Source organism: Rhipicephalus microplus, unplaced genomic scaffold, assembly GCF_043290135.1.
Source record: "Rhipicephalus microplus isolate Deutch F79 unplaced genomic scaffold, USDA_Rmic scaffold_133, whole genome shotgun sequence".
Classification (NCBI taxonomy): Eukaryota; Metazoa; Arthropoda; class Arachnida; order Ixodida; family Ixodidae; genus Rhipicephalus; species Rhipicephalus microplus.
Window position 1 is genome coordinate 196967 of NW_027464705.1, and position 72089 is coordinate 269055.

Sequence of the window (72089 nt, forward strand, 5' to 3'; positions counted from 1 at the left end):
TCAAATCACTATTCTTTCACTGGTTTCTGAAGCTTTAAAATTTAAAAAAGGCTTCCACATAACCCTGCTGTTTGACTTTTCTCAAGTGCGACACGCTGTGGCTAATGTCTCGTAAGCCACCAGTGTTGTGAATGCACCTAGGCAAGCTGCTTTATTGTGCGACATCTTGCACAATTGTTCAAGCTTGTCCAACTGTGAATACCACTTGCAGTTGTATTCTAAAACATATTTTATTTATCACCAGACAACACAAAGCAAGAATTCATCATCTTGTCAGTTGCGACAATAAACAGGTTTGAAGTTCATTGTCTTGCACATTCAACTCTGTGTGTGGCCTGTTCAGACTAGTCAAGGAAGCCCTGGGCAGCAATTGTGAACATGATGAACAAAGAGCTGTGCACACTATCAAATGCACTTTCTTGTACGGGAATAAGGCCACTGAGTAAGTGCAGGCAAACTTGCATTGAGCGTGCAGGAACTGTAGAATTTTGTACACATTTGCGGCTTTCACCTTGTAGTATGTGACTAGGGACCAGTTATGATCAACATTTATCTGGGCTTTACATAAAAGGTGCGAATTCACAACTAAAACCAAGCAAATAAAAATATGTTTTCTGTTGGTGGCTGGATGCCTGCAGCAGTGTTTAAAAGGAAAAACAAGCTGCTAAAATAGTCACATAGAACTACACTTTTATTGTTTACACATAACAGATTCGTTATAAAGGTGTGGACCCAAGCACTGCTGTAACAAGAGCTGCCAAGGCAATTCGAAACCAAGTCTAACCTCTTGTGTTTCCTCACAAGAAAGAAAAAGTGTACGGTGACAGTTAGCTCGGCAAGAGCAGAATAAAAAAAATAAATTATGGTCTAAATTGCATGAATTTGCACTCATTCAAGCATCACAAGAGATCAGTGTATTCTCTCGTAAGTTTACTAACACAGTAATGTCTTCATTTTTTTCTTGGTTGGCCTGAATTGGATATTCATGTTCGGCAGAACTGTGCTAAACAGGTCGATGAAACAAGGACGCACACACGACAGCCATCTTAATTACTAAGAATTTGGCCCATTATCCTATTGCTCATCACTCAGATGCAACAACAAAAATTACAAAAGTGCAGCACAAACAAATAAGGAACACATAAATGCACCATTGCAAAGTTGCAAAAATCAGCAGTACTTATTCTATGTTGGTGCTTTAATAAAAGACATTAATCATGTCCACATGCAGAGGCTGCCTACAATTTGCACCTCACCGCACACGACTATCATCTCGTCTAAAGCAAGAACATATTTCAGACGAGCACTGAGGTAATTCTACGTGAATGGTCATTGCTAAAGGCTACAATGGATAATATTTGCGAGATCGAGATAATGCGTTCTTAAAACTTGCATACAACAATATGTCACACCAGAGCACACGCATCGAAGCATCAGTCATTCACACATTGCCAGCTAATCAAGCAAGTCCAAGTACAGGTGAAATATTCCAACAAACCTTAACAGAGTTAAAAGTCACAAATCCTCTCTAGCACCAAAAGCCTCGGCATAACCACAGACATTTTGTCATAAACTAGAATATGTTCAGAATGAAAACTTTGGAAACTATCAAACAATACGTTAACATGAGACTGCCTCATGTGGGCATAAACTTTGGTAGCTAGGCTATAGGAACCCTGTACACAGTGCACACCGAGTGCTACTACAGTGCCATGATTGTACTACAAGGGTGGTTGTTGGTGAGAATCCTGAGTCGTCCTGTTAGTAGTCGGCATGATGCTTTTAAAAAGCTGAAGCAGCTTCACGTGGCCAAGAAGCTGAGCGATTTCTTTGGGCGAGTGGTTGTAGACGTCCTTTGTCTCGGGCCAAACCTTGTTTTCCAGCAAGAATTTGACAACTGCTTCCTGTCCCGCCTCACATGCCTTGAGGGAGAAAAAAAAGGTTGGGTGTAACGCATTGCAGCAAGACGGAAATTTGAATCATGCACCATCATTTACTGCCAAATAGTTCGTTTATCTCAAAAGAACCCAGCAAAACTTTTTGAGCACAGTCAGCAAATGCTGCCGATCGATAGTCGAGGCTCCCTAGAACATGCAAGCCAAATATCATAGCGCAGCACGCAGCTTGGAATTTACAATAAATTCTCACAGACAACTAAAAATCACTTTTTCCTTTTTCAATAAATTATGCTATATACTCACAGATCCACAGGCCCAAATATCACATTATTGGCTGATTTGAGCGTAGCTCGTTTGGAAGTTACTGGGGCCGTACAATCGCGTGTGCAATCGCACTGAGAAGCCACACATTCGAAGACACACAAAAAAATTAACCTTCGTATCTGCACGTTTCACTGCAAATATCGTTGAAAGACGATAGTGCGTGTGGAGAGAGTGAACAAAATGTTTATTTGATGTCCTGCGCAAAAAAATCGGTAAATTGTATTCTAGAAGCACTGCGTTAGAGAGTCTCGATCCGTGCAGCGAAGGCGATAGAGCGAATCGGGGCACGTTAGACACGAGCCCTACCTGGCAGTTATCTTTGAAAACGAAGGAAGGCGTGCGCAACCACGGAGAAAGATGCGCACCTGTCTCGGAGGCAAAAAGGTGTAGAATGCAAGGCGATGGGCAAGTGCTACCACCGTGTCGTCTTAGCAAAGCATTGGAAACACTTGCCTTTTTGAGCATCGCATTTCACTGTCAGCACAGCGTGATAAACGCTACAGTCCTTAGAATTGCTTATGTGTGCCTTCTCTAGTATAAAGACACACATACAAAATATTGACGTGTTGTTATGGTGCCTCAGATATGCACAATAATTGCTTTTAATTGACAATCGCACAAGTATGTACGCTGAAACTTGAGCAATATTTGTGGGCGTTGCGGATGGGGTTGGCTGTTTGGGGTATCGTTTGGTGCCGTTTGGGGTATTGATAAGGCTGACAAACAGAAAAATGTGTGGACAGACAGCAAGACAAGACAGACGGACCAAAATTTTGGCGCCGAAGGTCCCCAAAAAAGACTATTGTCTTTAAAAGTCTTCAAGGATTCCCTTGTGCCATACCTTCCTGCTCAGCTTCCAGTCCTTTCATCGAGATGAGAGAAGAGGGAAAGAAATGGCAGTGTGCGACATATCTTTGCAACTCCACTTATACTGGATAGATTGTACAAGTTTTTGCCGATGTCAGTGAGGCAATAAGCTCCCTTACTGAATAAATTACACGGCTACTTGGAAAAGTGTTGCGAGGCCCCTTTAAAGTGTTTCTTTAAAGTGTTTCTGAAACCGCTTTGAAAGCAATCCTAAATTGACTGCACGAGTGCTTCAAGTCTAAGCAAAGAGAGCTAGTTGTAGTCACAATTACACCTATGATATGTTTTATTTTCATTATTGTTATTGATTTCAACTTTTTACATCCACTGTAGCTTTCCAGCAGCCTGGTATGGACTCTGCCATCCTTTGCTACACCTCCCATTTCCAGGTTTCATAGTTCTGAGTGACTGCCCGTTATCTGCCATTACGTGGACTGCACACGTAAAGCCCTACCTTTAGAGCTCTATTCTTTGCGTTACAAAACAACGAAATGACCCTCGTGTGTGTTTCCTCATAGCAACAGACATGCGCAGTGTCGATTTGTCCTCCTCTCACACAACCCTATTCGCCAGAGTGTGAGAGTCGCGAGCCAGCCGTCACGTGTGCCTCGAGACCTGCAATGCCACTGCTGCATTGGCAATAAGAAGAGAAATGTGGGCAGACTGCCAGTGCTTGCCGCACAGTAGTTGTTGCTATTGCTCAACAAACTTGGTCTAACTGTGTTTGAACGCAGCAATTTTCTTTGTAATGTCAGCTGGAATTTCGCCTACACCTTTTTGTTTCCTACTCTGTTCCTGTCTCTTCAAGTTATGCCTAATACTTTTTATTCTACCGCATGTTGCACAGTACTTAAACTTCTTGATTTTCTTAATAATCCTGCAAATTTCCACCCTACATGGTAGCACTGGCCATATAAAACGATCGCAAACGAAAGTTACTTGTTGATCATGATTTTGCCACTTACTTTCTATGTTATTTTTCAGAAATGAAACTGAATTTTAGAAAATGTGGGAACACAGCCCAGTGCAACAACAAAGGTGTCACACTTTTCAATAACGGATGAAGAAATGTTTCAAATAAGTAAAGTTCTCCCCAATTATTCAATCATCATCACCATTATCATTTATTTACGGCTCCTCTTGGGGCTTTACATAATGGGGGAGGGGGGTATAACAATAGGTAGCCACACACAGAGCGCTCTGTGTGTGGTGTGTTTCTTGAGTAGAAGCATGTGTGAATGTGAGAGTGTTTCTCGAGGAATTAGCAAGTTGTGAGAAATAACTGCGATATGACAAGTAACCAACTGGCCCTACAACTTCTAATAAACAATTCGCCCTCACATGGCTGAATTGCTACCTCCCAGGTTAGCTCACTGGTAGAGCAACTGTCCTGAAAAGGTGCTGGTCTCACATTTGATCCCTGAACCAATACATACTCTTTGGCAAATAATAAGCCTTCCTTCTGAAGAGTCAAGACGAATGTGTTTCTGGCTTGCTTTTTTTTTTTTTTTTTACAAAGTTAGTGGTGTCAATTTGCCTTTATTGATGTGTAAGAGCCTAATATGCTGAAAGTCACTTGCTGCACTCCATATGACACAAAAGAAACAATCTTCTATAACCCTCAAGGGCTTATTTTTCATCTGATCACAGAAGAAACATTAGAGGGAGGAGTATTTTTAAATCCAAAGTCAGAATATTGCATGGAAAGATTATTTCAAGCATAAGGCAACACTGGCTTCCGTTCTTTTGAACACTCACAGCATGAAGGCATGTCCGTCCAGTCACGTCACTTTCGTAGAAGCTGGCTCCGGCAAGCTTGTAGGACTCTAGCCGCTTTACATTGCCATTCCTGGCCGCTCTGGAGTGGCAACAAACATAAGACTTCCTATAGCTGCACAGCCTTAACCACACTTAGCAAGAGGTGTTAACAAGAAGCATCATTGTGGCCTGTCCAACTCAAACAACAAAACTATGGTCAGCCTGGTAGACAATCAACGACTCAACCCACTGATGTTCTCTGTTCTTACAGCGTTATACTGGGAGAAGAGGATTTTCCAAAAGAGAGCTGCTTGACGGTGCAAAAGGCAGATTAGATCATGCAAGTGCAATACATACGGTGAAGGAATAGAGTGGTGACTAACGTGCACAGTTCGTCAGCCAGCTGCAAGGCAGGCAAGCTGAGATGGGCGCCCGCCTGCACCAGCAGCTCGATGACGGCATGCTGGTCACAGAAGACGGCACTCATAAGTGGCGTGTGGTGGTCGCGGTCGCGCATGTGTACGCTGGCACCGTGCTGGAGCAGGTAGCGCACCATGGCCACGTTGCCCTCGCTCGAGGCCACGTGCAGGGGCGTGCGGAAGTCGTAGTCACACGACGACAGGTAGGCACCCTGCGGCAGACCATTTCACATGACACCACATGGAGCGGCTTAGCCATTCAGAATACAGCTGCACTGTCACAACAGTTCGTAAAACACAAAGGGCTGAGAACTGCCCATCTCACCATTTCGCACGCGAGTGGTGCAAACGCCATAATGCAGCAGAATCAAGTGATGCTTTCATGAATTTGTCATCTAAAATGCAGGAGGATTAGGCACTCGTGGCCGAACTGTCCAGTACACCACAAAATGCAGAGTTGTTCTTTGGAAAAATTTTCTTCAAGGCGATTATTTATTTATTCATTTTTTGGTTATATGCATGCCTTGTTACGAGCGTGCCGTGACCCATGAGTTTAAAGGCTTCCACAGGCTACACCCAGAGCTGGACTACCCGAAAAGTGCTGCACGACCCGCCTTCAGACAGCAAGTGCATCCATCAGAGATGCTGAGTGCGTCCGCCACAGACACTGGGCGTGTCTCTCAGGGACGCTGCCCGCGTCCGACACCCTCCTCCTCGAGCGCCTCAGTAGTTATCAAAGGCCGGCACATCTCGTGTCGTCTGCTTCCTTGTCCACATTTTATACATGAATTGTAAATATAAATGTTTTGTTTCCTTCTGGCTGCCTTGCCCCTGGTTGTATGCTCCCCGCCTGTGTTGGCCCTTGCGGCACGCTACCCGAGAGACCGTGGGACCTCTCGTAACAGCCTATACACAAAGAGAACACAACAGCAATATCAATACCAAGAATGAGCCTGGAGTTTACAATAAGAATGCCTCATTCCTTGTTTACCTTGTGCTTCACATCAGTAAGGTGAGATACAGAGGCGAGTTGGCTTGTTGTGCCACTAGTCACTGGAGCGCAAAAAATACACAAAAAACAAAGCACTAATGACGAGCCCTGGTCATTGTTTGTGCTCCATGAATTGTGTGTTTTTTTAAGCTGTAGTGTACTGGATGATCTGATGTCCATTGAAAACCTCTTACTGGGCGGCATCTCAATTTTTCCTATTTTTGGTTGATTCTTTTCCATCAATATCTGTCTATATATAAAATCAAATACAAAAAAAAGGTAATTCTCTGGTGTTATGATGACACGTGCCCGAGTGGAGTGTGTAAAAGGGGACACTCACGAATTGCCTCATCACTTCCAGCCGATCGACATCTCCATGTGCTGTGACTGAACAGAGAATGCTGGGATACAGCACCGTCTGCAGGGACTGCAGTTCCTGCAAAGAAGAGAACCACTACCATTTAAAGGGACCATGTTATGGTTATCCACCACATGACACAGTTACCCACCAAATAGGGGTTTTTGGTGAAAATGAATGTAGAAAGTCTATTGTGCCGATGTATGAAAAATGGACTGTGGAAAGAAATTTCATCACAAAATGAGCCCTAGAAATTGCCGAAATAAACACCACCCACTGCCGGTGACTGCCATTTAGCCAAGGCGAGTGTGATGTCGTGTGCTTCAAGTAGTGAAGCTAATAGTGAAGCTATTGTCTTGTACTTTAGTTTCAGCCACTGTAAATCGTTCCATTATCAATGTCAAGCTGAAGAAAGCTGAAATAGCTCCACTGCTCGCAGCTGACCAGGAAACAACATCATTTGCTGGAATACAGATGCTCATAATGCAAGCGAGTTGTTACATCACAGCTCATGAACGCGCAAGTGTTGTCAGACTATCGGGCTACTCGCGTGGTTGTAAAAATATTCATTATAAATTAAGTGCTCGACCAAATACGCAAAGACTTTGCCAGCTTGTTTGTGAACACCCATGGATTAAACCACAATACACAAATTATGAGCAAAAATTGGATGCAATCACCCCTGTAATTCACGAGTAGGAGTTCATTTACAAGGTGCCTCCATGGAAGGTCACGAAATTGCAAGGACTAGGTGAGGCACACAGCGCAGCCTAACTAAGCAGAGCAATCAAAGCAGCCAATTTAAGGAATAACTATGCCATAGGTAAAACGACCTTTCCATTGCATAAAAGGGAATCCCAAATGATGACCATCATACCTGTGCAAACATCTAGGCACAAAAGAGACGAGATACACTGTGGACAGCATGGACATCATCCTGAATTCTATGTCTTCTTCGTGCCTAGACGTAAGCATGAGTACCCAAATGGTGGTGACCCCTAACGTGTGATACAATGCCATACTCCCTGTGCATTGCTTGAGGTTGTAAAAACTGTTAAGTGACATCATTCCTTCCAACTCGTGTCTCAGCTCCTATGTCGAATTTTCAAAGTCAGACAGGATACACAGAAACTGTGAGCTCGTGCCACAGTTGACTTGTCTGTCTGATTATACACCAGTCCTTACTGTTTTGTAACAGCTTCTTAAGTAAAAAATACACAACTCCTTTTCCCAAAATTACCTACATATTTTTTCATTTTTATTTGCTTTGACAAGTAATTAGTTCTACTTTCACGATAAAAAAAAACTGAAGATTGCAATGAGCTCGAAGTAAGAGTCCTTTAAAAGTGCGCAAAGTAGCTACTAAAAAATAAAAACATCTCGTTGTCTAAGGTCTCCTGGAAAATGTCACCTGGCTACTTACCTTTGCATTTCGCATGAGGAGTTGACTAAAGCCACATGTTCAAAATAACCGCAATTGCCAAGCTCTCATGATGGAATAAGTCACCTTAAAAGAGATATCTTTTTCGCATGTCTTCCCTTCAGCAGAGTATTCTGAACAAGTACCTCAGGTGATGAGATGTTCATGGTCCTTGCAATGGCGGTAATCAGATCCAAGTCATCCAGCTTGCTTGGCTTTGCCACAGTTAACTCTCCCCTCAGACTGGCCTGCAGCATCTGCACTGGCCGAAATCACAGCAATCAAGAGAACACTGCTGCTGCATAAATGCAAACATGACATTGCAATGCTACGCAGAGCAGCCACAGCAAATGCCACAAGATTAGTACAGTTTTGTGATGAAATAGCATTCAGACAAAAACACCTTTATTATGTTCCCTGTCTGTTAAAGCATATTGGAGACAGAAATGCAAGTAGGGTGCCTTGAAAAAGATCAGCAAAGGCAAAAAAAAAAATAGAGGATGAGTTTAATTTTACCCTATAACCACCCATCCTCAAACTGCACAGTAAAGCGAAATAAAATTATTTACAGGACATGTGCCAAAGTTAAGGATTTTGGAGTAAAGCAATGGTCTCCCAGATACGGTATGAGCCTAAGGGACTGGTAGGTGGCTACTGGGGACCTTTGTTGCCTGTCTCAGTTGCCTGACGGCACCCTTGTCCCCTTCTTTCACTGGAGAAATTATTATTCTTTAATTCATTCCTCTAGTGTAGGAACACTGAGCACTGCTTACACTGACTTCTTTAGAATCATAATATGTATAGCACGCGAGCGGGTGGCCTTGCTTTATGGCGCAACACCTTGCAGCGGTTGTGGACACTGATGTGGTGTGCCCAGGAGCAGGCACAGTCTAATAGGCATGCTGACCTGCTTTGCACGAGTGACATCGTTGAAAAGTGCACTCGTTCAACCAAAGAAGCACGCTCCCTCAGGGTGCTTTCAGATTCTAGATCCCAAAAGATGGCGTTTTATCATTTGAAACGCGACTCTTTTGGAATCTAGAATTTGAAAGCTCCCTCAGGGAGCGTGCTTCTTCGGTTGAACAAGCGCACCTTTCAACGATGTCACTCGTGCAAAGCAGGTCAGCATGCCTATTAGTCTGTGCCTGCTCCTGGGCACACCACATCAGTGTCCACAACCGCTGCAAGGTGTTGCGCCACAGAGCAAGGCCACCCGCTCACGTGCTATACACAGACGTGGACACAGCTGTACATGGCACTATTTACTTTTATGCAAACCACGAAGTGCCTGGACAGACAAGCCTTCAGCAAAACACCATGATTTGTCACCACTAGAGAGAAAATATGTGGCACAGCTCAAGCCAACAACAGGGACCAAATATTGGTGATGTCTCTTCTTGATTGCAGAACGCCAATTGGTGCTTCGGCACATGCAATCAAAAATTCTACTATTGTGATGGCAATCAGACAGATACTTCAGGTGCTTTTTTGCTATCCGCGCCGCCAGAATGAAGTTCAAGTTGCAATAACATCACTTCACCTGCTGCACGTAAGCAGTGATCATTAGCATTGATAGGAGTTAGTGAACTCACTACAATTGAACCCCTCTGTGAAAGACACTGATATAAGAGACACCAGTGTGCCTACAGTGAAATAAGTGTCGATAAAAAAATGCACATGTCATACCCTTCTCATAAAAAACACCTCATATAAAAAACAAGAATTATTCCCAGTGCAGGTCTCTTATAAAGGGGTTCAACTGTATACGATTACATACTGGCAAAGATAACAAACAGACAAGTGCTCATGCTTTAATGTTTCAACCAAGTACACTAATTGACTATTATTTTTTAAATTGAATAAATATGAAGAGCCTTCCCTGCATTCAGTAGTGACAGAAGGCCCAGTGTGCAATACAGTAGACTCTCAGTAAACGGAAATCTGTTAATCGGAACTACTGCTTAAACTGAACTATTGCCTCTGCAATACTTGGTTTCGGACTTGTATTCTGCACCCATGTTAACCTCTCAGTAAACGGAACTCCTGTTAAATGGAACATATTTTGCCAGTCCCTTTAGGTTCCGTTTACTGAGAGCCTACTGTATATTCATAGAACAGCTATGTTAGGAAATACATTGGAAGTAATTAGAGAATTTCAGATTGTACATATACTATACTTCTTTACGTTACTATGTTGCCGAATACCGAGAGCAATCTATGCATGGATAGGCCTTTTCGGAATGTAGAGTTTTACCGCACATAAACTACCTTGAGGATAGGCTTTACATTTGCGGACCTATCTTTTGGATCCATTTTCGTTCATATCTACTCGCGATATCTGCTTTGCAAGACTCCAGCCATCAAGTCAAAATAAGACAAAGTGCGAGCGATAACCTTGTTTCAGCCTGATCGACGAAGCTAGGGTGACCTAGCATACTGAAGCAAGCCGTAAACGTGTGAGGCCCTTCCACAGATGGGAGAAGTGCCGCCATCTAGCGGGGCCAAGATGAGCCCGGCAAGCACAAGATTGTTATTGCATAAACATTGTGCGTTGTACTTCTGCAGTAAATGTCTTGTAGCGGCATAATTACGAATGAGCTGCCTTTGTAATAAGTTTCTTTTGTCTCAAAAACAGGCAAAAACAAAAGTGTCCATGACAATGGTTGCATGAAGCGACACAAATGTCAACCCCATCGTCTAGTAACCCAGTACTTTTACACACCTTTGTTAATGACAAGATACTGCACATGTTAAAAAGTTCTCTTGCGATGTTGATGTAGTGTTGATTCAATCTAATCTAGATTAAATATTGTTTCAGTTAACATCACCATTTAGTCGTTTGGGCAGCTGTACCAATGTAAATATTTACGTATAAGGAGCTAAAACGCTGATAAATATGCATTTTGGCAACATGGCAACGTTAGAAAGTATGCACACAAGGTAAAAGCCCTTATTACAACACCTCTTACATATAATTACACGATAGCTTCAATATTATGCATGTGGGCACTAGAAACAGCATGGCCTCAGTAACATATGAGCGAAAATACTTCAGAATTCAAAACCACAGAAGCAAAATGACATGTCAGCCTGCCCTCAAGTGAGAGAGTTAGGAGCGATGGCCAATTACACACCTCCTTTTTAGTAGCATACGACCATTCCGTCTTGCTCAGTACATAGCTCAACTTGGTGAGGGCAGCTTCGGGTGTCATGTCTGAACCGGGAATGACACCAGCTGCACAAAGAGCCTGTGGGAAGGAAGTCCACCATTAAAAACTGACCCCACAGAAAAGGCCCACAGATGAATTTTCGGAACAGGGATAGGCACGCCAACATTTCAATAGGAGGAACTTGGTTTCGTCAGGAAAGCCTGGTAATCAGAGTAGCTAGTTTTGCAGACGGACTTTTTTTCACCTAGTTGCCTGTAAAATTTTTCAGTCGCTTGTCATGTTTTTTGGACTTATTTGTGCTTTTTCTGCAAACATAGTTACTTTACAGTTTCTAACGTGCATAAATACAGTGTTTTTCTGTGCCCTTGTGTAGTTTAGTGTTGTAATCAAACACACTCAACAAACATTATTCATGTACTGCCAAACGGGCATTATTAAGAAGGCCACCCTGGGACTCTTAGTAAATGGGAATCTGCTAAACCGAACTGAACTGCCTCTAATATGATTGATATTGTACCTGAATGTTGCAACCCAGTTCATATCTCAGTAAATGGAACTCTTGTTAAACTCAGCATATTTTCCTAGTCCCTTCAAATTCCATTTAACAAGAGTCTACTATATGTTAAAGAGTACACATGTGATTTTTGTCATAGTTGTACATATGTTGCTGTATCAAAGAGTTAAGGTTATTTTTTACCTCCTCGTTATATTTGAGCAACAATTTATTATAATTAAAGAATATTTTATAAATGGGAAAATCTATTATACTTCTGCTTCTTGTGCACATTTTTGCAAAAGTCGTGCTGCCTTTTTGGGCTTCTTTTGGGATAATTACTTGGTCGTTAGCTCAGCAGCATCTGGCAACTTCGTGCTGGTAATCTTAGGTGTGTTGCTTACTTAAGGTTTAACAGTGCAAAAAAATACATGGCAGACAGGAAAAGGATGGAACAAGCCGTGTATTTTTTCGCACTGTTAAACCTTAAATATGCTAAACCAAATAGCCCAGTCAGCCACTTTGTTAGGTGTGTTGGTTTTTCAGCAGGTTAGTTAGTGACAAGATGTCATGAGAAAAAAATTAATGGAAAAAGACCACCGGGCCTGCGCAGAATGCACAACACAGTCACAGCAAAAGCTGGAAGAGTGGCCTTTTAAGAGCCTTTTTTAAACACTCTGTGGGTAACTGCTACAAACACACTTGCAGATGCCCAATGCACCATAAATCATAATTTTTCTGTAGTACGGAGGCATTCACTATGCCATTCGAAGAAGTTTGGTACCCACTACACACTCGCAGGAAAATATGTGCATTTTGTTGATACTGGGACTGACGATGATGAAGACTTATGCCTGAGGCTTTTTTGATGGGTCAGAGCATTTGGACCCCCTTATTACACAATCCGCATTGTGTGGCACCTGGTTGTTCCTTTGCTGTTCTAAAAAGCTGTATTGCTCATGCTAATGATTTTCCTTACCCGAGATGAAGCCTGCCTAGGGTCACTTAGTGACAGAGTTTCAACCACTAGCGTAGGTCAGTGGTAGAGTACTGGGCTAGCACTAAGGGGGTTTGAGTTTGAATTCCAATCTGTCTTGTGTTTTTATTTAGTTAGTTTTTTTTTTATTTCGCACTATAGTGGTTATGGACACCAGCAGCGGCAGAGAACTATGGCACCAAAAATGACCTTTGTTTTCTTTTTCTGATGGAAAGTAGTGCCAGTGATCAACAACACATGGCATCAACAACTAACCAGCTTGAAACCAACACGTCAGGGATGCCACAATCGAAACATTGGCCAGCCTCTCTGAGGCCGATTCCTGTTCTTACAATTTATCAGCAAACTGAGTCAGACCCATGGCCAGAAATTTTTTCCAAAGAGGCACTTGTTGAAGGCATTGAAGAACCTCTGTTTTCATTACTTTATTATCAGTAAAATGCCCCCCAATATCCTAATTTTGAGGGAGGGGAGTGCCCTGGAGCACTTCCTCTTGCTATAGGCCTAAATTGAGTGCACTGTATACGTAGTACTTAATTCTGCACCACTTGCAGGGGCTTCACTCAAATGAACTATACTACCACAAAACATTCCAACAGAAAACATTTCAGGTAATGTGTCAATGCGACTAACACTGAATCAATGTGACAACACACTGTAACATTGAAGGAAAACGTTTTGGAATGATGCTCTCAGCCAAACAACACAATTATCTGCACCTCCCCGTCCTCTTTATCCCCCCGCAGCGGTGATCTAGTGGCTAAGGTACTCGGCTGCTGACCCGCAGGTCGCGGGATGGAATCCCGGCTACAGCGGCTGCATTTTCGATGGAGGCGAAAATGCTATAGGCTTGCGTGCTCAGATTTTGGGCGCCCGTTAAAGAACCCCAGGTGGTCGAAATTTCCGGAGCCCTCCACTACGGTGTCTCTCATAATCATATGGTTGTTTTGGGACGTTAAACCCCACATATCAATGAATCAATCGTCCTCTTCATCTAGGCTGACGAGCTTTTTTTTTCTCAAAGTGTACCCCTACACCATCTTGCCTAAAGTGTGAGGTATAACGCTATGATGATAAGTCAATGCCAAGGTCAAGATGGATGTAGAGCCAGCATGAGCAGGAAAAACATGGTGAGACTCAGGGCCGTACACAGGAATCTTTTTCTGTAGATGTTAATGAGTAGAATGAGTAGCTTCGGCAACTAGGTAGTGGTCGATATGAAGGCATGAAAATGTTTCAGTATCACCTGAAAAAAGTTAAAGCATAAAAATATTCCGGGGTGTGTCACAAAACCCCTCAACTCCCCCCCTAGTTATGGCCCTGGTTATGCCAGTAAACTAAGGGTATCCAGCAGCTGTATTAATAGTCATGACGAAGTCATGACGAAGTGGTTCCACCAGCCAAGTGGTCCACATTCAGTAAATCATTCACAGTGATTCCACTAGCAGCAAACTATTGCCTGCAAAGCACTACTGCACACATACTGCAAGGATTACACAAAAGTGCTAATTATCAAGTCAGGCTATGGGGTATCATCAGAGTTACGGCATGTGAAGAGCTGTCGGACATAATTTTCTGCCAAATTACAAATTAGCATGAACTCTGCTCATCTGCCAGACACTAAAGTGAACAAAAAGTGGTATGCATGCTCCACGAACTGTGAGTGCTACACAGCAAAGTCTAGCCCTGAGTGAACCATCCAGTACTCACATTGCCTGTCGCATAGGCCGCATCGATGGAACCCTGTGTGCACTGTGAACAGTTGACTATGAGGATGCCTCTCAATGAGGCACGACGGATTTCATCCAGCAGATCTGCACGCGCGGTTGGGCCGTTGCCAGCACCGTAGGTCTGTAACACAACTCCCTGCACGGGTGGCGTAAGGAAGGCGCGCACCTGGAGGCCAGAATAACACAAATATTTCAGTTTCCCTGAAACGTCATCATTTCACAGCATGCACTTATGCAACACAAAATACATACAAGTACGGTCACAGCCACTACAGCTTTGTGGCTGAATTATGCGGAAAACCGAAAAATGTTCAGGTTAAAAGCTTTCACACAATAGTGCTGCAATAACATGATAATCAACTACAGCACATATGCACCTAAAACAACTTCACTACAACAGATGCCAAAATTCCAAGAAAATATTGCCCCACCAAGGTTGTACATTAGTGTTTTCATTCTCTCCTCAAAGTAATGAAATATGCGATAGAGTCGGCACCCAATTTTTCATCTCCAATAGAAAGCATTGCATGACATGGCTTAAACAAGCACTGACATCAAATTTACTCATGCCAAAATTTTTGTGTCAGCGAGTAGCTGTAGACCCCGTAGCAGCGATTCACTACATAAAACGCAACTGAGGGATGAATAACCATCATTTTTATAAATTTATATCACTGGTAACTAGCACTATCCAAAACGGCCGGCAATCCCGCCATTTTTAGCGCTAGGAGCACCAGCAGTGGCGTTACCTCGCGGTCACCTCCAGATCACTTCACACCTGACCATTTCTCCACAGAAAAGAGTGATGTAAGGCTCAGTTGCTCCGCAAAATTTCATCTGCTAGGCGGACACATTCAGTCATGCCTTGTCACCTGCATTGCTGTCGTCGCCGTACAAAGTGTCGACTCAGGTCCAATACGATAGTCTGGAGCATGGAATCCCCGCGATTCGCGACCTTGCGAATTATTTTTGCTTTGATCGACCTTTTGCAGAACAGTGATTCCGAAATGGACGCTGTTCCTCGGGCAACACTGCCGAGTTGCCCGAGGATGCACGCTTCAGCCATGTTCACTCGTGTGTCTCAGTTAGTTATATTGGTGTGTTTTGGCGTGCAAAGCATTCAGGTATACGCAGAGGGGTCAATGCAATATAGCTATCGCGAATGAGTATCAACGGAGAAATAGAACAAGTTTCGTGCTTGCCAGGTTCTTTTTTGCCCCTCCAAATGGCCCCACCTATCCAGCCTCTCGCGGTTAATACAATATTACGCAGTCTACAGCTGAACTAAAATTCAACGATACCTGCGTGTTGCTTGTTAGCAATGATATCTGATTATACGCTGTTCCAATTTTGATAGCTTCTGGTCGTGTTTATGTGTAACACATATGTGATATGAAAAGACACCCTCGTTGCGCTTTTTCTGTGCTCCGAACTAGACGACTGCAACTCACCTGCAACCCACAACGCTTCCCCGACATGCTGACCGACAAGCATGCGTTTAATCATGCTCTTTTCTTTCGCCATTCTTTTAAAGGTGGTTTTTATTTTTATAATTTCACGAAATCATTCAAACCGTTGTGATGAAAATCAGACGCGACGAGCGAGGGCGTTTCTGCGCTTCGGCACCAGTCGGCGCCACAATAAGAACACTCTGATCATACACGTCATTGCTACTAGTGCATCGTCACTCAGGATGGTATTTTTGGAATGTATCACACCAAACACATAGCACCAGTGTCAATGTCGCAGGGCAGTCTATTTTCCATTTTTTCTCCTTAGTTTTTCTATGCTGTTTCACATCGAATTAAAATAACTTCCACTCAATGAATGCCGTCCAAATTTGGCTAAGAGGACCTATGCATACCAAGCGATCGAGTGATGGGCACGTCTTGATCTTGAAGTTTGATGTCAGTGCTCCTTTAAGATAATACTTCCAATACCTCACTTTACGCACAATATAGCCTACTTCATAATGAGATTTAATGATGCTTGGTACTGAATGTGCTGCATTTCTCTGTTGTTGGAGGCCTTGAAAACACCTATTTTCATTATTTATTCACAGTAAAACGCCACAGTAGAACAGGAGAGGGTGGCTAAGGCGTTTTACCTGGCTATGGGCCTGTCTTCTACAGAATCCCCCACCTGTGCGAGATGAACTGGTTTGTTTATTGCCTGCTAATAAGTTTTCGTGCCTTCTTTCCTTTCCACCTCAGTTGTTAATCAGCGTTTGTGGTGCCCAAATTCTTTCTTGTGTCTGTGTTTGCACGCCCTGTCTTTTAGGATAAATTTTTTGCCACTAGCTCAGCTCTTTGTAGTTTTCCATTGTCACAATGCCCTTTAATATCAAGTTCCCACACTGACATTTTTAGCACTCCCTGTTCCTTTTTCTCTGCGGTGTCATACATGCTGTAAATAAAGAAGCTAAAAACCAACTCGCCCTGCACACTGTTTCAAGAAGCACCATGTCAGCACAAACAAAGAGGAGCACAAGAAGAGAAGGGCACAATATTTTATTTTAATAATTTTATTAACTGAAAAAAAACTGAATGCAACAAAAACCAACACATGCATACACATAAAATTTCTAGGACTTTAAAAAAACAGTTGAGCTTGCATATTTTGCAATTCAGTAAGCAATGGATGGCTCAGATATCTAGTTATTGCCCTTCTTTTTCATAAGGAACCCTCATCTGAACCGTATGTTTGTTTACTAGATTAAGAGGTAAGCAAGCTCAATCACTTCTTTGACGTCACCTGAATTTTTTGTGCACGGATGTGTTAGTTCTCATTACATTCAGTTTTCCCTTGAATAAACTTCAGTTGTTAGAAAATGTTCATATTGTGTCCTTCTCTTCTTGTGCTCCGTCTTGTTTGCGCTGAATTGATGCAACATGCAATGTTTGCACCTTGCCCACCTCTCGAACTTACTGCTTAAAACAGCACTCGGAAAAATTCTCGCGGCTATGCATTTGTTGTAGACTCTTGCATCACGTCAACAGCACAACTAACTTTCTGCCTTTAGCTGGTTTAAGGGCCCTTGTAAGGCCTATCTCGGCAGTGATGCACAAAGCCAGAAGTTCCCCCACTCTGCCATTCACAGGGCAAGTTTTTTTCTCCTTCATGCACTCATCAAAACGAGACCCACACGTACCACTTCAACGGTGATACTGGGGAAGAGACGGAGGAGGCCGACGTTGCGATTCAGCTTGGAGTGCACACGAAACTTCTCCATGGTGTTCTGCTGGAAGACAGCTTTCCAGTTGACTGCATCAACAACAAAAAGCACACAGTGACACTGCACATAGAAACGTGGCAGAGTGTTCAGGGAGACACCCACCACATGCGCTTGCAAAACCAGCATCTCCTGCGAGCAGCACACAAGGACAAATACCACGTTAAACACGACTTCATGTTCGCTTCCTTTTTAGTAATACTCACGGTAAACAACAATATGGACAGCTTCACAAAGGTTGTTTTCCAGAACACCTCAATGGGCACAATGCCTCTCAAAAGCATAGATGGCAAGAAGGTGACAAGAAGTGCAAGCAGTACTGCCGTGTCTGCCTCTCACAGTGCAGAGCAGAATGACAACACATTCCATGCGTTCTTATGTTCATGTTCTCTCTCTGAAAATGAGCGATGCAACCCATGGTGATGCTTTTTGTGCTGTTAAGTGAACTGCCCGAGCAGAGGCTCGGGCCTGTAATACTGCATTGAGGTGTACTGTAAGCCCGGGAAATTTTTCACCTTGCTTTTTCTCTTTTTCTACTTCAAAAACTGGGGGGCGTGATTTGTGTTGCCTATCCATTTCCCTGTCACTGCCCCCCCCCCCACGTGTCCAAACTGTGTAAATGAATCCTGAGAAAGCAATGGCTTTTGGCAAAGTTCTTTCGTTGTTGGGGCAACTGAGCATCTCAATGGGCAGATGATACCTGACCACTCAAATAGAAACATATTTGTCTTACTAGTAAGCCTATAAGATCTTTTGTATGTGCACCTAAATGTGAAAACAAACATTATTACGATCTCGACAATGAAAGTAGAATTAATAAATGTTAGTGATTATAGAGACACATACGGCTCACGTAAGTGGCTTCTTCGAAAGAGCTAGCTGGTCAGTTTGTATGGAAGCACCGTCCGTCTTGATTCCTGGAGGCCGACATGAACAAAAATGGCACCAGAGAACTAACAACACAAACATAGGACCCATACCAATAAAAATTGGAAAAACATTATCTACTTCTTAACCAAACACCTGACTATATTTGTGCCAAAAGTACTACAGTAAAAGCCCACCAGTCTAGTGAGCAATATGTGGTGTCTTGTTTTTCCCTTCAATGTTTGTGGTGACACCCTATAGATTGTCATCAACGTAATTTATTTTGATGCAAAACAGAAAAAAAAAAGGAAATGCACTCGCAAGTGACTGCCACATCAAGATGGGTCTTTCGGACAAATAGACGTTGCGTTAACCAAGATGCTGCGACAAAGCCACGGCTGATTGAGATCACGATGCACTCAGATAAAACCGCCCTGGTGGCATTTTTTCCTAAACACACCGTAAATGAAAGCACATTCTGATGCAGAATATTTTAAATAAAGCTAAGTGTACAAGGTGCAAATCGCCTTAGGGTCTCGACTTGTCGCTGTGTAATATCGTCACAGTGTGTCATGTTGTCATGATCCATTATAAATGCGCATGCACCAAAAAAGTTGGGTGAATCCTACAACTCTCCTCTGATCCGCTAAAAATGAAGACGGCAACAGTACACCCAACAAGTAGCTGACAACGTTCGTGAAGCTGCATCACCTGCATGCCATAGGTAACTGAAACTGGGCGTGCAGGGAAGAAGATGCATTCCAAGCCAGTTATGTTAGTGGAGCTGAAACACGCTTCCTTACATGCTCAGTTTCAGGTTTGGCACCATTAGAGCCTCGTCACAGACTTCATGTCAGTGCATTCTGTCAGTGCAGCTCCGTGTTTACAGTTTATGCTCAATGTGTACCATGGAAGTGTGCTAATATGAGACTGGCTGCCAGATAGGATTGATACCTTTTATCTTGACACCAATGGTGGCCAGGGGAGGCAGGTTGGGGGAGGAGAAAGCATCAAGCTCATTGATGCTAGCCTTACTTGTCCGGTTGCCACGAAACAGCTTGTTGTTGAACATCAGCGTGACCTGGGTAAGTACAACAGGTATAGTGATTCATTAGCTTTGGGGAAGGCAATGGAGTTGCCTGAAAGTGCGGGCACGAAAAACCGAAATTCAAGGTTTAATGCTCCCAGGCAACTTACAATTGAACCAATCAATCATGGTAAGATGGCTGACTAGGCTGGCTGGTGATCCACACCACCAGTGAACAGAAGCCAAAGTAGAGGGCAAGCAGTGACTTTCACATGTTTTTATTATTGTTATTAATATTATTATTATTAATGATAGGGTGATAAAGTTACAGAATCAGAGCATATGTGTTTCTAATGATTAAGTTTCAAAGGGCTAGGCAGAGTTTACTTGTGCATACTTTCCTAGCCATCTGAGTTGGCTTGCTGATGGCACTTGCTTACTCGTCCTTGATCTCACAAATAAGCCCAGTAAGTCACCTTGCATGCCTTTATATACTGTCGGGCCAACAGGCCCTTATCTACAGCACTTGGGATGAAGAGAACACATGCACATTGCCCATGCACGTGATGAGCGTTAGCGTCGCACAAGGTGCAGAAAAGTGGATAGCCGATAAGAAAAGGGTGAGACCAGCGCGTTGGCTTTTTGGGAGGCTAGGGAATGGGATGCGAGGATGGCCGTGCTAGGCGCGAGGTTTTTCCTTCCCGAGTGCGGCAGAGCAGAGGCCACGCCGGTTCGAGCCGTCAGCTAAGACGAGTTGATGGCTCGCATTTCACTGCGAGTTGCGTGCGAGTTTGCTTTCCTGCCATTATGTTTCACGCCAGTTTTCCTGCCCCTATGTTTCGCACCGTATGTTTCATTGACCACCAGTCTGCGGGCAAAGTTCATTTCGGGCTTTTGGTCTTCCTGTGTGTGTTAGTGCCGTGTTGTGCCGGTTCAGAAGGTCGGTTGTGATTTCCTTGAGTCGTGAATTAAAAGCGGTTCTAGTTCTCAGTGTTGCTGGCTCATGTCCTGTGAAGTGCGGCTCACTGACCCCCCCGAGCGGAGGAGAAGACCTTCAGTAGAAAACCTTCCATTTCATTTCAAGCATTACGGGCATTTTTACATGAACACTTCTGTCTCACCAGCACAACACACTCGGCAAGACAAGAAAATTCTACACACGCTAATACAGTCTAGAAATTGTGTTATAAGCTCAATGAAACATTGGCTCCCGTGTTTCTTACTAGGTCAAGTCGTTCATAACACTACAGGGTGGCAAAACAGAAGAGCATACATTTCACATGCAGGAGATACTGAGTTCAATCCCTAGTGCTGGCCATTTTTCTAGCAGGCAAAGGAGTACCCTAACTTGGCACATGGTAATGTACAGATATTCATGTTGAAAGGCTAAGATCTGTGTATGTCATAAGGTGCACACCCACCGCAGCCTGGGTAAAAGACCGATGAGACTGCCATGGAAGGCCGAGAGTTGCTAGCAGCAATCAGTCATTAGGCATAAATACACTTTCGGTCAGCTGCCTGGCAGGAAAGACATTGGCTGGGTGGAATTCACCTGAACCAGAAAATAGCAGACTGCGTCTCTTTTATTTCTGCATCTCTGTAAGAAATTCTAGAATATACACAACTGATTGCAAAGAAAAAGACGATATGCAAAAGCTCTGCCACGGGGCATTGAACCAGTGACCTCTTGAACGGCAGCGCGCAGCGTGAACCACTACACCACAGCAGGCATGCAGTGAGCACCGCTTCCATGGAGCGTAATCGCTCCTGCGTGCGCGCTTATCAGACTCGTGTTTCGAGAGAGTGTAAAGGTCACTTTCCTCGCTGCGACAACCCAATTTATGAAAGGAACATGCTGTTCACACACGAAGAAGTAAGAATTGTAAGTTTTTCACACTTTTCCTGTGATTTCTTGTGCGCTTGCTTTATGCACCTTTCTGTTTATACAATGTGCTTCCAGTCTCAAGCTGTGACAGTTGTTAGTCCGCACTCATCCTGTGTATGCTCATTTCGTGTGTTGTTTTTGCTTGAAGTGTGTGCTCGTACTTTCGAGCTTTGTCGCTTGCTGTTCTTCACGTGACTTTGCAATTTGTTGCTGTAGCATTCATTCCTTGCGCCTTGTGGCAAAACCATGCACAATAAACGCTCAACTGCCTCCTAGGGCATGTTTAACTTTCGTGTTTTACCGGTTCTTAGAAAGAGGGATCAGCCACAATTTTTCACCATTGAAATGCTCGGCGACAGACCGCCCATGCACCATGAAGCTGCTGGTGGGTTTCATGCATGTGCAGGCTGTGGCAAAATCATTCTTCATGAACTCCCCCCATGTTCTTGACGTCTGTTCAAAACAAAACTGCCACTCGTCGGCACTAGTCCTGTGATCGCGAATGATGTTTATGGCATAATGAAGACGCAAACGCGGCTAGTCCAAGCATAACCACATTTTGCTGCAACCGCTTGAACACAAATGCAGTCTTGTTGACACGATCACGGGTGACCACGAAAGTACGCGTGCCTCCGATGCGCACGGACTGGACCTAACAGTGCTGCTTGCCGCAACGCTGCGTAGAAAACCGCGTCAAATATATGCGGCCAAAGATAAAAACATCGCAGTTCTGAAGGCACGTGCACGGCCAGCGTGCACAGATTGAAAACAAAACTACCCTTTGCCGGGCTTTGTTCCCACGACCTGCGGATCAGCAGCCTTACAGTACTTTAGCCACCAGATCACTGCGGCGGGGCTATCGGTAAGCAATACGCTGCGAAGGTGCACACTAACACAGCAGTAGATTAAACACAATTAACCTGTCAAACGGTTCGAAGCTTTATGCTTTTCCTGTTGTTCGCGTATTGCTATGGTAGTACGATGCTTCGGCATTTTCAGTTGCAGTGTTCAGTTGGTATCTAGCGAAGCATTGAAACAATCGTTCCCGGCCCTACGCATTCTGCATGCTGCAAGGGTCACTTGGGTATTGTGTTTTCTCATGTATAACCCGCCCCTGCATATAACCGGCACCACCAATTTGCAGGAGAAAGAAATAAGTACCAGCGTCACAATTTTTAGTGCAAACAGGAAAAAAAGAAAGAACTAGCTGAGAAAAGATGAAGACAGGGCTGCTCTTCTCAGCCAGTCCTCGCTAAAAGATATGTCGTCTGGCATACAGCAACAACAAGCCCGAGAGAGTTTTATTGAAGTACGCGTGTATTGGCGCAAGGCTGCCTTCCTTGCATTACCGTGAAGGCGTGCCGTGAAGCCAACTTGCGCACCAAAATTCTTTTATAACTTGCACTCCTATTCAACTCCAAATTTTCCTTATATTTGATCGCGTTACAAGCGAGAAAACGCGTTCACTTGGTGTGCGGCCAGGTACGTCCGAGTTGGCAAGAGTTCAATGCGCTCAGTGGGACCGAAGGATGAGTCCCAATAATCAGATCTTACCAAATTTTGTCGTCAATAGATTAAATTTCGCTACAACGAAATTCCGTGACAACGAATTCTTTTTGCATGTCCCGTCAATTTTGTTGTAGTGGAATTTTACTGTATCATTAGTTGGAAGTCAACACTTGTCCCCGTGTGCTTGCTTTTTTTGTCCACAAATCTACCCATTTTCTGACACCTGTAACTTGATAGTGGGGCCCCGCCGCAGTGGTCTAGTGGCTAAGGGACTCGGCTGCTGACCTGGAGGTCGCGGGTTCGTATCCCGGCTGCGGCGGCTGCATTTCTGATGAAGGCGGAAATGTTGTAGGCCCGTGTGCTCAGATTTGTGTGCACGTTAAAGAAACTCAGGTGGTCGAAATTTCCGGAATTCTCCACTACGGCGTCTCTCATTATAATATGGTGATTTTGGGACGCTAAACCCCACATATCTATCAATCAACTTGATAATAGGGTTGAAATATAATGCTCATTGATGGCAGCAAACTAAACAAATACCATGACACAGGAAACATGAGTGTGGTGCATTAATAACTTGAAAAGAATCTCACCTCTGGAATGACGTAGTTGCCAGCTATGATGAGCGAGTTGAGCAAGTTCTCCCGTCCATCACTTCTCGGTTCAAATATTGGAATCTGGATAAACCATAGCAGAGTTCGCTTGAGCATAGATACTTACACATAAGCAATACAACTGTTTGTGCTTAAACACACTGACAAGCCTACAAGTTTGAGCTGCCTCTGGACACTACATCAAATCTTCTAACTTAAAAACATGCTGAGCGCTAACAGACAGGGACGTAAGAGAGACAACAACACAATGTGCTAACTTCAATTTTATTTCCAGGAAACAGATAAATAGGTTGGTATTTCCTGGAAATAAAATTGTTGAATTTAGTGCATCGTGTCGTCATCTTTCTTACGTCCCTGTCTGTTAGCACTCAATATGTTTTTGAGTTCCGTTTACCAACACGCCCAAAAAATAGCAAGCCTTCCAAGTTCATCCCAACAAGTTAGGCTTGTGTGAATAATAAATTTCAGGTTCAAAGCGAATTCAAAGTGAATAGTGATTTGTTAGAATAATTTCGAATAGTATAGATCACATAAAAAACTGGGAATATTGTCATGACCCAATTAACCTGTACAATATTTTTTACAAAGTGAAAAAAAGGCATGTGCAAATGCCCTTTTTTTGTTTCAAAGGAAATGGAAACAACTTAATAGCAGCAAGAATTTTAAGTTCGGTAGAATGCATGCAAGTGATATCCTGTAGAGCACCTAAAATTTTAGAATCTGCTATACTTAGGGCATATAAGCTGGCATAACAAGCTTTTAAACTTAAAAACGAATAACCTATGAGTAATATGTTAATTTAACCTTGATGATAGGCTTCGTGACAGTGCAGATTTTCCTTGAATAAGTGTTTTCACGGCATAACAGACCTACACTGCAGTTAAACCATTTTACAAAACTGTCACATGCAGCATCATATGCACCTATTTGTCCCTTTGGAATACTTCAAAATTTCCAATAATTAAAACTTATATAAAAGTGAATTTGAATACTGTAATATTTATTGGAATATTCAAAGCACTCGAACAATCAAACAAGTCTGCAATAGGTAGTAGTGACAAGTGTTTGTACAATATAAAGATGAGACCTGGGTTTCAATTCACAAGCCTTTCTCTTACACACGAGATTCTTAAGTAAAATAGCTCGTACCGAGACAAAAGTGTAGCAGCAATGGTACGCATTTAGTTCGTTCAGCACAGCAGAGGTCAAAGAGGGAAGACAATGAAGCGCTTGATCACAAGAGCTGCCAAGACTACAGCAAATCTTGCTTTACTGCATCTCAGTCCACACTGCACATGTCCAGGATAATATCTTGGCAACATTAAAAAAAAGATCGTCATGCTATCTCACGAAGTTGATCGATGAGATGTGCATCATTCAAGCTATTTATGTTGTTTTAGAGTTAATGTCAAATAATTATACGCATGTGAATAATCTTCAGAGCGTCGGACATTACCATCCAATGAAAACAAAGTATAACACACAGCCATATGTTGACAGCACCTTTCAATTCCAAGGTGGCCCACCTCATTTCTATGCCAACCCAACAAGGAAACTTGCCCACCAGGTGAATTGCTGTATAAACTAAGATAAATTCAAAAGGAAGAGCACTGGCAGGTATTGCACTAGTACCCACAGAATCCGAGTATCTTGCTCACTGGGCTAAACACCCAAAAAACTGAACAATATTATATCTGAATCATGTGGATGTTGTGCTGGTGTAGAACACTGGAAGGAGAGAAAAGGAAAGGTCCCAATGTGCAGCAACAGGTCAGCACCAGCATTCTATGGCCTGCCGAAAGTTCACAAATCTGGAGTCCCCCTGTGCCAAACAGTGAATCACTGTCCATGCGCCTACACCGGCTCATATCACTGCTGACCTAAATGTCTCATGTGCACAACGTGGGGGACTTTGTCGTGTCGACATCTAAGCTACGACAAGAGGATGATGAGTGCCTCGTCTCGTTCGATGTCGTACCTCTATTCACCAGCATACCCATACATCTTGCAGCTGCCGTGACCCAAGACGCAACAGTTATCTGAACGAGAGAACTCCGTCAAAAGTAGATGGCACCTGTCGATTCCTGAAATTCTGCTAATCAAATACGTATTTTTTCTTTAAAGATGAATGCTACAGGCAGATAAAAAGAGCACCAATGGGAGCCTCAATCTCAGTGACCATGGCGAACGACACCATGCAAAGCATTGAATACAGAGCCCTCTGCACTTCTGCACCAAAATTGGAAGTCTTCCTTAGGTACGTGAATGATTGTTTATGCATTATAAAGAAATTGCAAGCCATTTCCTATTCAGCCACATAAACTACATAAAATCGGACATTCAGTTCATTTGTGAGTGCAAAAAAAAATTGATTCCTTCCATTCTTTGATTTATTAATCAGGTGAACAGAAGACTTTCAAAGTCTTTCTGTCAACTACAGACCTACTCACAGAGGTCGCTACCTGCACTTCAATTCAAATCACCCTGCAATTCACATTGCATCAGTAGTGAATACTTTAATAAGAAGAATGGAAATGCACTGCACATTGCAATCGAACAGAAGGAAATAAAGTAACATTTTTTTTCACCAAACTCCAAAAAGAAGATCTGCAGACACTGCGTTAGAGTGCCTCGAGCGTGTGGCAGAGGCGAACGAGCGCATCTAGGCACGTTAGACACAAGTGCCGTGTGGTAGTTATCTTCGAAAACGAATGCGTTGAGCCCATGGAGAAAGATGCGCGCCAGTCTTGGAGGTGATAAGGTGTAGAACGCAAAGCGACGGGCAGGTGCCACCACTGTGACGTCGTAGCAAAGCGTTGAAAACACCTTTTTGAGCATTGCCTTGCACTGTCAGGGCAGCGTAATTAAACGCTACATTCCTTAGAGCTACTTGTGTGTGCCTGTTTTAGTATAAAGGCAGACATAGAAAACATCGTAGCGTTGTTGTGGCACCTCAGATGTGTGCAATAATTGCTTTTTAATTGACAATCGCACAACTATGAACGCTAAACATTGAGCAATATTGGTGGGCGCTGCGGATGGGGTTGGCCGTTTGGTGCCGTTTGAGGTATCGTTAGCGCGGACAGACAAATGTATAGACAGACAGACAGACAGACAGACCAAAATTTTTTCGTTGAAGGTCCCCAAGAAAGACGATGAGGAATTATGGCTGAAATGGGTATGCGCCACGGTTAATAGACAAGAACAAGCTTTTGTAATGGGTAGGAGCATTGGACGGCCCACTCGTTACGGTAATCGCATTGTGAGACGACTGGTTGTTCTTTCGCTGATGTAAAACTATTTATAAGTCATATTAACGCGATTGCTTTCCTGACATCAAGCCTGCCTAAGGCAAGTTTGACAACAAGTCACAAGCTCCGGAGTAGCTCAGTGGTAGAATACTGGGCTGGCACCAGCGGACCCGGGTTCGAGCCCCACTGTGCCATTGGTGCTAGGTCATGCCTGCCTAAAGCAAGTTTGACAACAAGTTACAAGTCCCGGCGTAACTCAGTGGTAGAATATTGGGCTGGCACCCAGCGGACCCGGGTTCGAGCCCCACTGTGTCATTGGTGCAAGGTTTTTTTCTAATTTCGCGCGATGTGGTTACAGACACCGGCGGCAGTGGTGGCGGACAACATGGAACTGCGCGTGACCAGAGCTGTGATTTCATAACAGCTTTCGCTGTAAAAAAAAAGGAACACTTGACCAAAACAATTAGGCAGCACAGAAATTATGTGAGGATGATCGCAAGACAATTTAAACCCCTTGCGGAACACTCCAGATATGCAGACCTCCAGATACGTTGCCTTCGGGGAAAAAATACGTCATCCTGACAACAAAAACTAACCAACAAAAACGGCCAATACTAGAATCATGGTACATCCTAAACACTGCAAACATTTCGAACCGTTGCAAAGGAAACTTGCGATCAGTTTGCGTTCATAGACTAGCCTCACCAAGAAAAGCAGGTCAAACGGTCTCCCCAGCTGGTCCGTGAATTAAGTCAAGAAAACTTGCACCTCTACATCTCTGCAGTGACTCCCCCTGAAAAAGGAATCGAATTGGTTCCGAAACGTTGGGAAATATACCATTTTTTTTTTTGTTGGAGCCTTGTGAAAGTCTTAATGAATTAACCCAGCCATGCAGACGTATAGCCTAGTCAAATTGTTCAGCTTTCAGCGTCCCTGTGGTTTACACAGCCTCCCTGTGGCACACAATGTCAAATTTTATGCAACCACACGATGTCTAGCCTACATGCCTATACGGCACACATGCAATGACATGAGTAGCAAGATTGTGCAAAAAAACAACCATTATTTGTCAATGAAATCGTTCAGGAAACAAGTGAACTTACGACAGGACATTCAACTGACCAGCTGAAATGTCTAACCTTTAATGTGTTTTTGCTCTTCTGTGTGTTTGTTCAATCATAATCTCACCAAATGATAAAAAGAAATAAAAGCACACATGACAGAATGACCTGATGTTTTAAGAAGGTGAACAATAGTAAAGGAATGCATTTCAGCTAAGCACTCTCATATCCAGCAGTCAGTTGTATGAAAAAATAATAAAAATAATAACAATAAAGTTTGTTAACTGCTGCCATGAAGCCTGTTGCATTTTTTTCCCATCTCGAGTCATTGCACAGCTGCTTGCCACACTAACCATACATGGCTCGTATCTTATTTATTTTTTTAACATTATTCTGAGGCTGCATGCCAACTAGCACTGAACAGTCCATCAGAATATTAAAAAAAAAAAAGCTTTAGAACGAAATGCAAAATAAAGAAGTGTCTCGTGCAGGATGGTACCTAGTACCACCACTGATCAAGGCATTCGCCTAAATCCCCAGCAGCCAGTGTTGTCTCGCATGCAGCTGTGACAATAACATAGGCAATAAACAGAGACTGTGCTCCCACAAGTCTTGATGCAAACATGAGGCAGCTTGACAAGTAACTTTCACGTCTACTTTTCTGTCACTGAAACAGGGTCACTAAAGAGCCGTGCCATGACAGGAGCTATGTCAGTCTGTCATGAAGAGTGAAAGAAAATGAGCAGGGGTCAGAGCCAGTCACATCTACATGCTATATATTCAGTGGCCGACTGCAAGAACTTTTGCAACATGTAAGGGCCCGTGCCTCAATACACTTGTAGATATGGCTGGACTCAAAATGCAAACAAGTGCGTAAGAAACAAGTGTCATTATGGCAGCATTACTTATTTGTGAATTAAAGCTCATTAGTTCAAAAGAGTGCTCTTAGATTTGATGGTATGCAATGCCTTGAGCTGCAAGGGCCAGAAGCTGCAGACAGTACCACACTTGTTATTGGGCTAGTTGGTACATCACATCAGAAAAACATATCCAGCCAATAAAATAACGAACACAGGAAACGAAGCCGCTTTCCTGTCTCCTTCTTCCTTTCCTGTGTTCATTATTTCCTTGGCTGGATATATTTTTTCCGATACAGTACCACATCTTGAAAACTATTGGGTACTATATGGCACTATAGTGGGTAATATATCGCTGAACTTGTTGCAAACGTGTTAAAACAGTAGCCCTTTGGAGCCACAAGGCAATGCCAAGTAGCGACACTAATGATTTGTGGGACAAGCACCCTATCTGTGTTGCTGCCAGCATAAAAATAAGAAGATGAGAGACAGTTTAAAGTTCTGTGGTATGCCTCACAGATGACTCAAATGCACAGCTGCAGTGATGCACAGCAACGCAGCAGTCACAAGCAAGCAGTGTGCAACTCCCTTCTTTCAGGAAAATAAAAAAAGAAAGGGTTGTCTCATGGCATTTGTGATGTATGCCGGCCTCCAATTAGCAGCTGCTCTAGCATGCAATTCATGCTGCTGGAGGAGAACTTGCCTGCATCACATACTTTTTAAATTATCATTTTCTCCAGCCAGAACGCATAGTGAACTCCGTCAGGTTGATCGTTATTGTCCTTTTTTTTTTTTTGTCCCAGAAAAAATCCGTGAAGGGTCGCATCGTAACACTAGGACAATGAAAGGAATTCTTGACACAGTATGTGTGTGTCACTTCTGTGCTGCAATGAAACAAGTCTTCTATGAAAGTGCTTTTGAAATTACAATTATTTTTTGTTTTGTTTTTCTGTTTTTATAAGAGCGACGGTGTTTTTGTGGACCCTGCACCAATGCAGCCCTGGCTTCATTGAAACATTCGCATGACCAGTGACAAGGAGCCTGGGAAACATTATCATCCACAGAGAGGAAATGAAGGGTGACTGAAATTGTCACCGATTCAGCCCAGTGGAATGCTATACACAACCACAGTGGAACACCATGCAAAGCAGCAGTGTTTGCAGCACTGCTTACGTTCCAGCGCTGCCACAAATGAGCACACATGGTCGCATGGGATCCACATGGCTTACTATGAAGAACAAGGAACCAACAAAAAAATCCTTAGTGAAACTTTGACAAAACTTAGGAGCAAAGTGGTACAATGCCTGGCAAAAGGGACGGCAGCTTTCATGTCACGGAAGTGGCTTTTAGCTGGCAGCAACTAGGAGGATGTGCTTTGCCTGTGAATACCATCACACGGCATCACTCCACAGGGCTGCCGTTTCCTCGCATTTACACCAACATGGGGATCAGGAATTTGTGGCAATCCCGACCATTTGATGTGGCAATCCCGACCATTTGACAACACAGTACCATTTGATGTACTTAGCATAGCAGACCAGCATCTTTGATCACATTAAGCAATCCAAACTTACCTGAGTACCATTTGTTGCACGTGCCGTTAACTTGAAAACTTGCACAATTACAAGATTTTAACGGTTCCAATCACCTCAAATTAATGCATTTTTACTCTGTACCTACTGCTGTTAAGGCATAGGGCGGCAACAAACAGATGACAAGTAAAAAATAAAGAAAGCCTTTTGCACACACATGTGCTAAGATACGAGAATAACTAATGTTATTTATAGAAAATGTAATGATGTTGTTAAACAAACAGATCTTCAAAATATTCAGCATACAAACTTGTTATTTAGGAGCAACTTCACAACACAGATAACAATTATTTGACACTCTGCGCTAATAAGTTGTTAAGGGCTGACATGGCTCGTGAAGAGTCGTTAGCCCTAATTTATGACAGAAACTAATGAAACTAAATATACCTGCGCAGCTTTTCATGCTGACTACAAATATTCAATAATCTTTTTTGCAGGCCAACTACTCTACAAGAAGACAAAGCTGCCTCTTTATTGTTTCCAGAGACAATAGGAAAAAAGCATTCAAGAGAGAGTGCATATTATGAGACAACTAGATAGATATGCAAAACGTAGAACGCTGCAATTTTCAGATCGATTCTGAAATGTTTTAGTTTCAGCTCGTACTTGTCACATATGTAGATCTAAGTTGTGGCTAAAATGCCAATTTTACGAGACTTCAATTATGCTTTACGTGCGAAAGAATAGCTGCAGGTTTCAATAACATTAGCAAAATATGCTTTTTTTTTAATTAATGAGTTTTAGTGCTTACAAGCCATGTTTACCCTCTCCTTGTGATTTAGGAAAACACAAGCTGTAAAAAGAATTTGATCTGAAGTTATAGGTTGTAATTTTTTATCACAGTGAGTGGATAAGTAGTCCACTTTGAATAGGCTCTTACACCTATGCAACAGTGAAATACCTGGGTGCAACAGTCTAAGCAAGTAGCAGATCTAATCCAGATCTTCAAAACGCAGCAGATATCATCCTAAAGTACTCTTAATTTTTTAATTGCTATGGTACAGAGCAATGGCACTGAAAAAGAGCTTGCAATTTCCTGGAGCAGACATGTAGAATTAAAATATGTTGCAAGGAACTTGCCTGTGAACCTGTGATGATGACAGACTTGCCAAGGTTCTCGAGCATGAAGGATAGGGCAGACGCTGTGTAAGCCATCGTGTCAGTTCCATGCAACACAACAAAGCCGTCGAACTGTTCGTAACATGCCTGTAGGAATTGGAGAAAAAAAAAGAACCGTAATACACGAAAGTGAATTGTGTCCTCGCAGAGGTAGTTGAGCATTCATTGTGCATTGTTTTACCACAAGGGTGAAGGAATCAATACTGCAGTAATAAATTGCAACGTCACACCAAGAATGGCATGCACCTCGATACATACAGTGCACACCTCAAACAGAAAACACTCACGAAATGAGCATACACAGAACCAGCGCGGACAAACAACTGTGCACACTGCTTAAACAGAGTGAAAGACGCACTAAATGAACCCACATATATACACAGAATGAGCGTGAACAACGGTCACAATTCTTACTTCTTGGGTGAGAAGCGCGCTTCTTTCGTAAATGCAGCTGCGGCAAAATGACGTTCGTGCTCTCTTTAACTACTGTAACTTCAAAGCAAACTTGTGATTGAAGCAGAAGAGGTAGAAATTGCCCGAATTACAAGATAAGCGCACGCATAAGCGAGCCAATATTCTAGAGAACATTTATACGCACTTTGACCCCGCTATGTAAAGAGGCACGCGCACACCGACGCGCAGGATGGCGCGGCACGACGACCTCTAGAATGTGTGCACCCAATGCGCACCCGTTGTGCCATCTCGCTACTGATGATGGCAATGCGCTGAAGTTTCCGAGCTCTGAGGACCGCCAGCGGTACATGGTGTATATAAATGGCTCACCATTAACATGCTGGAGAAACTTCTTTCTGTGGCATAGTGGTCAGCGTCGTGCGCTGCGGAACTTCTTTTTCTTTTTTAAATCTGTTACTAAATATTTCATGAAGTTATATCCATGACGGAAATACATCACGCAGCTGTGGTGGACCCCGGCATAAAACACTTACGTGTCAAAAAAAAAAAAATGACAGGCAAATACTGTCACTTCAAGTGCCCCAAACTTTGAAGCAGGTAGGCAAAGCAGCCTTTCTGCATAGCAGACCTGCTTGTCTCTGCATAGCTTTGATGGGAATTTAAGCCAAATTTATATTTCCTTAATTTAAAGCAATTTACAAATTAGCTTAAAAGGTCACTGTCCTTTCTTCACTGGCATAGCAAAAAAAAAGTGATTGCACTCAAAGCACGCTTCTATTAGCTGAACATTGGCTGTTTGTCAAAAAAATGTCTCACCATAGATGAGTACACAGTCGCGAAAAAAGCTTACATGTATGCTCGTTAAAGTGAACATTGCCCACTTTCCTGATCCCAAAGTGATACATACTTTATTGAATAATTGGTCTTTGCAGGAATACTTGCATGGCACAGATGTGAACATATGAAAATTTTTGTCGAGGCATCTACACAGTAGCTTTAAACGATGTACAACATCGGTTGCAGCGTGGTCTTGAGCAGTTGAGTGTGAGGTCGGAAGGTAAACCCCGACCCATAGCACAGAATTTCAATCCAAGAGGAGTAAGAACACCCATTACTCTGCATTCAATCGATAAACCCCATATTGAAGCCAAGGGCACTCTTCAAAACCCTGTGAGCAGTTTTGGGATCTTACAGATCATAATTTAATATACTGACTAATCCGTTGTGTGATTACTTCACTGCTTTTGCAAAGAACAAAATCACATAAAAGACTAGTACGAGAAAAAAGCACACATATGGACACACAGGCACTACTTCCAACAAATTTATTGTTTCAACACCGAAGCTACTTACAGCACCCCCTAATCTGGCCACATCAGAGTGCGTTATTTTGAAACCACTAAGGGATGGCGCTTTAAAAATGGCATAGTCGCACCCAGGAAATAAAAATATTTCTTTGTCAGAGCAATCAACGGCATGCTTATACAAATTTCCCCACCTGCTCGATCTCTTGTGCCTCAGTCAGCTGATTCCTATTTTTGTTAACGATTCTGCATGTGTACAACAACAGAATGCCACACTTCTTACTATGTATTGCTAAAAAAACACCAGCCCAGTTCTTGACAATGTAACAGTGCTCACATAAACAAATGTTAAGGCGATGACTGATTTGCCCAACATGGCTCAAATAAACGGAGAGCTACAACAGCTGTGCTTCAGTGCAAAAGTAATGACACAATGATGGTCACATGTAAGTCTGCATCCCAGAGATCATTTGGATTCATTGTCCATTGCTTGATAAAAATGATTTGTGAATGCTTTCTTGTTGTTTCTTTTGGTGCTGATATGGTCATATCCCCCTGGTTTGGTTCGTTTATCATGTAGTCTCTCTCTTGTTAGTTATTCACATGTAGCTAGCAGAATGTTGCGAATCAGTATCTATGCATCATCTTTCAGCATTAACAAATTTGCCTAATCTGATATTCACCATATTAAAAGCACTAAGCCCAATGCAAGAAGTTTGAAAGACTGCGAAACAACATAAATAAAAAACCAACTCTACCAAAAAATAACAAAAAATGTTGAGATACCAATCAGAACGAGCATCAAATTTTTTTTGATGCTCGTTTTTCAGCATTGTCAGCCCTAAGAGGAGGGCTGACAATGCTGAACTGTGGCACATCAACCAGGTTTGTCAAAGTAATGCATCACTGCATTTCTTATCATCTTGTCAGAATTAATACATCTTATCATCAGAATTTAATCATGTTTCTGTAAACAAAGATTTGTCACTCAGCACGAGCGAGGTGTCAAAAACCAACAGTGACGGGACTCACCCGAATATCAAGTGCAATACGGATCCAGTCGTCCATGGTGGCATTGGACGAATCAAGCAGTGGGTCGTACTCATAGATGGTGTACACGACACGATTGGGATCCCCTGTACAACTGAAGAAACCAAAACAAGTGTTTCCTCTCAATGAAATGGCAACTGGTTTAAACATAAACGCTGTACAACTTGCAAGTCAATTTTCAAAGGCCACAAAGGCCGTGCTTATAGAAATATTTTCAAGTTTTGATCCTAAAGCTGATTGATTTGTGCCTGCCTTCAGAGTGGCTGTTTTAAACTTTCAAGTGTGTTACGTGAAAAATGTTTAAACAAGATAAAAGTTAATTACCAATATTATCCATTATATGCCCGTCACACCAGCAGTCATAACATCTGATCCTACCATAAGAAAGAAAAATGACTTGGCGGTACTGTAGGTGAATATAAAGGCTCTGTTATGAACTAGGACCTTTGTAATATCTTATACATTAAATGTTGTATAGTCAAAAAACAAAAAAAAATTCATATTTTCAGGTGGTTACATTTAAACTGAAATATTTCAGATATTTTTATTATCCTAGTTCACTGCACAGGCTAATGTCTAAGAAAGAATCATAGAAAGCATGATTGAAAAATATTCCTTAAATTTCACAAGCTTTGCACAAAGAAAAACATCTGAAAGTGAACTTTCCAAAAAGCAAGAATTATTCTTGCAAAACATAATGTTGGCTTGAGGGCCGTCATCAAAAAGACCAATCCTTTTGAATAAGACCATGTCAAGACATAATTTTCTTGGTTTTATGATTACAAATGTCTTTACATTCTTATAATATCCAAAATAAAAAATCTGCTCCTTGAAAAAAGTACGCCATTTTAAAGTGTGCCGACATACCTTAAGTCAAACTCTCCACTAACCATCCGAGCCTTGCAGGAAAGCACTTACCAGGCAGTATGGAGTAGACAAGAGTCGAGTAGCTCACGCAGTATATGCATTTCAGCACTAACCAAACACACCTAAGCCTTGCCCGAGTCGCAGAATGTGAATATATTCTTACTACTTATCTGTTTCAAGCTATGTGCTTTGAACAAGATTACATAGGTCTGTTTACATGGTTAGTTGTATATACTAGTATGCTATAGTTCGTAAAATGTGTCTGACACCAAATTCAAGGATAGACGAAAATGCTTCCAGGTGAGAAAAATCACGGTTGAGTGCCGACAAATCGCTGACAAAGGTTCCTTGTGAACAAAGCCTCCATGGTGGGGCCAGAATATATATATATTTTTTTTCATTTCAGCGATTTGCTGGCACTTTTTATTTTCTGCCAAGGTGTCTTGCAGCAACACAGGAAAAAGTCTGGCTCACAAGTGATACGTTTTGCAATAGAGGCATGTATATACACAGTCTGAAAGTAAGCTTCTGTCACGTAAATCTTGCTCATACACAAAGAACATGGAATGCAATTTTCAAACAGGTTAGTAGATAGGGCTGGCAAAGCTGACCAACAGAAAAATTCCAACAGAGTTCCCTTTTTCTCTCTCTCTCTCTCTTGCAACGCGAAACTTCTTGCAATCAGGTGCCCCAGTAGATAAAACGTGATGGTGTGAGCTGTTGATAGATAAGAGTGTCATTTCACTTTCAACTGTGAGATGAGGTATGCTTATCTCCCAAGAATTCGTTCTAATAAACATAAAAGAAAATGCCAACCACCCCAGTACAGTTAAGCGCTTATCAAGAGCTGCACAGGACAGATGAACCAGCAAAAGCGTGAAGCAACCATAAAGAAACCTGGGATTGCCTTATCACGAGCTGCAAAGTCTTACGCGCGTCCTTTACTTGCTGCTTGACCATAGGAGTTTCTTATTGCGCTCCCAGAGTGTGCTCCAAGAATCAAGTTGTATTGTAGCGGTGGTAGGTACTCAGTTGTGTTAATAAAAATAAGCAATTGTCTTTATTTTTCCCAACCAAAAGGGGGAAGGGGCCCCACACCAAAAGCTACATAACTGTAGCTTGAGTGCAACTGAGGCCCAACAGAAATACATTCATGCGACATACATGGCAGAGAAACTAAGCACAGTCACCTAGCAAAATTGAATACACTGCACATAACGGTGTAAGGTTTGATGAAATAAATAAATAAAAAATATAACTATGCAAGTTGCAAGAAAAAAAAATGAAGTACTACTCTGCCGGTATTCAATACACACAAAAACAAGAAACCTTAGACAATTGCACCTTACAAAATGTCTTTTGTGTTCTTTGATTGTTATGGTGAGTACGGGACTGTATCTTTCATATTTGTTCAGAATCGTTGGCAGGAAAAATTGGGGAGTGTGACTTCCACAGTTCATTCTCATACGAGAAAGCTTATTTTTCCTGGCACTAATTTTTAGTTCCTCAGTGTCCTCACAGTATGCACAAACATTTTGCAGCTGCCCAGGAATGATCTCCTTATCGAACGACAAATATAGAGGGACTCCCCAATAATGATGAGCTACATCATGATACCTCAAGTTTAAAACTTGTTGAACACAAGGTGACAGCTCTTTTGGTGTTAAAATAAGAATCCCTAAACACCACAGGTTCTTCTGATAGAAAGTATTTTTTTTTTATGAGAAATCAAAAGACATGTGAACAATGCAGTGCATTAGCGCTCCACTGTTCATATTTGCTTCCATCACACTTTTGCCTTTGCGGCAATAAAATGATGCTAGAATCGTTCCTGATGGTATCATTGATGACTGTTTTATTATCAGCCAGCTTATAACCACTCAAAAAGAAAGGCAAAGAGCGGAGTATGTACGTGCTGTGCTGTTCGCACCTTTTTATCCCGATACATGTATAATTTAATTATCCTGCTTTACACGTGGATAACAGCATACGACGTTCAATCTGCAATGGGATGTGCCAGCCACACATGTGACCTAGATATGTTCCCCAGTATATAAGTACGCGCATGACAGCATGACTGTTAAGGTCACGCAACTTACGGCAGCACCAAGGGCGGCTTGTTTGGGTCCGTGAACCGTGTGCTTGAATACTCAGCATCATGCAATTGAGGAAAGGTGCGCAGCCGATTCTCCATTACCTGAGGCATTGGCCGCAGAACTGCAAGAAGAGATATGAAATAAAGCTACACTGTTGCATCGGTTATCAGGACATACTATAATCTACTTGGAAATATCTACTTGGAAATTGCCTATCACAAGGGCAACAAACAAAACAGAATCCAAGAGGTATACAATACCGTAACAGGAGAAAGTATATTAACATGGAGATGATGTGGCAATTTAAAACAGAATGTGAACTAACTGAACAAAATTTCGGATATGTTAAGAAACATCAGTATTTGGTCTTCTGTTTTTGAAAAAACTAATTCCCCCCTCACACACCCCCCCCCCCAAAAAAAAATTGATCATTTTAATGGCAACAGAAGCGCGGGTAATGAACACACCGATGTCACACGGGCACTTTCGATATGGTGGCTTGCTTTCGATCGTGATCAGGGCCGATTCCGATTCGGCTCGATCCGGGTCACTGCCACATGGTATATTTTAATAGCGATTTGGCTTACGCCAGCGCTAAACACGATTCTGATTAGTTTGGACCAATTAAGACCGGCGACCAGATAGTGATAAAAAAATTCGATCCGCACAGGCCCGATCGCGATCGAGCCCGATTCGTATCGAGTTTCTTTAACGTGATTGGATCCCTTGGCGGAGCCAATGATCGAACCCTTACCTCCTCCTTCGCAGTCTCGAACCATGCCAATAGTGCCACCGCTGTAGAGCACCAGCACTTTAGACTCATTGCAGTGCGACGACGGCTCCTGGCTGACAAGGCAATCGCTCGTCTTGCGCAGCACTTTAGGTGCGTACGAGGTATCCAGGAGGTTGCGAGAAGAGCGCCTGTCTTGCCGCGAAGGGCTTCTTTCACTGTACCCGTTCGTGCGAGCTTCCATAGCTGGGCTCGACGATCGGGACAGGCTGTCGCTGGAACGCGGCTCTTGCTCCGCATCCGACGACATCATGCCGTACGCGATCAAGCTTTCAGCACGCAGTACTTTCGTGCTGAAAAACCGGCAGCGGAGCTCGGCGCCCCGGCCACAGAACACCTGCGCCTCCTCTGATGAAAGGGGATTGGGGAAATGGTTGCTAAAACGTCATTACGTCACTGCCAGAATAAAGCCGTGCCTGTCGGTGCCTACCACGGAGGAAGGAAAACGGTTTCCTTCCTTTCTTCGTGGTGCCTACCTGATATAGCAGCCGCCATCTTACTACAGGCAAGATTACTCCGCTCTATGGTATAGAGGCTAGAAAAGTTCTTCTAGCCTCTATATCGATGGAGGGCGAGCCTTCTTAGAGTAGAACACGGAGGAAGGAAAGGTTTCCTTCCTCCGTGGAGTAGAATAATTCAGAGAACTAGGCTAGTCGGTACGTATTAATAATAAGAGATACAGAAAGGCTTCTCGATTTGGCCGCACTTTCTGCACTAGTTCAAGAGTGCTGCACTTTGGCCATGGAGGAAGGAAAAACTACTAGCACTGACTAGTTTTCCCGCGACTTGTCGTCTCGCTAGGTAAATGATCTGGCCACAGAACACCTATGCACTCGATCTGACCGCTGCACCGAAACCGCTAGTGTCGTGCTGCATTAATACTAGACGAGGCACTGCAGTAGAGCAACTGGCGCGGCACTTGCACGACACTTTCTTGAACAATAGGTGTTCTGGGCGTGAACTGCGTGCAGAAAGTGCAGTAAAAAGAAGGAATTCAGGACACCACAAGCCATAACAGCTGAAGAAGCTCACAACGGTGAAAAAGAAAGAAGGCACGAACTTATCTGTGCATGCCCATGCAATATACAAGCCAATCAATCTGCGCTCGTGGTGCTCTACGTGAAAGATAACTTTAAGGCATTTGATTTCATCTGTAAGAAAGTTTATCGACTGTAGGATCATGCAGGATTTACCGGTATTATCGATCGACTTGCCATACATGACTCAATCATCAGACGCGTTTTCGAATTCCTATGCTGGTACAAAACAGTGCATTGATTGAATTTCGGCGTGTACAGCTTACACTCTCAACAATGTAATGTATATATATATATACACATTACATATATTTTTTCATCCACTTTTCTTTCTTCTTATTTACATTCCACTGGTTCTAATAACTTCCCCTGTACATTCCTTGGCATTACTGTCTGTTATATATATATATATATATATATATATATATATATGAGATCTAACAGACAGTAATGCCAAGGAATGTACAGGGGAAGGTATTAAAATCAATGGAATGTAAATAAGAAGAAAGAAAAGTGGATGAAAAAATTACCAACTGTGAGCAGGAATCGAACCTAGAATCGTAGGTTCGATTCCTGCTCACAGTTGGTAATTTTTTCATCCACTTTTCTTTCTTCTTATTTACATTCCATTGATTTTAATACCTTCCCCTGTACATTCCTTGGCATTACTGTCTGTTATATCTCATTAATATTGTGTTAGAAACACGGAAAAACGAGCCCTTAGGTATACACTTCTTTCCCTTATATATATATATATATATATATATATATATATATATATATATATATATATATATATATATATATATATATATATATATATATATATATATATATATATATATATATATATATATATATATATATATATATATAGGTGTGGGATATGGCACCACGGGAGCGTTGTCAACAAAGATAAATATATTTATTTCCCAACAGTTTCGGGAGGGGTCCTCCCTTCATCAGAGGATGAGTTATACTGACATGAATTTCCAAACTTCGTTGCTGCCGCGTCCCTCTCGCCTTGAAACATGTTTTCGAGAGTGAGAGGGAACTGAAAAAAAGGGGGGGGGGAGAAAAAAAGAAAAAGAAAGAAAAGAAAGTAAAAAAAGAGGAAGAACCACTGTCAACACTGAGAACGAAACCAACTGTCCGTGTACGTCCACATACGTTTCTTATAACGTGCTGTTCAGTTCTCGACGTGTGTCGGGCCACCCAAGATTGTCGCCGCGGTGCCGGGAGGGTCCGTGACGGCGTGCGTAAAGAAAGGGTTTCCCCGTAATGGGTCGGTCGGCATGCGGCGTGCGTAAAGGAAGGGTCTCCCGTTAATGGGTCGGTCGGCTCTTTTTACCTTTAATATTCATCCGTTTCCTTCAATGGTCATCAAGTGGTAGGTGAACGAAAACACTTTGTATGTGCATGTGGAAAAAGGAAGAAAAGAAAAAATGAATGAAGAAAAAACCAAAACAAGAATGGACAGTGTACACGTACGGGTCAGTCAGAAAAAAACATGGTCTCCAGCTATCAATCTTTGTCACCAATTTCCTCCTGGCTTACTTCTCAGAGGCAGTTGAGTTTACCGGGGTCCTCGTTGATGCCGGCTACTAATGTTCGAAATTTGAAAAAAAAATATGCCTCACGCTGTTCGCGCTCGCGTCTGTTTGAGAAACCGGACTGCAAAAGAGTTACGCTGATATTTTCCAAACTGTGGTTTGGCAGGCGCAGATGTCTAGCTAAAGGTAGCTTCGGCAGTGAAGTGGCGTGGTACCGGTGATTATTGAACTGCAGCCGAAATGGCGTGTCTGTTTGGCCGATATATTCTTGTCCGCAGATGTTGCAATGTAGCATGTATATTACGTTACTGGAGTCACAATTAAGGCTTTCAGTTATGCAGACTTTGAAATCCGAGAAGTTCGCTTTGGATTCTCGTGTTGTGACCATCTGGGGGCATACCTTGCATCGAGCTTTTCCGCAGGGATGGCACCCTGATTGAAATTTGGGGGTGGTTGTTTTTGCTCTGACAAGAATGTCCTTCAGATTTTTATCCCGGCGGTACACCACGTGAGGTGGCTTCGCGAAGATAGAAGTTAGTCGTTTGCTTTGCCTGATTATGTTGAAATGGCGGGACATTATGTTGTTGATTCGTAGCGCTGATGAGGAGTAAGTTAGTACAAGGTTCGTTTGGGAAGTCGTTTTAGATACTCTGTTTGGTCCCTTAATAATATCATTCCTGTTCACGTTGCGAGCATGTAGTATGGCATCGTCAATAATGTCTTCCGGATAATTTTGTTTCAATAAAGAATGCTTTAGGTGTTCCGCGTGTCTGTCGAATTCCTGCATATCGGTGCATATTCTTCGGTACCGGTAGGCCTGAGAATATGGAATACCCGTTTCGCAATGCTTACCCAAAGCATGCTTACCCAAAGCATTGCAATATGATATGTGCCTTCCCTGATATGTGCCTTCGCGGTCTTTCTTAATTGTTTAGAACCCGAAGCGTCATAGCGAGTAAAAAATGAACATATCGAGGGGGTGCCCCCCCCCAAAAAAAAAGATTCACAGCATATCCACGAAATGAGTGATGATGAGTGGGAGAAGCGTACGTCCATCAGCCCGTACATACTTCCGTCCGTCCACGCGTACATTCGTGTGTCCATACGTCCGCGCGTCCGTCCGTCTGCTAATTTGTCCGTCCGTCCGTGCGTCCATCTAGTGAACACTCCAAGTACCGCCATCTCGCAGCCCCTGTGGCACATACCCGCACAGGTGGCACATACCCGCTCCAGAGCGGGTATGTGCCACCGGTGGCTAAATACATACATACATACATACATACATACATACATACATACATACATACATACATACATACATACATACATACATACATACATACGTACATACATACATACATACATACATACATACATACATACGGAGGAGCGACACACCCACGCCCTAAAGAGCTTCACCCCTAAAAGGTGCCCCCCCAAACAAGAAATTTCTGGCTACGCGCCTGGGTAGGAGCTGATCTTGGAGAACGTCATGTATTTTTGGAACGCGCGTAGCACGGTAATTAATAAAGCATTGGTAACTCGTGCAAGAATTATACCACTTCGCATGTTCAACTGTAGTCGGGTTTGACAGCATCACTCCGTGTTGTATATATATATATATATATATATATATATATATATATATATATATATATATATATATATATATATATATATATATATATATATATATATATATATATATATATATATATATATAAAGGGGGAGCAATCGTAATAATGAATTAGGCCGATTACTTTCATGAGGCCCAAAAGAAATTAAATGACCGCACATTTTACAGACATTTCAGCTACGACCCAACCGAGGAATTCAAGACCAAAGTAAAACAAACTTTAAAAGAGCTTGTAAGAAAAAATAAAATTCTAGAAACTGTGCTTAAATCCTTAGTCCCCCTGAGTCCGGTAGCTGGTAGATTTTATCTGCTTCCTAAGATTCATAAACAAAATAATCCAGGCCAGCCAATAATTTCAGGAATAGGAACCATTACGGAAAGCCTGTCTCGATATGCAGACAGCTTAATTAGTTCAATTCCTCCCAACTTTTCTTCGTATGTCAAGGACACTAATCACTTTCAGCGTGACATTGTAAATATGCGTGTTCCGAGTGAGGCTCTTCTGGTCACACTAGATGTGGTGTCACTGTACACAAATATACCCCATGCGGACGGGATTCGTTCTGTACTCCAAGCATACAATGACTCGGTAAATGACAAACCCATTGACGATTCCACCTTAAGCACTATTTTAACACTGATACTCGAACTTAACAACTTTGAATTTAACGGTGAACATTATGTTCAAACCAACGGCACCTCGATGGGCACAAAAATAGGTCCCAATTATGCGAACATCTTCATGGGCATTCTAGAAAATAACTTTCTCGCCACTCGTGACCTTAAACCACTTTATGACAAACGCTTCATTGACGACATTTTCTTAATTTGGCACCATGGTGAAGCGGCATTACATTCTTTCATTGCAGACTTCAACAAAGTAGAACCATCCATCTCCTTTTCTCACTCTCATTCACCAGTCACCATAAACTCCCTTGACGTCAGTGTAGCTTTAAGCAATGGTAAACTAACGACAAACCTATACAGGAAGCCAAGTGACCGACAAAGATATCTTCATTTTAAAAGCAGCCATATGAAACATTGCAAAACAAGTATCCCCTATAGCCAAGCTATCTGTTTTAAAAGAATTTGTTCGGACAACAGAGAATGCACTCGCAATTGTGACCAGCTCTGTAACGTTTTAACCGAACAACAATATCCTTCACAAATAATTGACGACGCTCTCCAACGGGCCAAATGTCTCGATCGGAAAGAGCTCATCAGTAAGGACAAGCGATTAGCGCCCCCTTCCCGAACCAACCTCGTTCTAACTCATTCTGCATCTATTCCTAACGTGTCCCATATACTCAGAAAGCATTACAACTTACTGACACAGAGCGATCGGCTTAAGGACATCTTCACTGAATCACCGCGGGTTGTATATCGGAGATCAAGGAACTTGCGCGACATGGTAACTTCTTTCAAGACTAGATTCATTGCTCCCGTTGGTTGTCACCCCTGTAAATAAACGCGATGTAAAGTTTGTGCGCACATGACCACTGCGACTGTTGCTAAAAGCACGGCATCTAACTTTTCACTTAGGATTAAAGGGGACTTAAACTGCGATAGCAGCAACATCATTTACTTACTTGAATGCTCAATCTGCCGCATGCAATACATCGGTCAAACCGAGACATCTTTTCGCATCCGTTTCAACAACCACAAATCACACGTAAACAGTTTGCCACATCTTCCATTGTCCAAGCATTTTCATCTACCAGGTCATTCGTTTGACAAGATTATGGTGACACTATTGAAATCGGGCTTTAAATCGCACCATGATCGCGAAATTCGAGAATCGTTCTTGATTCACAAGTTCAACAGTCTGTTATCCGGCATTAACGAATGCGTAGGCAAAGTGTCATGCCTTTCTACGATGCCCTGACGTCCGAAATTTTGAGAAATATTTAAAGAAGCATCCCTGACGTATTATATACTTCCTAAAGGTTATCACATATTTATTTATATATCTTCATGCGTGATCCTCGTCGTCAATGGTGAATGTTACAAATGCCTTTTACATGCCCACAATCTTGTCTATTGTATTACATTTTTAATGGTTTTTTAGTGCAGTCATGGCTGTTTCAAAGAATTTTTGTGACACTCACATGCTGATCGTACGTGTTTTGTACTGACGTGTTCATGCCTGCCCATAAAAGCGGCCACATACTCGTATTTCTGTTAATCCTGACGAAGGCCGTGCCACGGCCGAAACGTAGAGTAAACAATTATCAAATTTTCGTAAGTGTGCTCCTTTATTCTTCACTATATTTGCACCGGACCCACAAAATTTCTTTTTTGAATCATATATATATATATATATATATATATATATATATATATATATATATATATATATATATATATATATATATATATATATATATATATATATATATATATATATATATATATGAAAAACAAGGTGTCCTTAGATCCAGTGGAAAAATACGAAGAAGTGGAGGACGGGCAAAACAAAATGTTTTCATTTTTCCTACGTTTCAGACGGGGACCGGCCTTCATCAGGGAAAAAAAACTTTCTTTCCCTGATGAAGGCCGGTCCACGGCTGAAACGTAGGAAAAATAAAAAGTTTTCGTTTTGCCCGTCCTCCACTTCTTGGTGTGTATATATATATATATATATATATATATATATATATATATTGTGGGAGTAATAATTCAATGGGCCAGTTAGTCTTCGTGAAGGTATGGGATATGGCACAACGGGAGCGTTGTCAACAAGGCTAAGTATATTTATTTCCCAACAGTTTCGGGAGGGGTCCTCCCTTCATCAGGGGATGAGTTATACTGACATGAGCTTCCAAACTTCGTTGCTGCCGCGTCCCTCTCGTCTTGAAAAATGTTTGCGAGAGTGAGAGGGAACTAGAAAAAAAAGCGGGGGGGGGAGAAAAAAGACGAAAAAGAAAAAGAAAGAAAAGAAATAAAGTAAAAAAAGAGGAAGAACCACTGTCAACACTGAGAACGAAACCAACTGTCCGTCTACATCCACATACGGTTCATATCACGTGCTGTTCAGTTCTTGACGTGTGTCGGGCCACCCAAGATTGTCGCCGCGGTGCCGGGAGGGTCCGTGACGGCGTGCGTAAAGAAAGGGGTTTCCCCGTAATGGGTCGGTCGGCGGGCGGCGTGCGTAAAGGAAGGGTTTCCCCAGCGCTTTCCTCGGAACGAGAGAAGAGATAACGCATGCGATAAACCTTTGCAGCCCCACTCGCACTGGACGGATTCTTAAAATTTTTGCGGCGTTGAATTTGTGACGCAATAAGCTCTTCTAGTGAATTCATTCTATGTTACTTGAAGTGTTTCAGCGCCCCTTTAAGCATTTTGTTCGACAGGTGTCACTACGAAAACGAGCCCTTTCGGCGATAATAGCGCGCGCTGGTCCAATCTACTGTGTGCGTGTTTATGTAACAAAACATATGAATAAGTATGCACTTAACGCTTGAAGGGTGCACTAGGGGCCGGATTTCGTTCAACCCTTAAAGGCGAACCTTAACGGTCCCCCAATTTTTGAAAATGCCCTACTGTGGCGCTTGTGTTCTTGTGCATTCACCTTAATTTCTCGGTAACTAGGGCACTGTTGTTGATTATATTGTCGTTTTAGATGTTGTCATACATTGAGGTTTCACTCTGACGTAAATTGTTATTTGACCTTAGTGTCCCTTTAAGTGGGACATTGCTTCGTCACACGTGGGCAGAAATGATCATCATGAACCGGCACGCGCTCCCTTTCATGGAGGAAAAGTATATGTATAGGAGGGGGGCATTCATATCGTTCGAAGCTGTTTGCTCCTCGTGTTCATTCTCACTTCCCATGATGCTCCTCTTCCACACCATTTTATGGTGGGCTCGTAAAAAAAAAAAAAATACGAGCGAGCGCACATAGCTGCGCCCACAAGCCAACCTCCTCGCTCCGTCAGTTACCCTCGTTTGCTGGATTCCGTGCCGACCGGTTGTGCCCTCGCGATCTCCGGCGTCAGCGTAGCTCTGGCCGACTGGGCTCGCCCTACGTCACCTCCTGGCGCCGACGACCTTCGACGACAGTGTAGCTCTGACCGACTGGACTTGCTCTACGCCATCTACTGACGCCGACAAGAGCTCTCGCAAGTGGTGCCCCTTGCTCGGACTCCTGTGACCGTGTTTCCATCTTTCCTATCTCTCCTATCCCCTCAGTTAGTTGTCGCTCCTTCTGGCTTACCACCTCACGTCTCTTCCTCTTTTCTACACCTTTACTCCTACCCCTTTTATGCCTCCTCACCCCCATCCCTTGTGAGCTACTGTTGAGGTGTCGCTCACTGAAGCAGAGAGTCACGGGGCTCACTTTTCTCTTCCTTTCTCTCGTAAGAATCACCCTCTCCTCCGATGTCACTCGACCTTCACTCTCCAAACGGGGGGGGGGGGGGGGCTCACTTCCTAGCATGTTCCTCTTTCATTTTTTTTTTTGTGGCTGGGCTTCAGAATTGTCCCATGACGCTCCCTCCTAACGTTTTTTCTTTCCTCCACGCTCCCTTTGTCTTCTTTGCTCCCATTTGACCAACGCAACTAGATGCATTAACTCTGATGGGCGAGATAACGAGTACAAGCAGAGAAAGAAATAGTGATAAATTTCTATCAAAAAAAAAAAAAATGCTTGGCTAGGAGGGATCCGAACAATTGAACCTACAGGGCAAGCGTAGTAACCAATGGGCTATCAAAGCATGCCAGCAGAGCATAGCCATGTGTAGTTTAGTATGGCAAGAGAAATGTGAGAAGGAAAGAGTAAAACATAGCACAGAAAAAGAGAGAAAAACGGACATAGAAAAATGGATAAAAATGAAGCAAGTGAAAAATACAGACAAAGCGAAGAAATAACGATACAAAGAGAAACAAAAACAATTGAAAGAGAACAAGTTAAGAAATATAAAAGTAAACACAACAACCGACACAGACTAAGTCGAGACAAAAAAAGAAAGAGAGGAAGAAGAAATTAAAAATACAGAAGAAAACTTACCCTGCTCCAAACTTTCTTCCCACTTGACCCACTAGTTCGAAGTTGCTATATTTTTATTCGAATGCTTTTGTGCATTAAATTATAGAAGTAATTATTTAATTATTATCAAAACTTGTGCAAGCATACTCAAAAATATTTCTGATGATTGGGCATCTGCAATTTTTATTAGCACCTTCAAAGAGACGATACATAAAAAGTAGTGTCTTTCTGTATTTAGAATTGAAAATAATGGCACTACTGCAAATTAACTCCAAATAATACATCTTCACTACACAGCCAAATCATTTGTGTCATGGCAGAAAGGTGATAGCATAAAAAAATGTACCGAGTATGTGCCATTACATTGGGACAAGCATCCACACGCTTTAGTAAGCAGCGTGAAAAGTAGGGCCACTTGGTAAGAGTTCATTTTCAGTCTAACTGTGCAGTGGGACGAGAGACAAAGACCCGAGACAAACAAGCAGAAAACAAACTAAACTTATTTGTCTTACTTCTTAATGTCTTGTCCCACCGCACAGTTCAACCGAAAAAATCTACTCGCTTATCACAGCATATAAATATTATATAGGCTTGTGTGAACAGTGATCTCGTCGAATGATTTTGAATAAAATTTGAATCATATATATCACATATCATAAAGAAAAATGAGTATACTGGACATGATGCAACTAACGTGCACAATATTTTATAAAAATGGAAACTAGGCGTGTGCAAGTCTCATTTTTGTTCAATTCAAAGGGAAGATGGAGTAACTTTGAATAGTAGCACGACTTCACTTATACAAAAATGCAGGTGATAACCTTTAAAATACACTACACTTGCAAATTTGTTACAGGAGCATATCACCTGACATGACCCCGCATAACAAATTTTTTAGACTTGAAGAAAGTGAAGGTAATATGTTCATTTAACTCTGAAGTGGGGCTGCTACGGCAGTGTGGGTTTCCACTGGATAAGTGCATTAATGGTATAGCAACCCTCCATTGCAGAGAAATGATCTTTACAGGGGTGCTATGCTTGGACTAATATGGACCTCCTCGGCGCTCAGCAAGGTTAAATCATTCAAAAACTGTAAGACCATATGCTCCTAAAAATAACACATTCAAGTACTCCTTTTTTGTAAGAACCATTGAAGACTGGAATTCACTGCCTTCCTACTGCGTGCACGCTCCTACTTCTTCTAGTTTCGACCTCTGTGTTAGGAACCTTATGTAACCCTCTCCTGCTAGGATGGTGAAAAACTGTCTGCAGTATTCCTTAAATAAATAAAATAAATAAATAATATATACCTATTCGTTCATTTTGACCTTCCAATAACTTCAATTCGAATCAAAGCAATTCGTATACTGTAGTATTTGTTTGAACATTCAAAGTGCTTGAATATATACACAAGCCTAGAAGTATGCATACAAGAAAGATCTCAACTAGCCTGACTTTCTGACACACTCAACAGGCTACATGTAATGACTCAGATTTGATGTCAAAAATCTTTGCCAAAAAATGCACAGGAGAGGAAAGAGAGGCATGACACTTCAAGCAGCTTTTTGGCATTTGGGCTGCAACTTTTTGATATTGTGGTCAAGTATCTAACAGCAGAACCGTAGTTTCCTACAATATTTACTAGAGGGACCTCTGGCAGTGCAATCATTCGACTACCATGAGAATGATGGGTAGTACACAGATTTGCCTAATCTTTATGTTTATGACTTCGAATATTGCCCTTTGACGTCTGTTACGAATTGATCATTCTAAACTTTGCGAGTCGCCATTCTGACCTAGTGAGTCTAAATATGTCAACATGGTGAAGTAAAACTGCTGAACATTTGCCGACCTTCGTTTTGCGACAAAGCGACTCCAGGTCACATGGAGACAAACAGAGGAGACAGAACGAAGTTGAGACATATCCATGTACTATACCATGCTGGCTGAAGCGCCATGTGTTGTAGCTCCCGTAGACACTAGAGTCACGGTTTCGTCTCGCGTATTTGTAGAAAACTCCAGGGGTGAACCATCACCACGGACCATGACCCAATGGAGAAGCGCAGCAGCTGCTGCGGAATCTTGAAACACGGCATATCAAAAATTGCGGTGCATTCAGTGCATTTATTTCTTGAATGACAGATTATTCTGTTTTGTGAGAGCAGGCTACACACATGACAATCACAGGAAAAGCACATATGAGTGTGGGTTATACAATATCATTAGAGAAAGAAAAAGATAGCACCAGCACAGTTGCTGTATTCCTACATTAGAAAAAAATGCAATTATCGAAAAGGAAACAGACAGCCTCATAAAAGGGCTACACAGTCGATCCTGAATATATCAAACTAAAAGCAGACTGCTAAGCATATCGAGACGTAGATGATTTCATGCAAAACATGTGGCTAAAGTTTGTCTGGAAAGCATGCAGAGCTAAGACAGTTTTCCAGAGATGGTCAGAGGCAGAAACTTCACTTATTACTTGAAGGCCACAATGAACACTCAAAATCAGGCTCTTACTGACTCAAGCCCCCTTATTTCAACTTCTTGCCACATTTTAACATCACCAAGAAGGTTGTGGCAAGAAACTACACGTCACTCCTCAGTGAAATCACCTTAGGGACCTCATTACAATTTATTACAAGAGACACTTGAAAATGATCTGGCTCATGCTTTTTACATTCACCATGTCAACAACACTGCATATAAGAAACTTCGCTTATACTACTTAGGCAAGACACAACTTAGACATGTTCATGCAACAAGGCTGACTGGACCAATGAGAAAATACTACCATCTTTATTCCCCTGAATCGATTCTTTTCCTTTCTTCAGCCGGATGTCATTCCTTGCCCAATTGCAACCACAAAACGCACTGAACATTCTGTAATTTTGAACAAATTGCAGGGAAGTAAGTGTTGGAAATCGGGGCTAATGAATATGTTCAGAGGTAACATGAAGGTTTGCAAGGTGGCTAATACAACCTGCCACAAAGCAAACTACTGTGCATGATCACTTGAGGCCACCCTGAGCCCTTTTTTGAAAATGTATTAAAATACACTTTTAGGCTAATAGATAAAGTGGTCTAGCCCGACTACTGAAGAATTTTCGGTTACAAGAGACTTTGGTTATAGGAGAGAAGTGTCTTGGATCCCTAGAGTGTCTGTTGTAATAAAGTTTCAGTGCATATGTAAAGGCCACTAAGTTTGAACAAAAAAATATGCTGTTTGGATAATTTGGCCTTCATGCATTCAATACCACTCAAAGCACGAAAACAGAGTCAATTCAGTAAATAGCACTTCTACTTTGGTCTGTCTTGATGACCTCGCCGGAACAAAGTGTCGAAGACTACTGGCTGGCAACTGACAATCGCATGAGGAGAAGTGTCCCACACTTCGGCAGCACGTCCTTTGTCAAATGATAGCCCAGTCACACTTCTAGATCAGAAAAAAAAAAAAGGCATCACAGCAGACTCCATCAATAATATTGCTGCTTAAATGGAACTGCCTCCAATATAATTAGTTTCGTTCTGCTGCCTTGTTCCCTTCTCATAAAGTGGAAGTCCTGTTAAAAAGACCGACAACTGCCCAGAACATGAAACGAGATGACTGTGTGGATAGAAAGATTGTCCCTAACTAAAACAGTTTTTCTCGTGAAAAGTGAACTTATACTTTCATTTCTTCATTAAGAACTGCAAAAAATGGCCTGTGGTGCTCTGGTGGCAGAAACTTCAATTATTTGACGTAACCCGTCATGTGAGCGTAGATTAGCGTATGCGGTCTGTTAGCATTGAAACAGTGTTCGCTTATTTGCAGTTAGAGATATAACTCCATGAAAATGTACACATAGGCCTCCATTAAGAGTATGCACTGAAGTGGCGCTGCCTTCGCGTGACGTAATGATCTCATGTACGTGAGCCTGTTTTGAGCAACTTTTCTGCGCGCTCATGAAACCGTGCATGCGGTTTCCAGGTTGCTAAGATTCTGGAGCAATATGGTTCTTTTACCTACAACCTTGTCTCAGAAATGATGTGTACTGCTGATTGGCACGGCCACGCATATGTTTGGCTTGTGTGTCGAGGAAGTGACGACGACAGGACAAGCCATCGTCGACACATGTGCAACAACCTTAGGCGCAGGTGCACACTACGTGGTACAAATACAAGGAAGCTGTATAAAGCCACGTCGTCTCAAAGTAATGGCTTGTTATTTTCAAAAATTGTTGTGAAGTTCAGAACAAACGTGGTTAAGCGTAGTTACAGGAACTCCTGCGAAAGCAGAACGACAACATGCAAAAGTCGCTAGAAGGACTACTGGCATCGCTATTAATTCTCAGTGTAGCTGGACGATAAGGGACAGCCGTGCTCGGAGCTTTTCAGATTGGAAAATATAGCTTATAAAATAACTACACGCTTTTGGGACAAACTACTGCAGCTATGAACACTACTAAGGATAAGCTTTCTGTCGTGCCGGAAAAAACTAGGTAGAAAAAAAATTAGTTGTCGGTCCCTTTAATACAATCTCCTGATCCCTCGAGGCTCTGTTTAATGACAGTCTACTGTACATGCAGATCGTTAATATTGAATGTAATGTGGAACTTTAAGAAAGGAAAAGAAGACAGCCACTCGTTTGTAGCATGAAGCCACCTTGCAAGTAGAACTAATTTGCAATGCAATGTGAAACTTTGTGTTCCTACAACGACCCAAAAAAAAAGAGCTTCCTGTGTTAAATAACCGTGTCGCAAGCAACTTGGCCTGCAAAAAGGTGCTCATAATAGCAATGTCACCCATGAAAGCCTATGTTGATGGGCTGCCCACGACCTCATTTCTATCAATGTGACTGCTGCATACTTTTATTCCAGGTAAGGTAACACGGGTTAAAAGCACTAACCTGCATGGATAAGCACCACATCAGCAGCAGGTCACACAGGCCAAATTAGGAAGAAACGTTGGAGACAACAGCCATGCCCATTCTCCCTCCCATGCTCCCCGACTCTGTACCGTTATGCTGCCGATGACTCTGTCGTCCTTTGTTGCAAGAGTGCGTCAAGCCCTAGTTTCAATATACTGCAAAATAATGGCTGTGACCACTTGCAGAAAACAGTTTACAAACCTCCGAGTGAGAAGTGCCACTGTTTTTTAACTGCAACCACATTAGCATTGACTGAGAAACATCACTTGCTCATCATTTCTTTTATATGGACATCCAGATGTTAGTTCTTGTTAGGCAGGATCAGTGAAGTAGGAGAACATGGCCACATTAGAAGACACACACTTGGAGGAAATTAATGCAGGTTTCAACATACGATATGTGATTTGCATACATGTGCACAATAAAGCTACACTTTTTTACAATATTTCAAAGGGGATGTCCAGATGTTACTCAGAAATGGTAATTCGAATTATATAGCAGGCCCAGGACCAGACCTCTCAAATCCTGGCCGTCCAGAGGGCCCGCGCGAGGGCCGTCAGGTTTAACCTGATGGTCCCCGAGTGGGCCTAGCCAGGTGACGCCGAGTTTACTCGCGTCTATTGTGGACCGAATAAAGTTGTTTCACTCACTCACTCACTCATCGACAGTAGGAAAAATTGCAGATGCAGGATTGAGAACAGTTGCTCATCATACAGTGTACCACTTTTTTCTTTAATGCAAGCTGCCAAGTGCGAGCTACCATTGTATTGGAAAATGCAGCATCCTGTCAGTTGGAGCACTGAAAAGCAACATCGGTAACAAAATTAGTGTAACCATAATGAACGAGCAAGACTGAGTAACCACTGTTCCATTTTACATTCAAAACACATTTTTATACTCGTATACAAAGCATGACATCCACACGTAGCTGCCAAGAGCATTGGCAACTCACAAAGAAGCAGCACTAGCCAACTTAGCCACGACAAAGTTGCCCTTCTGTATGATGAACCTTGGGTTCAAAACAACTGCACGGAGAATTGTATTGTGTGAAATACCTAAATGACTACACAGTGCTCTCTGCTAAGCTTGAAAACCAAGGTGGCCAGCCTTGACTTTCAGTTCCACACCACAGTTAGGGAGTTCCTGACCATTAGGATCAAACAGTCTGCTCTATAGTGCTTGATGACAAGAAACAGTGTATCAACAGCAGCTTATTTATAATTCGAATTACAATAGTCTGCCTGCCACAAAGAATTCAAAGGGTCGAAACTTCTTTGTGTTTATTAAAGGGATTTAGAGATCTAATTATTGCACATAAGCAGCACACCTTGCATGCAGGCAGCTACGAGCTGTGATCTGTTTTTCTTCACTTGCTGAGCAAGAGGCAGCTGTTGCTGGGAACAAAGTGCGTCACAGAGTGGTTGAGATCTGCTTCGACAGCTGGTGCAAAACTATCAGCCGTTTCCATTAACACAATAGCATTAAGGAGCTCATTTCGCAAAAATTCCGATGTCAGCATCGTTGTTAGTGAGTGAGATTTCAAAAATTAAATATACAATAAAACATGTTCGGTGTCAGGCAAATCACAGCCCGGCCTTCTGCGTGGCAAGCAGCTGTTCTACCATGGAGGCATGCAAGTAGTTGAAACGGCTCCACAAAAGAAACGCTGTAAGAATATCATGTAGCTGAAAGAGTGTGCTTAACGCATGTAGTATTATATGTCACAACCACAGCATAGTGCGAGGCATGATGAAAACATACGGAATGTGAAACGAATTGGTGGCTTCAAGATGCCCACCCACTACAAAGTGCCCAGGTGTGCGCGGCCCCTTACAGACACTTGTTAAGTGGCCACTTTGCAAATGTACTTGCACTGGGCATTCAACAATACTTTAAAACAGACAATGTTATGCACACCAACGTTAGTTTCCTTAGTAAACTACAAAAGCCACAAAACGTCAAAATCAGAAAAAGAAATTTGCAGTATACAACAATGCTACACCAATTCATGGCTTCCAAGAAAAGAAACCTCAAGGTAAACACTGTGACACAGCTATTGTGACACACGAAGGCTATTTTAACATAGGCAGACGACGCTTCCTGCCCATTAGAGGCTCAGCGACGTAGACAGGACATATCAGATTGGTCACCCGTGCTGCATATAAGGGAACAACACTTGATAGGAACAATGCAGTACACAAGTTGAAAACTCATCCAAATGAGCTGCCAAGATCGGTAGCAATTCGCATGCTTAAATCTCTTACCAAATTACAGCCTTGACATAGTAAACTTAAATTGGTCTGCAAATCATCCTTGGGACTTGCGTTGCCAGCTAATGCACTCATACGAAATTGTCACAACCTTTTCAGAGTCCCTTTAACAGTTTCATTTAAGTGCCAGAGATATCAACATCGAATCAATCCTGCATGGCACATACTCTAAGACATCTTAATACTAAGACAAACTAACAAGCCTTCAATCAGGATGCTGTAGGATGAGTAAATTCTCCAGAAGAGTCAATTATATTGTCCTACCTTTACTTTCTGTCATCTTGAAATGAAGCATTAGTAGCTTCATTTATTACTAACAGTCACCTACAATTCACCAACAGCAATCAGAAAATTTTCCATCATGATATGTGGCATTGCAAGTTCATAGCGTAAGTCTCTGACCTAACAATAGAATGGCACAAGGGGCAACTAAGTAGACTGTTCTCTAAAATGCACAAAAGAACCTAAAGGACAATGAAATATGACCAGACATGGTTTTTCCAGCCTAAAGGATCACATGTTAGCCATAGAGAGCTCTTGAAAACAAATGAGAAACAGGTCGATATTCACCAGCAAAATAATATGACTAGCAGACCTTGTAAAAAGGAACATTGTAAAAAGCAAAACTTCATTAAAATTAAAAAAAGAATGCAAAACATGTGGGCAATATATTGCACAGAACTGTACAGCTTCCAAGTTAATCTTGCATTTTTAAAATAAATGCAAATTTTCATGTGGGGTGTATAAATCCCATGGGTAACCATGTTAATGAGATTTCACAGACAGCTACATAATAATAATAATAATAATAATAATAATAATAATAATAATAATAATAATAATAATAATAATAATAATAATAATAATAATAATAATAATAATATCCGATGTTTCACATTCCACAGCAACAAGATCATTATGAGAGATGATTATGAGGGCTCCGGAAATTTCTCCCATGCAGTTTTCTTTAATGCACCCTGACATCGCATGGTACATGGGCCTCTAGCATTTCACTTCCATCAAAATGTGACCGCCACGGCCGGGATTGAAGTCGCGACCTTCAGGTCAGCAGTCTAGCACCATAACCCTTACTCTACTGCAATGGATGATGGACAGCAACAGGCATACATTTTTTCAACTCGCAAAGGCCTGGCATGAGTATTTTTACAGCTCCAAAGGAAAGATCACCAGGCATCTTCCGAGTCAGGCCTAACATAGGAAGCTGGCCTATAGGACAGTGCAAACAAACATCTGCTTAATAATGATAAAAAACGTTTGGCTCCGCCAAGCAACATAGTGTCGTGTGGAAGCATGTTGCTATAAAAGCACAATACTCGGGAGCTGTGGACAATGCCAAACATGGTTGAAATCTCAGAGATATGCAAATGCATTGACGTAACGAATGAGGAACACCAAGCCTGGCAGGCCAGAGAAGTCTGGCCTTGACATTGATGGGTAGGGCAGACACTAAAAAAAAAGACACTAACTATGCAGGGATGTCTATGTCAAGACACTAAAATTACATGGTGCTGAAACTGCTCCTCCAGCCACAGTTTTGACATGTCCTTAGGGGCTGACTGTAAGGATGTCATTGGATGGTGCAGCTTGTGACACATTTGCAATAATAACCAATTAAAAAAATTTCTGCAAGCCACTAGTGTGCCTCGCCAAGCGCTCTGGTTGTCAGCGTACACTGGCATGATGGCATTTTCATCACGTTCAACCACAGCAGGGACTGTGGGCCAATTCTGTGAGCAATTTGCACATAGCCTACGGTGTGCCGCCCACACTGGGACTGGCCCACATTACCAGCACAGAAAACAGAATTTTCACCTGACACGCAAGTGCTTGTCATGGTGGAACATCCTCGTTTGCACGTGTTGTGCACCTTTTCTTGTTCACATGGAATCTAGAAAATAAGTAATTTTGCTGGTAAGGCCTTTCAGCACGAGGCTAAAGAAGAGATGCACTGTGCCTTTTTGTCTCATCTAATGAACGATGCTGCCGAAAAAAATAGTTTTCTAGCAGGCTAAAAAAGAATCGCAAAAGTTCCGAGTTATTTTTGTGTGCCCTAGAATACGAATGCCAATGCTGGGAAATCGGTCTGCCCCAGATCGAGGTTACACGACCTTCCTAAAGTGGTCGATGTCTGTTTACTGAACCAGTGGGCCGTGGTGATGGTGGGGTAGCTGCCGGTAGCCTCCGAGAGACGGCGGTTGCAGCTGGCGTAGCAGGGATGCGCGTGGTGGACCGCCGCCGCTCGTGACGGTGACGTTTTCCGCGAAGGCCGAGTTGTCGTAGGCACCTGCGGCTGGCAGGGAGGAGGCTCCCACCAGGATGCCCTTGGAAGGAAGCAGGGCCGCAGGCACTCGATGGTGGCCTGCATGCACAGCAGAAAAACTCACGCAATTTCACATACCACTACATTAGACTCTCAGCAAACGGATATCTGTTAAATGGAACAACTGCCACTAGCATAATTATTTCTTACTAGCAGTCCTGTTCATCTCTCAGTAAATGAAACTCCTGCTAAATGAAACTCCTGCTAAATGAAACTAATTTTCCTGATCCCTTAAGGTTCAGTTTAACGACAGGCCGCTCTATTGTGGAGATCCATAGCAAAGGCCACCTATAGTTGCCAATGATAATTGATCTCCACAGCTGCCAATAGAGCTCACCTCTAGTATGAGAGATGACGAAATATTTAACCACCAACAGTTATGAAACACATGACGACTAAATCCCGAGGGAGAAAAACAAAGGAAAATTTGAAGGGCTCCATTTTCCTCCATCAGACACAACATTGATAAGAACCAACAGATAATCAAGCCAAGGAAAGTATAGGGGACATTATTTGTCATAGTTACGACGTAAATGTGAACAAACTAAAGTGGGCAAAAAGACAACATACCACCAGTAGAGATGGAACCTGGAACCTTCGAATGACACTCCTGACACCCTACCAATTGAGCTATGGTGCCATTCGTATTGCTGTACACCTGTATATCAGTATCATGCTGGTCAGCGCAACTGATAAAGAAGCTCGTAAAGGGATCACATGCTATGCAACATCAGCAGGCATCAGCAAGAGTGTTCCATGCTCATCGTGATGACTATCAATGCACAGATATACTCATTAAAGAGCATGGAAGGACTGCCACCTGAGCTCAATCGATACAGCATTGGATGCGATAAAAGGTTGCGATTTCTGCCCCTCTAGCATCATGTTGCTTTTCTGTCCACTTTAAATTCTTCGTATTAATCCCTGCAAGTAGAGTCCCCTACACTCGACTCGGCCTGGTTGTCCATTGGTTCTCGGGACAATTATGATGACAGAAGATTAACCAAAACCAGTCCTTCGAGGCTCCTGGCCACAAGCTGTGTTATTGGTGCGTACTCCTGTCCCAACCAGTCACACTGGCATGCGTCTTTAATCATTTGTTTTGCTTAGACACTGCCACTGAGGCACCATAAACTTTCGACCAAGCGCCCTCTTCAATTTCACACCCAATGTCTAATTTTCACTGAAGTAGCATAGTGTTAGAAAAATCTCGAATACGTCTGACAAAGCTTATGTTGACCGTTTTTTCTTTGAGGGATAATCTTGTTGCTCCTATCTTAAAATTTGGTGCTATTTCAGGAAAATGCTCCTTCCCCCTCAGCTTGGCCAGTAATTCTATTACAATATACAAAAAAAAGGACAATAACATGGAATGTCACAAAATGAGAGATGCCAGCATGATTTCCTTGTAAAACTTCCACAGAGGCCCCTATATACTCTAATACGTTTGTGACATGATTATGGCAGGTGTAGATTTTGGTGTGACAAAGGTTCGTATTATTTCCGAGCCTAAAAATACTGTCTCTGCACTACGTTGGTCCAACAGTCAATTTCTTTTTCTTGATATGTGAATGTGGTGTTCACACCGTTTACCTTCAGTCGCTTACTTCTAGCACTTCATGGGAGTTTGATCTGTCCATCACCAACATGTTGTGAAAATGAAATTTATTTACAGAGGAGAACGACCTACAGCATACACAGATGTGAAACCAGAAGAAACTAACCTCACCAAGTAGTAAAGTTTCTTGCCGTCTACACTGAGCACCATTGTCAGTCAGAATGACCAGGGGCGATAGAAAATGTGCAATGCTTAGGCACTGACACCAAAGAAGCAAGAATCGCCCTGCACGTGGCCTCAGACCACTAGATTCGGCGTCACTGGGACTCTCTCCATGGGAAGCACCTTCCTGTTCAACGTGCCCTTTGCGAATCAGTGAACTGTAGCCCGCCTCAGCAGGTGTGTGTGCTAGCTACGGTTCTACATGATAAGAGTGGTGCCTAGTGCTTGTGCATGGTATTACTATGCTGTGCCACACTTGCCGGAGGCCCACTGGCTCTCACGAGAAGGCACAGTGGTCCTCTTCATAGTGCACATCCACATGGGACCTTTTTCCAAGCAGCGTGTCAAAGCTCACCATTGCTAGCTGCGACGTGTCCGTGCTTCTCTCTTTTCGTGCACTTTCCGAAACGGCTCCCGCACACCGGGAACGAACAAAGTGCTGTGTTTGGGGTGCCACCAAAGGCAAATAAAGGTCTTGTTGTGCATTGCTAGAACGAGCATTGTTGTCAGACTGAGCACTGTGCAGAGCTGTACACTGTACACGAGCAGGCAACGGTGTACACGACCGTGTGGCTTGCCAAGTTAAGTAAAAGTTGAATCAAATTCATTTATGTGCAATGACAAAAAAGAGGTAGCTTACTACGTGCTTCTTTGTTAAGAAATCAGCCTTCTGGCGCAAGAATCGCGTTCAAGCCAGACGAGCCTTCATGGTGTCTGGGCTATTCATGAATAATAGAAATCCAGATCAAGCCCGAATCCCACATATACCAGCATTACCATGCGTAAAACAGCTCACAGTGCCAGTTTTCCCTCTAGGTAAGTGCAAGAAACTCGATGGAAGCAGATATATCATTTAATTTTGTGTACGTTCTAGTTACAAAAGTATTCCACACGTCACTATAAAATTCGGTTGCATTCAGATTTCAATGTACTATGAAAATTCAGTCAGTGATTTCTGTGCCATATTCAAGCAGGTAAACCAAACACTGTACTGCGGGCCCAAACACTCGGCTCGTGCGAGAGAATTGTTTGATCACCTGGAGAGGAACGGCCTGGCTGCCACCGCTTTTTCTTGGACAGAACCAGCAGCACGACGGAACCAAGCACTGTGGCTGAGCCAGCCACTAAAACCACAGCCAGGGGCCACGCCTTGTCTCCTCCACCTGCGCAAAAGGGTGCGGTAGCTGTTACAGGAAGTCACACTGAACACTCATTTGCTTCTAGCACTGCGCGACAATCACTTTTTTGTTTGCAGCTTAGCTGATACAAAGGCCAATCTCTCATGTCTTTCTAGCCGCAGTAACAGACACAGAAACTCAGTCTTTTGGCATTACACAGTCACCTTCACCTCTCAAAAAGGCTTTGTGAGCATCTTTACAGTACTGTATGATAAAATAAATTAAAGTAATTACCATATTAACCCGATTGTAAGTTGACTTGAATTTAGGCTGAATGCCCTAAATGCCTGAGAAAAAAAACTGAGCCCATTTTACTGAGCACATTTTACAAAAACCTTCATTTACAAAGTTTCTGAAAAAAAAAATTGCATACGGGTGTGCAAAAGTGGCTTCATGGCAGAGCTTGATAGCTGAGTAGAAGAGATAGCTTTGAGGCAATATGTGGGGTTTATTTTTAAAAAAAATTTCTTTTCATTGTTACAGAGGGTTCTGCTTACACATGATAATGTACAGTTTGAGGTACAAGTACAAACCATGCCACAGCATACTAAATTTTTTGTTTGTTTGAAGCTGTAAGTCGACCTTGCAACTGGAACGAGTTTCTGTTTCGATTGTAAGCCAAATGCATAAGCAGGATGCTCTCGGTTTTCGTCATTCCAAAGTCAAAGAGAACGAAGTGCACAATTGCCTCACAGTTGCAGAAGCCGTGCCATTTCATTCGAAGAATGCGTTCACAAAATATTAAAGCAGCATTATCGTGACATTCGTTCCCTTAAAATAATGTTACAGCGAATTTCCCCGATTGGAGCACAATTTTCCCGAGTATTACCAGACAATGAGAAATACCAGAAAATTCCCAGTTTTCCCAGTCAGTAGATACCCTGTTACGGTGATGAAATTTTTTTTGATGAAAAAATCCATATACAGGGGTTGTGTGCCGATGTTTTGACAAATGGACTTGACTCTGTCAAAGCAAGAACCTTGAAGAAGTCCACTCGTCGAAATGTCAGCTCAAGTACACAGCACCTGTTCATAGATTTTTTTCCCTCACAAGCTTCCACCTTTCTCTTTTTTGAAAATTCTGTCAGTTGTTTCCAAACCCCGTTGCAAACCAAGAAGCCTGTGCCATGACATCAGCACTACTGACTCACCTGAGCTTGGCCCCACAAGCCACCAGCTGGAGGAGTGTGCCGAGCCATTTAATGACGCGTGCTGGTGGCACATGGTCCAGCTAGGGAACGATGGAAGGCGTGGAGGGGGTGGCATTTCCAATATGGCCGACGGAGGAGGCGTGGTGCAGTGTGGGCAGCCAGCATGCACGCCACCCAGCACCACCAGGAGCCAAACCTGAGACACAGCACATAAGATTGCCTTATTTTGCCAAGCACTCTTCAACTGCAAACAAGCAGTGTTTTTACAGTAAAAATGATACGTCGCACTATATGAGCTGTGCAAGGGCAGCCAAAGTATTCCCCGGTAACACTGTGGTTCGGTGCTTGGCTGCTGACCTGAGGGATGCTGGTTCAATCCCAGATATGATAAACGCATTTTGAAGGAGGTAAAATCCCAGAGGCCCATCTACTGTGCCATGTTAGTGCATGCAAAAAATCCCCAAATGGCTGAATTTATCCGGAGCACAGTTTTGCTCTCATCCCTGTCTAGTTGGCGTGATTTTCGTCACAAAAAGATTTTATGCTGGCGACCACCAAGACTTCACTGAGATATTTTCATCACGTATAAGACATTGGTAAAATGTACACTAACAAATGAGAAATAAACAAACTAGAAGAAAAAGTTCTACAATGGTGAATCGAACCCATGACTTCCCAATCCGTAATAATAGGCACCCGGTGCTCCACCAATTATCCTACTGGCACACTACACTAGGTGCAACTACACTATACTCTGTTTCAGAAGTTCCCTTCAGGACTGTGGAGGCTACAGGGCCCACAGCCAATAGGAAAGGTGATTAGCCCCTCCACATGTAATGATCCACACCGTGTCGTCTGCTCACCATCTTCAGGGCGTCTGCTCACTTAATTGTCCTTGCATGCTCACTGCATGTAACATGGGTGGTTTATTAACTTTAAAAAATAAGTAAAACTCTCAAACAAGCCATTCCACTTCAACGTAAGAATGTTTGACATCTTAACAGTATGATTTGTGGCTCTACTGAAAATCGGTAAACGCTCATGCCAGCGGATAACTTCACTTTGTGGCTCTCCGACGCTGTTCTTGGCTCTGGCATGACTTTCTTTTCTACCTTTTTTTGTTTCAGCGAAGGAGTATTCGACATGGCAGAACGCTGTGCAAGGTTGCATGTCTGATATATGGGGATGCAGCGTTGTTGGTCTGGCGACACAGCCCAAGCCCTGGCCTCAGCGCATTAGGCTAGTCGGAAACGGCTACGCAAGCAGCATAATGCGCTAATAATGACCAAACATACCTGATGCTGCATCCTCAGAGAAAGATGAAACAAATCGATGGCTGATTTTATCATTTATTTGTTGCTGTCAGCACTGTTGGCTTTTAGCAGGAGCCAGTTCGAATCGAAGCGGGCGGTCTCTTCAGCATGGGGGCTGCCATGTTTATTTGTAACCATAGTTACTGCCAGTAAGCGATAGAAATAATTAAATGTGTAAGAAATAAATGCGATGAAGAAAAACATATCGTGTAATGATGTGGCACAACGCACACCAAATAAATGACAATTTTAGGCAACCCTGCCACTTTCAATGCACTCATATCTGTGATTACGTTTCACTGTGCAAGCGTGTGGCTTTGTTTCAACCCGTGATTGAAACAAAGCTTTGGTGGTGCTGAAACAGAGTATAGGCACAACTGTTCCTCTAATATTATTCTTAAAAAAAAAAAAAAAAACTACCTATTCAATAGAAGTCAAGTTGTCAGTTTGTCAGGTTATAAATAATCTACATCCAAAGTAACAAATATAGGAGTACCGCAAGGTTCTATTCTTGGTCCACTTTTTTTCATAGTTTATGCAAATGATCCGCCATCTAGTCTGACCAGTTCAGAATGTTTAGTGTATCGAGATGACATAACAGTTATTAACTTTGATAAGTGCCTTCAGTCTTTGACACAGAAACTGAATCGTGACCTTTCAAACTTGACTGCTCACTGTACCCATAATAAATCAATATTAACTTTGATAAGTGCCTTCAGTCTTTGACACAGAAACTGAATCGTGACCTTTCAAACTTGACTGCTCAGTGTACCCATAATAAATCAATCCCAATAAAAGAAATTGCTTGTCTTCCACTCCTACCGATGTGAACATAATTATATCCTGCCAATACTCCTAAATCAATTCACAATTGAAGCAGATGATGAGGTTGTGACGAGGTTTATTAGTTGATAACGACCTTCTTGGGAATTAAAATGAACCTTAATTAAAATTTCATTCACATGTTGCACACCTGCAAAAAATTTTTTTTACAGAATACGTGTTTTAATTAAATTCCACGATACATTTTCCCATACTAAAATACTTTCCTTGTACTATGCTTTTGTTCATTCTCATATTGTTTACTGTATCACTTGTTGAGGCGATACCTACACTAGTCATCTCGTCTCTCCACAAACCATGCAAAATTCCTCCATTAGAATGCTTATCCGCAGTCATTACTAATGCACTCCTGCTTGCTAACAACATCCTCACAGTGAATAACACTTTAGAATATAATATAGGAGTACTAGTCTTCAAGTAAATAAAAAATCAGCTTCCTTTGGTTATAATCCCTCCATACAGTTTAGAAAATAAAAGCTTGACAAGGTTCGCACACAATCGCAATTTTATCTTACTTTTAGTTCATACTAACTATGACAAAAAAAAAAAAAAAAACAGCCCACTTCTTCTGAATCACTCTCTGGAATTGCTTAATTTCAGAAATTAAAAACCTTGCAATTGATCAGCACATTCAAAAAAGAATAAAAACTATCCTGCCATTCATTCCATAATCTGGATAGTTTCGGTCACTCCCATTCACTTTCATGAGTTCTCACAATATCAATGACAAAGCATTGCATCATCATTATACACTGATGATGATGATGGCCTCATGGATGGCGCTCACCCACACTGCTGAAATTGGTTGTCACTGTTTTGTTTTCTTTCTCATCATTCATTTTTACTATCTTTCACCATGTATTATCTGAAAACTGTTTAGGAGATTTGAATTACCTTTATTTACAACGATGTCCAATTTTGGTCTTTTTTGCTACTTTCTGTTATTGCGTTTCTTAATTAGAACTCTTTTTTTTTGCCTGCAATGTATTATGCTGCTTGTTTTCTGTTCTACTGTTTGATGCTTCAATTAATTTTCTCTATATTCACTACTGTAGGAGGTCCCAATTCCCTCTATGACTATGGGACTTCCTTCTATATACACAAATACTGTATTGATTTCATGACTAAATAAAAACATTTTTGATATCTCTCACATGCGCTCTCTCTAGGCAGGGCAAGGCAGGACGAGGTGGTGCCTACTGTTGTCTCCCGTGGGACCATACTGTCTAAAGGGTGACTATACAGTAACTGTGTGACCAATTAGTCATTGAAAAAAAAAAATGTATCACCACTTATAGGGAGCATATATGCTAACTCTTGAACCAACGGCTTTATTGTGCCATGTACCCTCTCCATCATGGAATTGCTGAGTGCGCTCCACAATGCCCTCCAAACTGGCAAACCACTTGAAACCTCAGCGACCGTGGTTCTCTAATGCGATGTTTCCATCTCCCCACTTGGTAGAACACCTTTAAAAAGCATATACTCGCTAAACTACTTTTCATGTACCCCGAGGCGACTTTAACAAATAAGAGTATATTATCCTTTGTATAGGGAACCGGCGAATCCCGAATGAATCAGATCTACAAATAAATAAACAGGTATGGCATCACTGCAGTCGGCTGTTAATTTTCAGGGACCATGCATATTTAAAACATCCATCAGATGTTGTAAGTACAACTTGATGGGGATGTACAACACGAGCTTCCCCTGAAAACTTCGAGCACCTTGGTATCCCTGAGGGCCGATGTCGGCGATATTAAGGTGGTACATGCGAGCATGTTTGGCATGCGTGCTTTGTTAAACATCAATGTCGAACAGCTAATTGTCGCTTTTAACAGATTGTCGGGAATGGCATCGCGCCGATTTCATTACTTTTTTCCCAATCAACTGCGTGCTGGCCCCAATGCACCGGCTAAAGCTGCTGGATGTGTGCACGTACATATGCAAATTTTAATGTGCACTAAATTTATAACGTCGTCTAATTAGCAACGACAAGTATGAGTGCATTTTGGCAAAGAAGTCGCTTTCTACAAATTATCCCGAGTAAGTGAAATATAGCATGCTAAAGAACCGCTCACATTAATTTGCAAAGGCACGAGACAGCGCTGCTGCGTATGTACTACCGAGGGGACTGGCGAAGCCAACAACGGAAAAAACACAGGTCAGCAAAATCTGGCGGCAGCACTCCACTGCGGTGCTGGAAAGCTCACCTTCGACAGCCAAAACATTTCAAGGAGTCGTCGTACACATCACGCCGAAAGAGCGAATCACCTCGCACTCCTCTGGTCGGACGGCGATGACTACATAACCATAGACACAGTCAGGAACTCCTCGCGAAATGAAGGACAGAAACGGATAAATTGCAAAGTTTATGTATATGCCTGGACAGGCGTCGAGCTGGGCGAGTTCCGAAGCTACAGCGAAGAAGAAATGCTGCGCTGCGATTGGCTGCATTCGTCACGTGCCCAGCTTCAGTAGGATCCATGGTAAAGTGTTCTCAGATTTTTTTTTCTTTCGTACAGTATACCACTCATGAAGGAAGGAATGAAGCACGGTGGCAGTTTTTTTTTTTTTTTTCATGGAGTAAAACTTTTTTTTCTCTATGCTACCACTTTTCGTAGTTATTTTGCTGATAATGATAGTTTGTAGCGAACGAACTCTTTCTTTAAATTTTTACCTCTTTTTTAATTACTGCATTCTCACTATTATGGTACAATCGGCTGGGCACTACACAGTGCAACATGATGAAGCCCACTGCTTGAAGTCAGAGAAAAAAGTTTGTCTCAGGCGACGGTGAACGAGAAGCCGCTCGACAGCATGCTCGACAGCACCAACGCGTCATTGAGCGGCACATTACATCTACAAGTCCCTTCTGAAGGAGCACAAGTGTCTCCAGAATTATTTCTGCAAGTAGAGGGGCAAATAAACCTTCTTACAAAAAGCAAAGTCACTTACTCGTCTGTCACTAGCAATGTTTATACACAGCTTCCACAGCTCCTGTGCTGTCGTGCATAGAATTTCGTAAAATTCTAAAATTAACTGGAGAGAGACCGCAGGTATTCTCTGAGGCAATGCCTCCTTAGGAGGCCTTGTCTGAGGCTCTGAGGGCCTAAAATTAACGGCACACCCGGACGCGCCTCGCACCCGGTTCGAGAATATCAAAAAAAAAAAAGAAAAAAAAAAACATGTCGTCTGCAGTGTGCATTGTTGGCATCGTTCACGAACAAGACGTTAGGCGTTAAGTGGTGACCAGCCTCCTTGAATACAGTCGCCTGAGGCTCATTTTAGTGAAAATCACAATGGGCAAGAAGTAAGTGCGTGTGGAGCGTCGTGTAGACAAGAAGGGCTATGCCCTTTGGAATGCCGACATGTCTTGGTTGGGCGGCACACTGTCATCACTCACCAACCAGATATCGAATCTGACGAGCGAAGTTCTGCTCGAAGGACGTGAAGAACTGGACGGTACGTGCTTCGGCCGATAGGCGAACACGGTTGCTCGCAGCTGTTCGTTTCGCACCAGTTTGTCCGTGAGGTTATTCTCGACTTCCCCGATATCGTGGTATGTAGAAGCAGCATCGGCTGTAGCCGTCGCATAAATGAATGCATTGCGAGAGGTGCCAATGGTACCCTGGCCTATATATGCAAGGCACAGAGCGCACGCTTAGCCACATAGCTCTGGTTACGTTTGAATGCCATTTATTCTCGGCCACGATCGCAACACCGTTCTGGCAATTTTTTAGCGATGTTTCATTTGCTGTAGCCTTCCAGCAACAATCTAGCGAACAAAAAAGAAATAGCGATCTTTTGTACGTAGTGGCAGGACGTGACGTTGAAGCAAACTAAAACATGGACGTTATCCGTTTTCTGCAGGTGGCGAGTGGCCGCCTTTAAGGCCGGCTGACCGCGAGCGAATGAAATTTTAATAGAACAGACTTTTGGGCTAGTTGGCTTGTTATGTGCAATGAAGCCAGAGCAGGGAGTGCGCGCGTCCTGTCCTCTTACTTGGTCCGCTTCATCAGCGCTGTGGAATTAGTGAACAAAATATATCATATGCATGCGCACGAGTTGTGGTGGTACGTTAAAACGTGAAGGATCTTGGAACTAAACATGTTTGTGAAGTAACTGTCGTTCCGTGCCATCGTAATGTGCTTATAACCAACGTGTCACGTTTTTCAGACCAAGGAGCGCAACTGCAGCTGTTTAAAGCACGCCTCGAACAGCTTGAGGGCTGCAATGCTACTCTTCGTAAGGAGGTATGTGGCTTATTATTGCATGCAGAGCGGGATAGTATGGGCTTTGCTCACATACATCACTGATGTGAAAGTAACAGCGCAAACACGCAAGACGTCCCACATAAGAAGGACCCGGCAAACAAGTGTGCCAACTACCAGCCTTTATTTCCTTGGGTTGTCAATGCACATGTAAGCCCAATGCAGCCCAGTTGTATCAGTGATACGTCTTCATCCCTGCACTCATCTGAATACGAATTCTTGTTCTTGTGCTTTTAATACACCAATATGTCACTTTTGTTCAGAAATACTGTTGTGTGTGCATTTGGAACATCGCTGCCTTGGGCTTATATATATATATATACAATGACAACTAAAGGAGCAATGCAATTGACGGTCAGCGCTTATGTGAGCGCTGTGTCACGTAAGGAATACATGCAAACTAGGCTCAAATGAAGTTTTATTCTCACATACATGCATGTCACGAAGAATGCTCACAATGTCTGGTTTGCGCCATTTTTAGAGTGAAAAGAAAGTTGAATGACATTTAATGGACAGAGCTTGGCTTTGATGCACGTTTGAGACAAAAATAATTGCCTGGGTATTGCGGCCAAAGCCACACTATGATTATGTCCTAAGGGGGTGACTGCACATTCGCTGTGGTGACCTGGCCTTCCCTCATGGGCCCCTATTCTAAGGGCATGGGTCTTTAGGCATTGCTTCCCCATCAAAATGCAGCTGCTGTGACCGGTAATTGAACTCATGCCCTCGAGCAAGGCACCTTACAAGATAAGATGCCACAGTGGTTAAGGCACACAGATGCTTGTGTTACCTAAGGATAAATGATGCAATGCAGAGGTGCCCACGGGCAAATAATCAGAATGCTCGCTTCTACACAATGGCCATGTCTGGCTGTAGCTACTTGAAATATAAAATGCGTCGACGATGCTTTCAATGCATTTTGTGCAATTGTTTAAAGCATAAAAGCATAGGCAGAGTGTTTTCATATTCCCGATGTGGGTAGGGCACCTGATTTGCTCTTCCACATTTCTCTCTCACTGTGTTCGTATATATATATATATATATATATATATATATATATATATATATATATATATATATATATATATATATATATATATATATATTGTCGCAGTACAACGCGAACAAAGCACAAGTACGCCTTGAGGCAGCGAAAGCAGCGTGTTCTCAATAGCTGAGCCACAAGATCATCTTCGTTCTCGCGTCAAGCCAAAGGCCCACTACCTGGTGTCCGCTAAATCCCCCCATCATCGTTTTTGTCCGCATGTAGACACGGGTCATTTGCCTCCCTCTCAAAGAGCATCGACCCGATGCGAAGTCAATAATGCAGTTTTTGTTAAAAGATAAGTCTCACGCAATCACTCGCTGACGTAAGGCTTCATGCGCACTACGTGAACGAGTTCAGGATGGTGCTGGCGACGATTGGTACTACACGAATTGTCGGGAACAACTTCGTAAGTGACGTCACTCAGTTGTCGCAGCACTCGGTATGGCCCAAAGTATCTTCTTAAGAGCTTTTCTGATAGTCCTCGTTTCCGTACGGGTGTCCAAATCCATACTTTGTCGCCAGTTTGATAGACAACTGCTCTGCGGTGAGCATTGTAGCGGCCTGCATCGTACTCTTGCTGCTGGCGGATCCGTAAACGTGCCAGTTGTCTAGCTTCTTCCGCGCGTTCCGTAAACGTGTTGGCGTCTGGGTCGATGTCGTCACTTTCGTGCGGCAGCATCGCATCTAACATAGTTCGTACTTCTCGTCCATGAACGAGGCTGAACGGGGTCATGCGGGTCGTTTCTTGCTTGGCCGTGTTGTACGCAAACGTTATGTATGGCAAGATTTCATCCCAATTTTTGTGTTCGATATCTACGTACATTGAAAGCATGTCTTCAATGGTTTTGTTCAGACGCTCCGTCAGCCCGTTTGTTTGTGGATGGTAGGCAGTGGTCTTACGATGCGTTGTTCCACTCAGCATCAGGACGTGATCCAAGAGAGCTGCCGTAAATGCGGTTCCTCTGTCTGTGATCACGACGGTTGGTGCACCATGCCTCAGTACAATATTTTCGATGAAAAATCTTGCCACTTCCGCTGCTGTACCTCTCTGAATAGCTTTTGTCTCGGCATAACGGGTCAGGTAATCCGTCGCGACGATAACCCAGCGGTTTCCTGCAGTGGAAATAGGAAGTGGGCCCAAAATGTCCATGCCTATCTGGTAGAATGGAGCTGTTGGGACCTGCACGGGTTGCAGTAGGCCAGCTGGTTTAGTCGGTGGTGACTTGCGTCGCTGGCAGTCGAGACAGGTACGAACGTGGTGCTTCACGGCTGTGGTTAGTCTCGGCCAGTAATACCTTTGCTGTACTCTGGCCAACGTTCTCATGTAACCCAAATGGCCAGAGGTCACCTCGTTGTGGCATGCTTTAAGTATTTCGGTACGAATGGCTGCTGGTATGACGAGCAGATAGGCGGATCCTGTCGACGAAAAGTTTCTTTTGTAAAGTACTCCGCCCCGTAAACAAAACGATGACAATACTCTTGCGAAAACTCTTGGCGCCTTCTGAGATCTGCCTTCCAAGTAGTTAAGCCAAGCAACTCAGTGTCGTCATGTTGTTGCTGCGCAATGGCGGTCGTGTCGAGGACACCGAGAAATGCCGTTTCCTCCTCCTCGGGTAGGGTTGCCAACTCAATGGGTGAACGGGACAGACAGTCAGCGTCCATATGTCGCTTGCCTGACTTGTGCACGACCGTCATGTCAAACTCTTGCAGTTTTAGGCTCCAACGCGCTAATCGGCCGGTGGGATCTTTTAGATTAGTTAACCAGCAAAGGGAGTGATGGTCACTAATAACTTTGAAGTGTCGGCCATACAAGTACGGGCGAAATTTCATTACTGCCCATACTACGGCGAGGCATTCTTTCTCTGTTGTTGAATAGTTAGCCTCTGCGCGTGTTAGCGTTCGGCTTGCGTAGGCGATCACTCTTTCTGTGTCCTCTTGCCGTTGTACAAGCACAGCCTCAAGACCTACATTGCTAGCGTCTGTGTGAAGCATCGTCGGGGCTTCTTCGTCGAAGTGGGCGAGCACAGGGGGCGTTTGGAGACGTTGACGCAGGTCATTAAAGGCAGCCTCCTGTTCTTCTTTCCACTCAAAGGCAACATCATCTCTTGTGAGACAAGTTAGTGGCGACGCGATGCAGGCAAAGTCTGCGATAAACCGGCGATAATAGGCACAAAGGCCTAGGAAGCATCTGACAGCCTTCTTATTGGAGGGTACTGGGAACTGTGCGACGGCGGAAATTTTTCCAGGATCGGGCCGGACGCCTGCGTTGCTGACGACGTGACCGAGAAACTGAAGTTCGTGAAAACAGAAATGGCACTTTTCTGGTTTTAATGTTAGGCCCGCGAACCGTATGGCACGTAAAACAACTTCCAGCCTTTTGAGATGCTCGTCAAAAGTGGTCGAAAACACTATAACGTCGTCCAGATAGACTAGGCACGTCTTCCACTTCAATCCCGAAAGTACCGTGTCCATAAGCCTTTGAAAAGTTGCGGGCGCGGAGCACAAACCGAAAGGCAAGACTTTAAATTCGTATAAACCATCTGGGGTCACAAAAGGGGTTTTCTCTCGGTCTCTTGGGTCTACCTCGATCTGCCAGTAACCACTCCTCAGGTCCATGGAAGAAAAGTAGCGAGCGTGCCGAAGTCTGTCAAGGGAGTCATCAATACGTGGGAGCGGGTACACATCTTTCTTGGTCACCCGATTCAGCTTCCTGTAGTCCACGCAAAAACGCAGGGTGCCGTCCTTTTTCTTTACTAGCACTACAGGCGATGCCCAGGGGCTCTGCGACGGTTGAATGACGTCATCAGCAAGCATTTTCGCGACTTGTTGTTGTATGGCTTCGCGTTCCTTTGAAGCTACGCGATAAGGGTTCTGGTGGATAGGTCTCACCGTGTCCTCGGTGATTATTCGGTGCTTTGTCAAAGGTGTTCGACCAACTCGTGATGTCGTTGAAAAGCAGTCGCGGAATTCGGCTAGCAGCTGAAGAAGTCTCTGTCGCTCGTCCTTTGACAGAGTGGTGCCAACATCGAGAATCGGTTCTGGTTCTTGATAAGGCTCTTCGTCCAATACCGACAAACATAAACTGCCTCGCATTTCTACAATATTGTCGTACGAAGCGATAGCTGTGCCCTTCGGAAGGTGCCGGCGCTCAGCACTAAAGTTCGTCAGAAGTAAATTCGTGCGTCCACCAGTGAGACGGACGATACCTCGTGCGACCAAAATGCCATGACTAAATAGCAGCGAGCCAATTTGGTCAGCAATGCCTTCGCCATCAAACGCTTCGTCGCCTTCTACTGAAACAAGAGTACATGACAGGGGCGGGACGACCACATCATCATCAATTATACGTAAAGTGTTGCTTATTGCGTCTGAACAGTCAACTAAACCAGGGCTGTTGCGGAATGTAATTGAACGGTCCGGGATGTTGATGACGGCACCATATTCTCTTAAGAAGTCCATCCCTATGATCAAGTCCTTGCAACACGAGGTGAGGATGACGAACGTCGCCACGAAAGAAGAGCCACCCGATGTCGAGTCTTGCTGTACACCTTCCGACAGGCATCAACAGCTGGCCGCCTGCTGTCCTCAGGTGAGGTCCCGTCCACGTAGTCTTCACTTTTTTGAGGCGTACGGCAAGGTTTTCACTTATGATAGAAAAGTTGGCGCCGGTGTCAACTAAGGCTGTTACTTGCTGTCCGTCTACCGAAACGGTAAGATCTGTGGTCACAGTTTCGTCAGTGTTACAACTTCTCGGCTTTACGGCGTCCTGTGGTACAAGTAACGGGGGCTTTTTTTCGTCGCCTTGACG

General features: G+C 43.0%; 3 protein-coding genes across 4 annotated transcripts in view; 1 reads left to right on the forward strand and 2 right to left on the reverse strand.

Annotated features, from left to right (window-relative positions):
• Positions 1 to 1296: 1296 nt before the first annotated feature.
• On the reverse strand, positions 1297 to 38322 carry LOC142790852 (L-asparaginase-like). 2 transcript variants are annotated; one of them, XM_075885391.1, is made up of 14 exons: positions 37925 to 38320; positions 37174 to 37291; positions 34190 to 34301; positions 31401 to 31526; positions 23539 to 23622; positions 19479 to 19605; positions 17577 to 17689; positions 14406 to 14591; positions 11170 to 11283; positions 8182 to 8292; positions 6598 to 6693; positions 5231 to 5478; positions 4848 to 4947; positions 1297 to 1922 (listed from the first exon to the last, which is right to left on the reverse strand). In XM_075885391.1, the coding sequence occupies exons 1-14, from the start codon at positions 38211 to 38213 to the stop codon at positions 1722 to 1724; spliced, it is 2025 nt and encodes a 674-aa protein (XP_075741506.1). In that variant the 5' UTR covers positions 38214 to 38320; the 3' UTR covers positions 1297 to 1721. The 2 variants fall into 2 exon arrangements, 1 of the variants encoding a protein (XP_075741506.1); XR_012889804.1 differs by having other exon boundaries at positions 1783 to 1922; positions 5205 to 5478; positions 37925 to 38322.
• Positions 38323 to 49278: 10956 nt separating this feature from the next.
• On the reverse strand, positions 49279 to 65396 carry LOC119166934 (uncharacterized). Its single transcript, XM_037418324.2, has 4 exons — positions 65173 to 65396; positions 60804 to 60999; positions 59512 to 59637; positions 49279 to 56733 (listed from the first exon to the last, which is right to left on the reverse strand). The coding sequence occupies exons 1-4, from the start codon at positions 65188 to 65190 to the stop codon at positions 56507 to 56509; spliced, it is 567 nt and encodes a 188-aa protein (XP_037274221.1). The 5' UTR covers positions 65191 to 65396; the 3' UTR covers positions 49279 to 56506.
• Positions 65397 to 66183: 787 nt separating this feature from the next.
• Positions 66184 to 72089, forward strand: part of LOC142790845 (uncharacterized) — a 73033-nt gene continuing 67127 nt past the window's right edge. The window contains exons 1-2 of the mRNA XM_075885375.1: positions 66184 to 66424; positions 67139 to 67215. Of these exons, the coding sequence (XP_075741490.1) occupies positions 66331 to 66424; positions 67139 to 67215 (171 nt within the window). The 5' untranslated portion in view covers positions 66184 to 66330. The remainder of the gene's footprint in view (positions 66425 to 67138; positions 67216 to 72089) is intronic.

Bases quoted from the DNA above. Each gene is read 5' to 3' on its own strand.
- LOC119166934 (XM_037418324.2), bottom strand. The intron at 59,638-60,803 runs GTGAGTCAGTAG...CCTTTTGCGCAG, and splicing joins GCTTGTGGGGCCAAGCTCAG to GTGGAGGAGACAAGGCGTGG. The intron at 56,734-59,511 runs GTGATCAAACAA...CTGTGCATGCAG, and splicing joins GCCAGGCCGTTCCTCTCCAG to GCCACCATCGAGTGCCTGCG.
- LOC142790852 (XM_075885391.1), bottom strand. From the start codon at position 38,213: ATGATGTCGTCGGATGCGGAGCAAGAGCCGCGTTCCAGCGACAGCCTG. The intron at 11,284-14,405 runs GTGAGTACTGGA...TCCTTCCCACAG, and splicing joins CGGCCTATGCGACAGGCAAT to GCTCTTTGTGCAGCTGGTGT. The intron at 8,293-11,169 runs GTGTGTAATTGG...CGGCCAGTGCAG, and splicing joins CGTATGCTACTAAAAAGGAG to ATGCTGCAGGCCAGTCTGAG.